The 72,089-nt window shown below is 36.0% G+C and overlaps 4 protein-coding genes across 7 annotated transcripts; 3 read left to right on the top strand and 1 right to left on the bottom strand.

Annotated features, from left to right (window-relative positions):
* The first annotated feature begins 15,610 nt into the window (after positions 1 to 15,610).
* Positions 15,611 to 28,331, top strand: grap2a (GRB2 related adaptor protein 2a). Of its 2 annotated transcripts, none has more exons than XM_042720357.1 (9): positions 15,611 to 15,763; positions 20,788 to 20,854; positions 21,194 to 21,313; positions 22,225 to 22,316; positions 22,732 to 22,851; positions 23,758 to 23,941; positions 24,287 to 24,391; positions 24,925 to 25,023; positions 27,571 to 28,331. In XM_042720357.1, exons 3-9 carry the CDS (start codon positions 21,236 to 21,238, stop codon positions 27,745 to 27,747), a joined length of 855 nt encoding a protein of 284 aa, XP_042576291.1. In that variant the 5' UTR covers positions 15,611 to 15,763; positions 20,788 to 20,854; positions 21,194 to 21,235; the 3' UTR covers positions 27,748 to 28,331. The 2 variants fall into 2 exon arrangements, with proteins under 2 accessions (XP_042576291.1, XP_042576290.1); XM_042720356.1 differs by having other exon boundaries at positions 20,788 to 20,862.
* Positions 28,332 to 28,804: 473 nt separating this feature from the next.
* fam83fa (family with sequence similarity 83 member Fa) lies at positions 28,805 to 39,960 on the top strand. The gene is made up of 5 exons (XM_042720353.1): positions 28,805 to 29,579; positions 33,041 to 33,208; positions 37,033 to 37,154; positions 37,261 to 38,126; positions 38,759 to 39,960. Exons 1-5 carry the CDS (start codon positions 29,118 to 29,120, stop codon positions 38,806 to 38,808), a joined length of 1,668 nt encoding a protein of 555 aa, XP_042576287.1. The 5' UTR covers positions 28,805 to 29,117; the 3' UTR covers positions 38,809 to 39,960.
* Positions 39,961 to 41,366: 1,406 nt separating this feature from the next.
* cyth4a (cytohesin 4a) lies at positions 41,367 to 49,143 on the bottom strand. 2 transcript variants are annotated; one of them, XM_042720354.1, is made up of 14 exons: positions 48,978 to 49,143; positions 48,475 to 48,535; positions 47,803 to 47,876; positions 47,553 to 47,617; positions 46,727 to 46,793; positions 46,133 to 46,251; positions 45,962 to 46,042; positions 45,732 to 45,844; positions 45,312 to 45,460; positions 44,587 to 44,698; positions 43,815 to 43,891; positions 43,605 to 43,676; positions 43,134 to 43,288; positions 41,367 to 42,067 (listed from the first exon to the last, which is right to left on the bottom strand). In XM_042720354.1, exons 1-14 carry the CDS (start codon positions 48,981 to 48,983, stop codon positions 41,983 to 41,985), a joined length of 1,236 nt encoding a protein of 411 aa, XP_042576288.1. In that variant the 5' UTR covers positions 48,984 to 49,143; the 3' UTR covers positions 41,367 to 41,982. The 2 variants fall into 2 exon arrangements, with proteins under 2 accessions (XP_042576288.1, XP_042576289.1); XM_042720355.1 differs by lacking the exon at positions 47,803 to 47,876 and having other exon boundaries at positions 48,978 to 49,052.
* A 690-nt stretch (positions 49,144 to 49,833) lies between these two features.
* On the top strand, positions 49,834 to 63,648 carry rac2 (Rac family small GTPase 2). 2 transcript variants are annotated; one of them, XM_019074825.2, is made up of 7 exons: positions 49,834 to 49,990; positions 57,025 to 57,096; positions 57,194 to 57,311; positions 57,612 to 57,674; positions 61,409 to 61,568; positions 62,820 to 62,959; positions 63,231 to 63,648. In XM_019074825.2, the coding sequence occupies exons 1-6, from the start codon at positions 49,956 to 49,958 to the stop codon at positions 62,948 to 62,950; spliced, it is 579 nt and encodes a 192-aa protein (XP_018930370.1). In that variant the 5' UTR covers positions 49,834 to 49,955; the 3' UTR covers positions 62,951 to 62,959; positions 63,231 to 63,648. The 2 variants fall into 2 exon arrangements, with proteins under 2 accessions (XP_018930370.1, XP_018930377.1); XM_019074832.2 differs by having other exon boundaries at positions 62,820 to 62,970.
* The last annotated feature ends 8,441 nt before the right edge of the window (positions 63,649 to 72,089 follow it).

Below are 72,089 nucleotides of genomic sequence, written 5' to 3'. Positions count from 1 at the left end.
ACCACTTACTATTAACTGCACATGCAATATGAAGCAGAAATATGTTGCTGGGCACATAAATAGTGCTGCTGTGACTTGCGAAGTGCAACCTCTAATGTATGACGTGAAAGATCACAAGCCATAGGCTATGCTGAAATGGAGTTTGGAGTATTGCTTATTATATTCATGTTTAATAACATTAATTATAATTTTGAAATAGGTTTATTTGCTCTAAAAGTCTGTCCTCTATGTGTCCCCTTAGGTTAGTGTTCTCCATAACATCATGCAAATGTATTTTTGTTCCACTGTTTTTTTTTATAGTTAGCAAAAACTGCAATAAAACTTTATTTTATTTATTTATTTATTTTTTAATCATCACATTATAATTTTGATTACATATTTAGGTACTGATCACAGAATAGATTTGGAGGTTTGAGTAGCTTTGGTAACTTTGGGGTCTTAGCCGGTATCAGTTTGACAATTATTAGAACCTCCTTTTATAAGAAACATGGGGGAAAGAATCAGATAGTGAACAATCCAGCTGTCAGACATTTTAAGTTTGTTAAACTAAGAAAAAAAAGGGGTGAAAGGCCTTCTTTTCCTTTCTTGCTCTTCCTTTCCAAAAAGGAAATTAAATGGTTAAAATGTACATGGACCCCAGAAGCTCTGTGAATCCATTAGGATCAATATTATGTGCAGAGGAAGTAACTATCTGTCTCACCTGACCTGGCAACAATATGTTTGTTTATTGCTTCAGCTGTCAACATAAATAGTGTAAATGAGATGTGCAAACACTAAGTGTTATATAGTAACATTCAACAAGTAAACATATTCAGTTATGTTTATATTTTATATGTAAATTTAATTGTGAAGCACATTCAGCTATATGTACAGTATATTGTCAATGCTACAGTAAAATTAGACTTCTACCAGACAGGAATATCTTTTGGTTTAAGTATCAGTTAAGGGCCCTTGAGCCAGCAGGGGGCCCCACAACAATGTTTTTAACAATAAGTGTGAATCACATTATTTTTGGGAAAAGAAGCTACTTTATGACTCCAAAAAGGTTAATAAAATATCTATCTATCTATCTATCTATCTATCAATCGATCTATCTATCTATCTATCGATCTAAAGTTCATAAATATATAGTAAATAATACAAATTTGTTGTCATTGAAGGACAGATATTTTTCCATAGCTTAAAAATAAAAGTTTTGTATTGGCATCGATGGGTCCATGAAAAACCTTCAACATTCAAGGAACCTTTTCATTCCACCAAAGGTTTTTATAGTGAAACAAGATTCTTTAGATTATTAAAATGTTCTTCACACTAATAAAAAAATGGTTCTAACAATAACTTAAAACAAAAATGTCATATGAAATCCAAAAAATGAACACAAAAAAAAATCAACACTTTTAAAACAGATGTGGCATATGAAATGTTAGCAATGTATAGAAAAGTCATTCTACACCATGATCAAACATGGTGTCTCATCACAATACATCATGGCCTGTTTTCTAAAGAGCACTAACAGATAAAGAGACTGAAATGATTTCGAGCCATTTATTTTGTTTGTGAGCGAGTGCAATGGTGCTTTGACGTTTTGTTTTTTTTTTTTTGGGGGGGGTGGGTTTACAATGCAGATTATAGGAGGTCAGGTTTGAAGCGTTGCCATGGAGAGGGGAGTGAGTAATTTCACGTCTCCTCTGGTTTAGCTCACCTGCTTGCCTCCGCTCTGCTGAATTCAAATAGATTGTGAATCACATTACCAGTGATTTAACCAGAAATGCAGAGCGGTGAGCACTCACTGTCTGGACTACATCCATATCTCCATCCACTTCCAGAGAGAGAGAGAGAGAGAGAGAGAAAGAGAAAGCCAAGAACCAAGAATGCAAGCACAGCACAAAGCAGTGTAATGCTTAAAGGAATTAAAATGGAAGCAGATACTGCAGCGAGTAACAACAAATATGAATAAACAGAACAAGATGAGAAGAGTGACTATGGTAGGAGTCAGAGAGGGGACACAGAGATGTCAGCATGAGGGCCGCACCCCTACGAATGGGCCATCTGCTCAACGAGAGAGAGAAATAGAGATGGACTGAGCTTTGGTTGCAGTTAAATGTGGTCATTTTAAAATAAAAATAAAATAATGTCTTTGAGCATTTAACAGGGTCACTTCCCTTAAATCTCAAGTTACGTCTCTCAATATCCTTGTGAGTTTGTCTGTATTAAAAATCATAGTAATAATAATTGTAATAGCCATTTGCTGTTCTATTCTTTCGATTAAGATTTTGTTCACACGTGCACACACAGAAACAAAGAGTCAAAGAAGCCTTTTGGACTTTTAGTTTTTGTAATTTTGATAAAAGCTAAATAGTGCCCCCTGTTGACGATTAGGAGGTTGTTGTTGTTGTTGTTGTTTTTACATGCTGTCAGCAGGCATGCAATACAAATACAATTTTACCTTTCAAAAAAAGATATGACTTGCAGCATATTCAAGTTATCAGTTTTATCAGTATGCACATTTCATGGGAATCAAACCTATAACCTTGTTCCTAGTATTGTGCTCCAGCAGTTAAGCTAATCAGAGAAGGAGATTGAAATAGTGTGAATTGGAGCTAGCATGCTTCCATGCAGTGAGGCAGAAATGGTGAGTAGTAGCTGCTTTTTAGTGCTAATCATTTAACACATCAAGCCCAAAAAGGAAAAGTTAGTTAGTCTTTAAGTAGCTATTTATAAATGTCTCTCAAGTACTGCAAAGCTTGGTGTCATGTGAGGTTCCACTGAGTCCAAACTAGCAACATAAAGACAGTTTCTATTTTTGCAGGGTGTCGATCTATTAATCAATTCTTTCAGAGAAAGAGAGAACATTCCAGCAGGAGCCCTCACCTCTCCATGGAGACAGACGTGTGCTCATGGGGTCAGAGAGGAGGATGGAGATGAGCCGAGTGGAGTGAAGTCTTCTCGGCATCACATGACAGTTGTGGTCCGTCTGAACTGCCCCCACCTTCACCTTGCATTAAAGCATAGAATTTAGTACAGAATTATATTTGGCATAATACAAAAGAGGAGCTTCATCTACACATGACAGCCTCTTATTTAGGTAATGTACATTCACATACATGTATGCATTTTGCAGGCATTTTTATTCAAAGCGACAGTGGTTTCAAGGGAGACTGTAGAAAGTTGTCACACCTTTACTCCACTGAATATTTATATAGTAGCTATTATTGGGGCATGTTTTCACAATGTAACCTGCCATTAATCATGCAGCCTAATAGGCTTCTGAACAGCAGTTACACAGTTATGAAACAAAATGAAAAAAAGGCATGTACAGAAAATATAAAGAATATCAAACCAATTTCTCCTAAAATCTACCTTCATTATATATATTGTACATTCATTACATGGTTCATTTATGGTTTATTAATTTATTTTGGTTTATTAATTTATTTGCAAATTTAGTTGTTTATTTCACCTATTTATTATTTTTTTTATATATATATACCGTCTAAAAGTTTGGGGTCAGAAAGATGTTTTGTTCTTTAAAGAAATTAATACTTTTATTCTGCTTGTTAATATTGAATTAAACTGATCAATGACAGTAAAGCACATTAATATTCTTAAAAAAGATTTCTGTTTCAAATAAATTCTGATCTTTTGAACTGTCTGTTCATCAAAGAATAAAAAAAAAAAAAAAAAAAAAAAAAAACATTTTCCGGTATCAGTTTTTATAAAAATATTGGGCAACAAAACTGTTTTCATTTCATAATAAGAACTGCATATTAAGCAGCAAATCAGAATATTAGTATGATTTCTGAAGGATCATGTGACACTGAAGAGTAATGTCTGCTGAAAATGTTGCCATCACAGTAATAAATTACATTGTAAAATATATTAAAATGGAAAAAAGTTATTTTTGTTTTATTAATAATATTTCCCAATATTACTGTTTCACTGTATTTTTAATCCAATAAATTGTGAGCATTACAGACTTATTTTAAAAATTATAAACAACCCCAACCTTTTCAATATATATTCTTGTCTGAATATAGCCATGTGATTTCACAAGTTTATATGTACATATAATCAGGTGGAACGCTGAAATAAATTTCATTTTATTGTGATCACTTGTTTACAAAAGAGCTTGTAGCAAAAATATGATGATATTGGAATCAATTTTAGTTTGGAGAACAGAAGAATAGAACATGTAGAATAATGAAGCAATTGCATTGAATTCCATTACATGTTCCCTGCATTCCATCTCACATTCCCTTTTAAGTGATGATAAGGGGCAGAAAGGCCTGGGCCTGTTATTTATCTATTCTCCTCTTTTCGTTGAGCAGGTGACTGTGTGTGTGGTCTAGCTGGACCAGAGCCAGCCATATAAAGCAGGAAAGCCCCAGGGAGCTTCCTTAAACACAGTCTGTACATTGACCTGGTGGCTAGTGGCTATTAATTACACCTCGAGTGATGAGTTCTGACTGAGCATGCTCTGTACCAGCCCGAATGTGGGCTTGTGAGGTCGCCACAAAGACACAGAACTGATTACAAACTATATAAGGTGGCTTTCAGCCAGTGTAGCTATAACCATTAAGTTTTCTCTCCATCTTGCTCTTCTCTCCGTTGCACCCTCTCTTTCTAAAGACACAGATGGGGTAATATGTGATAGTCCCATGTAACTTACACTGCATTTCTTTCCAGCAACGATGTAACCATATATTCAGTATTTTTCTGCTTAGAAATATAATTTCAAGTTCATAATGCTTTAACCATCCACAATGAATAATGTTACATTTTCTGTCTCAGACAACCCAAATGTATTATGTATCCTTCTACAATCATTAACCTTAAGTTGTAAAATTAATACTACTAAAACCTATCATTTTTTGCTTCTTCATTGATGAATCTTAAGGTGACCTTTTAGATGTTCTACCACTTAACACCATGAACCGCTGACATGTTGTCTATGAAAGCAAGTAGCATCAGTGTTGCCAAACCCCTCCCTCAGAAAATCTCTAGAACCACCCTCAAAAGTCTCCATTTTTCACAAAAAGTCACTAAATATGAAAACAAAGTAAATACAGGTAAATTTGGTAAGGAAAGTATATATACTGTACAAATGATGACAGTATAAAAATATAACAAGATTTAGTATAACAAAAAATTCTGAAGTGAAATTAGGAAATCTGCAAGCAAATGAAACATGATGGAATTTGTTGGGAATTTGTTTTATGTGTCACCAAAGTGCATCCTTGTCCTACTTAAATACAACAGATAAGAGATATAATGATTCTCCAAAAACAAAAACTTTATTCATACAAACTTATTTCAGTCAACACACTCTATTACTACAAAGTAAGTGCAAAATACTGCATTCCAGCACATGACACGGTGATACATTGTCTTTTAGTATCTGGTTGACATGACTGTGCATGATTGTGGTCCGTGGTTAAAACAAGATGTTCATGCATTGAGTAGTTGGTGCCAATGTAATCAATGAAACTGTAGTGTGTGTCATGGCGTGTGTTCACTGTGCAGACTCATTAGTATGACTGAGAGCAAACGTGAAAGGTCACGGGCCTACAGCAGGGTGTAGCCAAAAACAAATAAAAAATCTCCAAAAAATCTCTAGTTTTATTTAAATATAGCTAAAATAGCTCCTTGTCACAAAAAAAAAATGTAAAAAGTCACAGCTACAATGAGAAAGTAGCTAAATTTGGTGAAAAAATCCCCAAATTGGCAACACTGAGTAGCATATCTGTGCTGTGTAGACGCATGTGGGCGTTCCTACTGCTGTCGTGCTGTTATTGATAGACACATCTGGATATATATAGACATATAAAATGCAATCACAAACTATATACTGCCCATAAAACTAAGATATCATACTATTATGACTAGGAATTAGATTTAAAAGTGTGTTGGAGAGTGTTGTTATATAGACTACAGCAGTGCTCGTGCATTAAATCATTAACTGGTGCTAAACTGTTCACTGGATCATATAATTAACAGCTCGAACCATAGATGTATGAATCAAACTCACTTAGACAGCCAACAGTTTATTTTCTACACATCATGCTTTTATATCCATGTACAGTACTTGGTTACAGTAAAAACATATAAAACAGTGAAATTGCTCAGGAAATCTGTTCTGTCTTGCCTGCACTCGAGGCGGTGACGTGTGAGGGCCACTGACAGATTCTTCACTCCTATTGGTTCTCATTTGCATAAAGTTAAACAATTCTTAACTTTTGTTGCTTGACAACTATTTATATGTCTATGGGAATACCCACTAGTGACCTCAATTGCCAGCGACAAGCAATGAAAAAGTCGCTGGCAGTGAGAACGGGGCTTCTGTCGCCAACAGTCACTGTCGCTCATGTCGGCGGATGTCGCCAGCTCTCCATTAAAAATGAATGGGATCGTGTGGCTTTGTCGCTGTGTATCACTGGCAGTGTGAACGGGCTTTACGGTGCATTTCCAATGGCATGTAGTGAGCACAGCGGAGCTAGTGTTTCAATTCATTCCTATGGAAGTTGATCTTAAATGCTTGCGCAGTGTATTATGGGATTGAAAGCGGCACAGAGAAAGTGTTGGCAGCGACTGAGAGTGTCAAAAAGATTGGGCATTTCTCGACTTTATGCAAATGTCGAGCAAAAAACACTGGGCGACAACCAATCGCTGAGAAAGGAAGAAGATAAAACGTTAACAGGGTGTTTTTCAGAGGCGTGCTCTGCCCTAAATTTGACACGCCCCAAAGCAGTGGCATTGTAGTGTTGTCAGCGGCACTGAGCGCAGATTTTGACGCTGTGGTGGAAACCCACCGTTAGGGACGATTCACACAGAACATGTTTTGAGTTTAAAAATGCGAAGCGTAGGGGAATGGGGGGAAAAAAACAGGATGTTGTAAATCAACATCCTTCACCACAGTCTGATAACCAGCCAACTCTTTCACAGAACAGCTTTCAACATTAACACCATTAGAACAATTATTGACAATTTCAATTCGAAGAAGAGATTGTCTAATTTGGGGCAAGTAATCGAAGAGATGGACAGTCTGACCCTCACATGTAAAGCCATGAGAGTAAACAAGATCTTTGGATTGACTTCCCCCCACCTAGCAAAACCAGACTGAAATTCCTAAGGAGACCTGTAACCCCTCTGGTCTTCACAGGAGATATCCTTACTCCCCAGAATGGCACAGAGAATGCCTTCCAATGCATATATGCACCAAAATGAACTCAAAAAAGACTTCTAAATGGATATCAGTCCATTGCTTAACTCCATTTTATACCTGTAACCCACATATTTGACTTTAATGTTTCTAATCACTTATTGTGTATGTCTTTTTAAATAACTCTTGAATAGCTTAAGGTATCATATTCATGTTTAGTATGTGCGTGTTCGAATCTTCTTGCTTGAAACGTTTTCTGACCATCAGTTATTTGTCAAATGTATCATATTCTTGTTATAGGAATCATGTCCAAATTATACCCTGCAAGAGCGGGAAAAATTCGGACCATGTGCTTGATAAGATAACATATGATTTATGAATGGGTGGGACAAACAATGCAACACCACGAGAAAAGTCCATATCTGATTGGTCAAGACAACATTTGAGGTGTGTCCAAAATGCCAGTTTAAATACTCAGTACACCATCAAATTTTGCTTTTAGCTTTGAGCTTTTGTTTAGCTTTTGCTATCAGTCATGCCGGCTTTTAGCCTACTTTTAGTCATGCTTTGTCATCACTTTTAGCGTTCTTCGAGCGCCGTTCCAGCGTGCTTCGGCCTGCACGCCTGCTGCTACTTAGCCACGATGAGAAGAAACACCACCTAGTCTCGTCAAACTTTACTTCTTTTCTTTTCCGTTTGAGAGTTTCGTGTTCTGAGTTAAGTTTTGTAACGCCATGTCTCCGAGTCTGACCTCGCGTGCCCGTCTGAAACTACAACCAGCCCACAACTCCGCATCGTCAGCCAACGCCCAACCACGGGCTTCCCAAGACGTCACTTCAACGACTACTGAACTTCCAGCCAATCAGCAACTTCGGGAAACCCCCTTTTCAGCGACAACAAAAGGGAACCCCGTTAAACAGGCAACGCAAGTAACCTCCAGACTCACATCTGTACTGGTGTTATCTAATATAATTTTAACCTCATTGAGGAACTCAGTGCGAGGGTTAATTAAGTGATTAATGGTTGTTCATGTCTATGCAATTTAACGTATTGCTGTAAACTTGGGATTTCACATTTTTAATTCTCTTAAACTCATTCTTCCCTAACTTTCTATCTTCCTGCAACTTGTGTGAATGTGTGAGTGCGTGTGCTTATGTGTTAGATTAGTTTTATATGTCTTAGATTTATCTAATAAAGCCTTATTCATATTGAAAAGAAAAGTATCTTGTGTTTTGTGCTTACAAGTTAATGTCTTAAACTGCCGATCTTGTTACTGTGCTAATTAATAGTGTTTTCACTATACTTTGGATATTAATATCCAGCGCAGATTTGATGTTAAAAAAACGGCTCGTTCAGGGAATCGCTGGCCGTTTCAGTGATCAGCCGTGAAACAGTGATTCTGTTCAAATTCCCTTTAAAATCTTAAATGATTCCCTTTGAGCTAAATTGACCTGTTTCCCTTACAAGGCTAATTTAGAACCAAGGTTAGCACTGCATTTGAAACCCTGCTCCTAAATCCTTAGCAACAGACAACAAGCCGGGTGCCTGACACCCTCGCATTGTATAAACAGCTCAGCATTTAAGGGGTCAAATGTGAAGTGGTGACGGAAAACACATGAATGAACCCTCTGGTCTAAATTCAAGAACTGTACTTAATCCAGAGTGAGCAAAAGGGCTGGCAAAATCACTCTGGACCCCTTACATCCAGCACACTCCCTCTTTGAACTGTTGCCATCTGGTCAACGCTACAGAGCACTGAGCACCAGAACGACCAGACACAGGAACAGTTTCTTCCCTCAGGCAACCCATCTAATGAAACACTTGATAATAACTGTGGAACACACTACACTATTTATATTTACATACACATACACTTATCTAACACACATACTTAGTGTACACTTAAATTTTTTGCACATAATTTACCTGTACATACATAACTGTTCATTGTAATATACCTGCCATACAATTGTCAATTTGTATATTGTCATTCCTTACCTAGTTATTTGTATTTTTTATTCTTTTATTATGTGTTTTTTGTTCTGTCGCTGTCATTCTGTTGCACTGCGGAGTAAATGAATGTTGATTACATTAAGAAATTAGTACATAAAAGAGATAAAGATTACTGTGAAGAAAAAGCTCTCTAACTCATCCAGAAGTTGTGCCAAAGTGTTTAAATCCTGAAAAATGCAAGGAAAACAATTAGTGTGTATTAAGTAAACACTGCATCCTGTTGCACAAATGGCAAGTATAAACACACCTTTATTCATAGACTGAGTTTAGGTCTATTCTTCTTTATATATAAGCTATAATGATGAGGGCAGGGTCAATGCTAAGTGGGAGCTAGACTGGACATTGGCCACCCAGCATTGCTAAACAAAAACAGGGCAATGAGCAGAATTCTTTCTTCATTTTGGCCAGTGTATGGGACATTGTGGCTAACACAAGACAGCTGCATTTTTGGCAACACTAGGCGCGTTTCCATTACCCTTCAAATTGCGCAAATTGAAATTGCGAATTGAAAATATGCCTAATGGAATGGGCCAATTTCGCAAAAACACCCATATATGTAAAAAAAAAAATGTACACTTGCATGAGGTGTTTTTTTTTTTTTTTCAGGCAACCTGGAAGAAAAAAAATTAATTCGCAAAATTGCAATGGAAACTTTTTTTTTTTTTTTTTGAATTTACAGGTCACATGGCATATGTAAAAAGTCATATGATCATTCTTCTATGTACTATAACCTCCTAGAAACACTTCATACGTGGCCACTCTCCAGTATAAGGGGCTTTCCCTAACATTAATGCTTAGACCAGTGCTTCCCAAACCTGTCCTGGGGACCCCCTGCCCTGCACATTTTGTATGTCTCCCTAATCAGACTCACCCAATTTAGTTCTTGCAGTCTCTACTAACAAGCTAATGAGTGGAATCAGGTGTGTTAGATAAGGGAGACATACAAAAAGTACAGGGCTGGGGGGCCTCCAGGACAGGTTTGGGAAGCACTGGCTTAGACAATTTACACTGCACATGTCTGCGGTGCAGTGTGACTCTGATATGGCCATTGAAGCTGATTGCGGCAATGCTTGTGTTTATTCTAGCCGTGCCACGCACGTTTCTGAAGAGGCTCTCTGTGCTGCTTCTGTAAAGACACACGCATACACCCCCTATGAATAAATATAGCCTAAATCCATTGCCATGACTTATCTTGAAAGGGCAAAATGTTATGTTTTAGTCGCATAACATTGGTTAATGGAAACGCCATCATTTTGCAATACTTTTTTATTGACATTTTGAAATATCGCCAAAGTTTTGCGCAAATCTGCAATGCAAACACACCTACTATCTGTATTCTTAAAACAATACACCTTTACAAGGCTAGTTAACTGAAATGAAACGATCAACTGCACAAACCTCTGGCGTGGTCTCACACTGATGACGTAACATCCAGGTAGGCATGCCCACAGCGGGTTATAATTGGTCGATTGACAGGCTTAACGTAAAGAATCCAGGTAGGCATGGAGCCACAGCCAGGAAAAGGCTTGTTTGATAATTGGTCCATAGACAGTTGAAAGGCTTAAAATCTGAGACAAGTAAAGCCCGTTTCTGACGAGACTCAAACTAAGTCCCGATGACGTCAGCAGATGTCTGACAGATGTAAACCTTCTAGTCAAACTGCCATCGTTAATCTTGCAGAGACGGCGAGTTTGAGGGGAGTCTTTGGCGTGAGTGAGCAGGAGTAAGGCTTGTTTGATTAATTATTTTGATATATTTAAATGTAACGCCAGTACGCCATATCTCTTGACGTCTCCCTCGATTGCTGCGCCTGAAACGGTAATTTCTCTGTAGGCGAGTACACATAGAGGTAATGGAGCCCTTTATACATTGTCTTTAGAAATAAATAAAGGACACTTTAAACGCCTCAGATGTAAAGTTATTCGCTGTCAAAGTGAGGGAATGGGAGTCAATGGGATGCTAACGCAAGTGAAGTTCTGACAAGATGGCGGCACGCGGCCGACTTCAACTTCCGGTCGACTTCCTTGCCCCAGGCAGACGCCTCGCCTCGCCTCGCCTGAAATGTAGGCGAGAGTAGACGGCTACAGTGAGGGGAGGACTGAAATAAGCACAGGCAAGACAGTCGGCTCTAACCTCACGAAGTGGAACAGATACCACCGAGATCAAAGGCAGATACGCGTTATTAACACTCACGTGCTGTGATGCTAATAAACATGATATAATTTCAGTTCTGTTGCTTCTTTATGAAAATAAATATGATGAGCAAGACACTCAAAGGGCTTGCTATTTAATTCCATACGAAATGTGTATTTATCGTCCATTTTTCCTTTAATACAAACATGTATTTTAGATTTTTATAGAAATATGACAACAATCTCATCTCATACAGAGATTGCACTCATAGTGCTTGGGAACATTCATACATAATTTAAATACATAATCACATGGAATGAGATTAAAAAAAAAAAAAATAGTCACACTTAGAAAACAACAAATCATCAAAATTACCTAAACCAAATATCACTAAGCTGTCGTCAGTCAGTCGTTTCCCATGATGACATGGACTTTATTCAAACAACTTAAATGGTTGTAAAAAAATAAAATAAAAATAGTCACACTTATGTTGTTTGCTGTCAGAAATGTCTGCCCTAGGAAATGAATGGTAAATAGGCAAAAAAAATGCTACTGTTTTTATGTGTACAATCTACAAATCAGCCACCATGCAGAAAAAAGTACACAACAATGAAGGGGTGACAAAATTTTCCTAGGGAGGATAGCCTATATTAATAGATATCTGCTTCAGTGGTCTAAGATGTTTGGCCCTGTCTGTCAGGTACACACCTACAGATCTTTTAGTTTTAGTAACACTTTCGTTTTGAGGATGACTACACTTGTCCCTCATTCATTCATGGCATCAGCACATAATTTTGATCCATTGATAATTGCTGTCTCTCTCTCTCATTCTCTCTCTCTCTGGCCAGTATTCTGACCTCTTTAGCAGTTTCCTCTTCCTGACCATCTGCTGCATGCGGGGTACTCACCTCATCTCCTCAGTGGCAAAGGGAACCGGTCCGAGCAGTTGCCATGGAAACAAAACACTATCGTCAGCAATAAAGTTATTCCAGAACAACTCACACACATACGGATAATGTGAGTGATCGTATCACAGTAGGGGAGAAGCTTCAGCTGGATTTAACACAGTTTCATGGAGTGTGACTCCAGAGAATATGCTCTTCCTTGCTGAGAGGGACAAGAGAAAATGTCATTAGAAAGAGACTCAAGAACAAAAAATGCCAACGGGAGAAAGGAGACATGATTTGAAACAGAGTTCTCATTTTGCTACAAAATGTTGCACACCAAGAAATTTATAGCATATATAACTAGGAAATTACCTAAAACATTCTGTCTAAGAACATTATAGACACAATACCAAGAAGATATTGTGTCAGTAAGATTTAAAAAAACATTTTTTTTTAAGAACTCGTGGTTAGTGCGTCGACATATAGCCCACCTGCACTCACAGCGACTAGAGTTCGATTGAGGTCCTTTGCTGATCCCACTCCCTCTCTCTCTCTCTCTCTCTCTCTCTCTCTCTCTATATATATATATATATATATATAAATTGTAGAATTGTAAAATATTATTGAAATGTAAAATACTTATTTGTATGATGGCAAAGCTGAATTAACAGCAGTCATTGCTCCAGTCTTAAGTGTCCCATAATCCTTTAGAAATCATTCTAATATGCTGATTTGGTTCTCAACTAACATTTCTTATTTTATCAGTGTTGACAGCAGCTGTACCGCTTGATAAAACCATAATTTTTTCAGGATTATTTGAAATAAAAAAGAACACTTTTTTAAAAAAGTGCTATGTAAAAGTACAATGTATTTTCTTATAGTATTCATTTCTTTAAAAAAAATAAAAAACATAATGATCCCAAACATTTAAATGGATGTGTATATGTGTGCAGAGTGTTCATACAGTGGACAATAAATTAATCTTGTTTTATTAAATCAGTCGATTTTATATCTTACCAAGTCAGTTGCTTGGAAACCATTTAGATTCACATTTACAGTAGATCAGATAACTTGCCTCTGTGTGTCTTAGAGGATGACAGTTTGTAAACAGCGTTGCAAATGCACTAAATATACACTGATTAGGTTACATTATATAATTAATTAGGATTAATTTAGGATAAAATAATGATTTAAATTATATTACGTAGTTATAAATATAAGTTTTTTATATTACTGTACAGTAAAAAGACATCGAGTCTACAATCTAGTCCATTCAATCGTCTACGTCTTGTGAAAGGTAAAGTTGTGAAGTTTTAATCTGGATGATCTGGCTGTGCTTCTGAAATGACATCAAATAACCAACAAGAAACACAGTTTGAGCAAAACTGATATTATTCTTGTGTATAAGCAGCACACTGGAGTGTGGAGACATCTGTGTGATGTGGCCAAAGGCATAAAATCATGCAATCAGTATATATCCGTCCCTTGCACAAAATATTACCCCTAAACTAATATTACTGATACAGATGTCTGTTCTCTTTCAGGTGCGAGCTTGTACTTCCCACACTGAAGAAAAGGAAGCAGGATGCCGTTGTAGATGCCATCTGCCAGATATTAGTCAGAGGTGTTAATGAGATAACATCTCAACCAGGTATCTAAGCTATTACTCAGACTTTTCTCATACACCGCTGATTGTAAAGTAAAACATTCATTTCAGGATAAATAATCACCTTTCTGACAAAACATGGTCTGTTGTGAGAACGGTTTAACAGTTCCCAACCATCTTGACTCCACCTTATAATGTGCAGGAAAAAAAAAAAAAACAGGTTCTGACTAGTTTATCAGAGCAGTCTTAGAGTAAAGAAGCACATTTTGTGCTGATAAAAGTGATAAACTTCATACTCAAACCCTCAGAACTCATTTTTTAGTGTACTATAATATGCATCTTTAGTATTTCATTCTCCAGCACATGCACACTGAAAAAAGCAAGAATATTTTAGGAGATATTTCTATCTGATCTGGCCCTCAAAAAAGATTTTTCTATGGTGTATAGCTAAACTGATGCTTTTAGGACCTTTACAGTACATCAAGCCAAGCATGACCAGTTGAGTGACCAACACATAATGGCATGTGTTTATAGACAGTACTAGAGAATAATTATATAACAGGCGGTCAGGATACAGCAGCGGAATTTCATTTACTTCTGCTTTCTGACCTATCTGAGGTCATGTTCTGTCAGGAAACATAACTTAATTATTGACAGACAAGGAAGGATATTTGTCAGAAAGGGAGTAAGAAAAGGAGCTAACCCAGAGTTACCGCAGCTCAGATCCACCTGGATATTATCCAACAGAAATTTCAGAGGGTTTTTGGAAATGAGGGGTCACAAATTTTCTTTCTACAAAATACTTCCTTCCTTCTCCTCCTCCCCTCAATAATACCACCATTTTAAAAAAAAAACAAACTTAAATAAAAACAAAAAAAAAAAACAAAACAAAAACACATGGTATATTTTTTTTGTCATGCCAATGCTTATGTGGCTTGAGGTGTTGACCTGATTTGATTCCTGAGGTGCATAAAAGGTTAGTGCAGGGGGAACCCCACCAAATTACAACAAGCATATATGCTCTGAATACATTACATTCTGACCTGGACCATATTATCAAGGCTTGAACATCCATGAATTTGAGCAGGAACCATCTTTATCAAATTGCATGTGCTCGAAACATAGAATATTCAAAACTTTTGTTTGGGTGTTGCAAAATGCTTGAATAGAGACTAGCATACTTATATGGTGTTTTAGAGAGAGAAAGAGAGCGAGAGAAACCACAAACTTCCAGCAAGTCTATCTCAGGGTTTCCTGTCGCATGCTTTGCCACTCTGCTAGCAGAAATGCAGAACTTGTGTGTTTCTTCTAAGTGCAGACATTACTCAAACAAACACATGCATATAGACTGGATTATTTAACACTTTGCCAGAAAAAAAAAAAAAAAAAAAAAAAACAATGATGAAGGGACTTGCATATAAGATTACCTATAGATGTTTTCAAATGTTCTCAAAATAGCTTTGGGTGTATTCCATTTACATTCAGTTATATGTTTTCAAAGCGTTTTGGAAACCATAAAATTAAAATTACAAGATAATCATATATCTAGACATCAAAAATATATTACAAAACGTAATGCTTTGTTTAAAACGCCTTGTAGTCATTTAGCTAAGGTGGTAGGCTACCAAAATAAAATTAAATAAGTGAAAAAATAACTCAAACAATTTAAATAATTTACAATAAATATCAACAAATTTTATTTATTTTTTTTAAATATCAACACCACTGAAAGTGACTGAATATTTCGCATTGTGATAGCCGCTAGATACAGTGCTATCACACTGCCTTTTTCAAGGGGCGGAGACAGAGGTTCCGCTCGTTCTTGTGAATGCATAGTGTGCCAAGAAGGACATGCAGGTAGTGGACTAGCAGTTGAGCAGCCTACTTGGTGATTTGAGACGGTGACTTCTTCTGCAGGTGCTTTGTCTTTTCCTCGTTGCCGGTCAGTGAAACAGCGAGACAACGGTAAAGTAATTTGCATTGCCTGTAGTTTTATTTAAAAGTTGCACCGATCAAAATAGATGTGTGAAGTTACAGTTGCAACCCACTGCGAGAGCGCTTCCAGCCTGATGCTCGCTTGAACTTTTCGCTTCTGGTCTTGAAGCTTAGTGCATATGTTTCTCATGATACTAAACTGTTGATTTTAAGACATGTGAAAGACTGTTGATTTAGAGACGGGTATAAATGCGTTAAATTAGTTTCGCAGACAAGTGTGCGCACGTATTGTATGAAATTAACAATAAAAAAAAATCCAACACATTAAAAAAAAAAATAATTATAATAATAAATAGCTCAAATATAGCTAAGAAATAAATAGCTCAAATATAGCTAAGATGTAAAATACAGTATTATTCTAGCAGAAATGCCTATTAGCTACTGTTATGTGGAAAAGAGTAATATTAAAGAAGTGGGTCTATACAGCCTACATATAGGCTACATATATATAAACATACAGTTAAACCAAAATATATTCAGACACCTACAACATTTCTCACATTATATCACAGTTTATTCAATATAGTTTACTGTGTCAGAACAAATTCATCTTGATAATGTCAGATAACTTTGATAGAAATGTATGTAATGGATTACAATCAAGCTAAAATTATTTAGCTGTTAAATTTAAATACGCAATTAGATAATACCAATTTAGGTCAACCAATTATCAAGCAATGCTTAATTTGAATCAGTCTGTGGTGTAAAAAGGTTGCATTAGCGATTAAAGTAAAAACACTTAAGCAAAACATGGGCAGGTAAAGGAGTGATTATTTTTTGAGCCCAAATTTAACTGGTTTTCCACTGTATGAAGAATTTTTGGGTATAATATGTCACAGTTCACTTTATTTTGCTATCCTCACTTACATAAATGAACTAGTGTCCTGCACCAAATAATAAAAAGACAAAAAAAAAATCCCTTTTCTTTTGGTTTGACTGTATACATACAGTACATACTCAAACACACACACACACACACGCACAGGAAAGGAAGAACTCATAGAATATATAGCCTACAACAGAAGCCCTTTTCCACTGCAGTTTCTATTTCCCATATTTCTACCAATATACATTTATTGTAATATCAACTCATAAATTACATTAAAAAGTGTGCAAATTATTTCATTTTGTTTAACTTGTATATACTCTGTGTCCAGCAGTAAATCAGCGCAGTCCTCCCCAAAGCATATATTACTAAGGTATGAAAACACTGGGCCTCGGCATAAAAGGACATAACACAAAGAGACCATGTATCAAGGGAGTGAGACTAAAGCTCAGTGTTTATTCATAAAACAACTTCCCCTGTCACAGCAGTCAAAGCAGCTTTCAGTCTTTAAATGGCTTTTTTGTTTTTCTGTCTTTCTTGCTTCTAATGCCTGTATTGATCTAGTCATGTTTGCAAGAACCCTGAGGCCTGTGTTTCAAGTTTAAGGGAAAACAGGAGATCAGTTTTCATCAGGTAATGGCAAAATGTAGTTTTTATTTGCCTTTAGGTGTGTTCATTTCTTCACGTGGTTTTAGTTTTGTTATCTTGATAATTACAGATTATTACACATACTGTTTGCAGAATATGATATGGAGTGCAGATCTGAGAAGGGCGGATGAACTGTGACAGGTTCAACAGTACTGAGAGTGTTAAGGATTATTTAATCATTTTTAATTACGAATGAAGATATCAGTGCAAAAAAAAAAAAAAAAAAAAAACTGTGCAAATTTGAATTTCTCTATTAATTTAAATTAATTTCAGAATTTCTTAGTATCTGTTTCATACCTCTTTTGCTTTAATGATAGCAGCATGAATTAAACCCGATGATCATGATTTGAGAACAATCCAAAGAGAATATTGAGCTTTGATAGAAGGGAAAAGAGTCACATGATCAATCTCACAAATCTCCTTTTTTGATTAATGACCTCGAAATAGTGTAGAGTCTTGAATATGTCATACTCGTTTTACATCATAATGTTTTTGTTTTTGTGAGTTTAAATTAGATTTTGAATATCTTATTTCAACGTGGACTTTTGGACACTGTATAAAAAAAGTTTTTGTTGGACTTTTTGATAAACTTTGAAATATTAACTAACTTTAGTTAATTGAAGTATCTATATGCAAAGAAACGATCTAATTTGGTCTAATGTATTCTGTGTCTCTTTTTCTCATTCATTATATTCTATCTCTTTCTCTTTCATAGTCAAAATAAGTCGGTTTAATTCACAACACCAAAACAGAACAGCTCTCCTCTTCACAAACTTCACTAATTGTGCATCATTGAAAAGAGAGCAGACTGTGTTTCTGTAACACTTACAGTCAGGGAATAAATTATGTTTAAATTTTTCAGTTATCATATTTGGCTCAATTTGCACTTCATTTCATGTGAAGCTGTTGCTTTCTGAACATGCATCATCGGGTCTCCTCTGTCCCCGTCTGCGGTACGGCAGGAGCTCAGTTTAGGCAAAGATAACTGAGCACTGTGGAACTGACAGAGTACATTAACATGACTGACAGATCAGCTCTCACATCTAATCGCCGCTCATCTGAGAAATGGTTTTTCACAAGGCCGGAGGGGAGAGGGAGGGATCAGATGACTTCAAATCCATGTCTCCGAGTGTGGCTCAGTGTAATCTAGAGGTGACAAATTGAAATAGATGACGTTGTAAGCTATATCAGAGTAGGACATTGCAAACCAGTACATGGATGGGCTAACAGCATGCAATGTAAGGTTAAAAACATTACATTAGATTTAACTGATTTTTCATAAAGGTTTTGTTTCGCTTTTATTTTTAATGTTTCTTTATGGAATTTGAAATTGCTGGATAAAAAAATAAAAAAATATAAAAAATAATAAAAATTACTCATGCATAAAAATAACTTGGTACTTGCATAATACTTGAGCTTACAACAGTTGAACATAAACAGTTACCAAAAAAAAAAAAGATTTGTCCAAAACTTCAGAAGTTTTGGAATGTTCCAGACGGCACTAGAATATTACATGATGTTACAAAAACCTCTAGAATTTTTCCATCCTTGCAAAAGCAAAATACCTTAAAAATCATGTAAAAATAGTACAAATTAGTAGTTTTTTCCCCAAGAGGCAAGATTAGATGCATGTGCATTTCTTTGAAAGAATGGACAGTATTTTAAGCAGAAAGCGTACATCAGCTCGTTTACTGTCGGTACAGTCGCGGAGCTAAAACACCTTTGTGAACTATGAGACAATATCACAAGCACTGATGCAAATGTGAAATCATTAAAAGCTATAATATGCTTGAGAGAATAAAGTTCTTAATGCCTGTATTTACAGGTAAGAAAGAGGAAGATGCCGCACAATGCTAGCTGCAGATCATTATCATTACCAGTTCTATAAGAAAATAACCTACATATTAGGAGGAATCTAATTGTCCATGGTCTTTTGTGATAAAAGAGCCTGATCCTGATGTATTGAATGAAAACATTTAGAAAAAAAAAAAATTCTCTTTATGAAAGAGATAAACGTATCAGCACAACAAACGCCTGGGTTGTTGAGCTCATGTATGAAATGGGTGTTTTTTTTAAAGCGCAGAAGTGAAAATAGACTGTTTAATTTGAAGTTTCGAAGAGGGGAGTGGAAAAACATATCGAAAAATAAAGTGCAATGAACTACTACACTCTTAGAGAAAAAGGTACAAAACTGTCACCAGGTACTAATTAAGTACTAAAATGTACCATTTAGGGCTAAATAAGATACAAAAATGTAATATTTTATTTTTGCTTACAAGACTTCAGAAGGCAAAAAATGTGTGATATGTCCCCTTGAAATTTTGAATGAAATGTCCCCTGCTGTTCACAGAGGTCCATGTAGGAATAATGTGTATTGTAGTGATGTGTTTTAAGTCAGATCTTAGGATTTTATAAAGATGTTAAGATCTTCATAATGTGATCCATAAGAAGTTTTAACGTGTATATAGTTGTCTACAGTATGTCCTACAGTCTTGCTTATGGTTGGGTTCTTTGTAAGACTCCATGTAATTTGTCCTTTTGATATTTTGGTACCTTTTTGTGTTGCTCTGGTCTTAACAAGTGAACACCTTTGTTAAATAAGAAGCAATTTTTAATATATTTTATATTTAAACATGAGGGGATAGTTCACCAAAAGTCAGCCTATTCACACTATGTTCTTCATACAATGAAAATGAATGATGACTGGGGCTGTCGAGTTTCAAAAATGACAACAACAACAAAAAAAAGTTACCAGAACAATAATCCATATTACTTGTGAGAGAGCTACTACAGCAGATTAGATGGTTATTAGTGAATAATGGTTTTAAATTTGGCCTCACAAAGTAAGTGTATGACTTAGATAGGAGACTTGATGAACATGTGTTCAACTAAGGGTTAAAAGTTGATAAAGGGGTAAAGGTTTGTGTTTATTTCTGCAAAATTCCTCTTCTAGGGAGCCAAAGCCACATTTCTTGTTTACCCACGTGTTTTCTCTTGTACAGTCACCATCTCAAATGGAGGATGGGCAAGGACATGCATCATACTGTTGTAATTAAATATAATTTAATCTGCATTTCCTCCTCTGCTGTTTGTGCAGCTCTCCTTCCTCCTTATCCTGCTGGAAATTATTCTGATTACCAGCATCCCTTCCTTTCCTCTGCGCTCTGAAAAGCCCAATTCAGAGGAGAACAGAGAGGACCTTTAAACTTCTCAACCAATCCGGTTAAAATGATCATAAACCAGCTTGCTTAAAAACATTGTCTTAAACCATAACTCCCTTGCACCCATTGCAAAGATAACGGGGGAGTTTTGTGTTAATAATGAAAAGAATTAAAGGGTTAGTTCTCTGCAAGAAAAACTTTAAAAGCCTAAAAAAATCTGTAAAGAATGACTTAAATGTGTGTCTGTTTGCCACTCAGAAGGTATGGTTTGACAATAGGGCACATTCATGTAGGCTTCATCTGTGGTCTTTCATTCATTTTAGTTTGTTAATTTTCCCCTGTCTCTGTTTTTTCTTTAGATGGAGCTGTGATGGCCTCTTGAAACCAGTTAAACAAGTGTCTCAACATCCTCAGATCACAGACATTGTATTACAGTAAGTAGTGACCTCTTCGTTCACAATTATAGGTTAATACAATCATTTATTTCTTTATTTTTTCCCCCACTGAAACCTTTCTCTGTGAGTGGTCAAAACTTGAAACATGAAAAGTACTTTAATGAAGTCACACTTTTGCATTGCAAAAAAACTGCAACTAGCCAGCTAACCACAGCCGCACGCTTCTGCTTAGCTAGAACATCAGCAGGAGTTTGACCTCTCTGGTCTTTCACAAGCCTGATGTTAACACATTTGCTCTACATTTTCTTCATTTTATTACCCTGGTTTCTCCAACCTGTAATCTTTCTGTGTCTCCTCCCATTTGTGAAAGCGTGTAGACCCTCTCCTTCGTTCAGCCTCTCAGTATTTCACCATGGAGGCCAGAGGAAAGTATGACTTCAATGGCAAAGAAGAAGATGAGCTCAGCTTCCGGAAAGGAGACATTCTAAAAGTGAGCGATAGAGTACTCTAATGCACAAACACTTACATAGATTGCAGAGTTGTGAAGCCCTCAAACTAAAGGCTTTCAAAGACCCCTCATAGCACAATTTGCATTGACCTCTACATGAAAAGGGTTACAGATGCTAGTAAAAAATGGAACAGTGTACAGAGGAAACAGTAAAACAAGTATTTATAAGACATGTCCAGTTATATTTCTTGGAAACATCACAGAAATAAAAAAAATACTTGCTGAACATGTGTTTATACAGTTCTAGCAATGCTCCATGACTGAAAAGAAAATGAGGCATTCAAATTGTCTTCATAAAGTTTGAGAGGTTTTTAAACACAAATGTAGGTGCAAATTTGGACCAATCAAACCAGTGGGGTGAAATTTGCGCTATATATACTATGGATAGTAATTTAAAAAATAAACAAATAAAACTGTTGAATCCTTTTCAAAAATTCAAATAAAAATAGATTTAATAATACTTAATAATAATAATTGTATGAAATTCATGCTTGCATACCATAAAATATTGAAATTGTAAGATAAGAAGTCCTAATTATTAGTTAGTCAAAATTTCAACATAAAAGTCCAAATTATGACAAAAGTCATTTTAATGTGATAATTATGACTATGATAACTTATGAGCTTATCTCATAATTTCAGCTTTTTAAGTCATAACTGACTTTTTATCTAATTATTTTGACACATCATAATTAAAACTTTTAATGTCATAATTATGTTTTTTTTTTTTGTCATAATTTAGACCTTTTTTTCAAAATTGTTTTTAAGTCATAATTAGATTTTTTTATGTTACAATTAGCCTATGACTTTTTAATCACATAATTATGATTTACCATTTATGAGGGCTTAAGAAATGGGCTTATATTCATTTGAACAAATATCGCTCTAAACAGATCCTGGGAACTCAAGACGACTGGTTCAAGGCAGAGCTACATGGTCATGAGGGCTTCATACCTAAAAACTATGTTGACATGCAAACGCCGAGGTGAGCTTATGCTTGGGTTATTAATGTTTGCTTTTAACCACATGCAAAAAAACATATGAGCATGTACACTCTTAAAAATAAAGGTTCTTTATTGGCATCAATGGTTCTATTAAGAACCTTGAACATCCATGGAACCTTTGAAGTGCAGAAAGGTTCTTTATAGTCGAAAAAGGTTCTTTAGAATTTTAAAATGTTTTTCAATATGGTTCTTTTAGGAACTGTTTACTGAAAGTTTCTTTTGGGAACCAAAAATTCTTCTATGGCATCACTGTAAAAACACCCTTTTGGAACGCCTATTTTTAAGAGTGTAGTAGTTAATATCGTGACTTATTGTGAAATAGATAAAGAGAGAGTGAGAGAGAGTAAAAGACCTAAATTAACACAAAAGAATATTTGGATTCCAAATTTTCAACAGCTGGTTCAAAGAGAATGCCGGCCGTGGCTCGGCTGAGGAGATGCTCATGTCCCGAGAGGTGGGTGCTTTCCTGATCCGTGGCAGCCAGAGTTCCCCTGGAGACTTCTCCATCTCAGTCAGGTAACAAAAAAAATGAGGAGAGAATAGTATTAGTCGATTTATGTTAGGATTGCAGATTTTGATTTTCTCTGTGTGTTTGCTTAAAGGCATAGTTTGCCCAAATTTAAAACTCTATCATTATTTACCCACCATCATGTCCTTCCGAACCTGTATGACTTTCTTAGTTTTGTGCAACATTTTTCGTCAATATAATGGAAGTCAGTGGTCATATTCTTCAATATTCTTCAAAATATTTTCTTTTGTGTTCTGCAGAAGAAAAAAAAAATCTAAAAACAAAAAATTGAGATAAGGTCACAGTCCTGTTAGCTTAGTGTTAGAATTTCATCTAGTGCATGAAGGTCACCCTTAAAATGCTGTGCATCTGTAATCCCACAAATTGTCCTGTCAGTCTTTTTTAAGCCATGAGGATGAAAGATCCTCATAGACTAGAGCCTCACACCTGAGCCTTCTCGACCACACACACTGAATCTGGCCTATGGAAGCACTCCATCAATAATGCATCAATAACATCCATCTTATTACAGCGGTCAGACAGTCCATTTGTTTCAGTCATCCTCTCATAAATCACCTGTACAGTAGGTCCAAACTGAGAGAGAGAGAGAGAGAGAGAGAGAGAGAGAGAGAGAGAGAGAGAGAGAGAGAGAGAGAGAGAGAGAGAGAGAGAGAGAGAGGGTTCCCTCTAGTGCAGAAAGTGGATTGTGCAGCTTTTGTTAATGGCAGTTTATTAAAAATTGCCAGACCTTAATACATTCTGAGGGCTGGTAATCAAACTCAAATAAGTGAGAAGCTTCTGCTAAATGACTGCATAGCTTTTTATAAATGAGAAGTCTGTCATATAAATAAGTGTGAACAGTTAGGTTTCATTATTCTCACTTTCATTTATTTCTGTCTCATATGTCTGCTCAGACACGAGTACGATGTACAGCATTTTAAAGTTATGAAGGATAAATCGTTCCAGTACTACCTGTGGACGGAGAAGTTTACCTCTCTAAACAAGCTTGTGGAGTTCTACAAGACCACCTCCATATCCAAGCAGAGGGAGATCTTCCTTAGGGACGGAAGTGGGAATGAGCCACGAGCACCTCCACCTGTAAATAATCTCTAGATTTAAATCAATAAATACAGTTTGCTGTTAATCTTCTAGGTTACTGTTTATACTTAACCTCCATGAAGGCACACTTAATCATTAATCTTTCTTTTTAATGTTTTTGAACTCCTTTACCTGCTGATTTCTCTTGTTTTTCGAGGGACAGTTGATGTAAGAAAATCAAAAAGTAAGACATGTGATGGAGATTTGAATTTCAAATTTAAGATTTTAGCAATACACTATGAGCCGATTCTGTCAAACATGGCTTTTGAATGTGAATGAATCTGAGAGTATGTGTACAAGAGATAAATAATATTAATAAGGTCATTAAATCATCTTCATTTTCAGTTAAGGAGTCAACCAGAAGTTCGGCCTTCCCCAGGTGGTGGTTATGGCGGTCCCCCAACCTCATCGCAACACCGCAACGCGACAGATCAAACTCACAACCAGAAGGTACGAGCATGCCAGCAGTCAAACTGAAACCCTTCTGTGCACACATTAAAAACTGAAAAACCTTGTTGAATTATTGAAAAGTTTTCATTCATATTGAAGTACATTAACTGCTGTTCCAATCAACCAACCAACTGTTCCTACAGTCTTGGAAAAACTGATTATTAAAACACATGAAAACGAATTATTTTAAATATAAAGTATGTACTGCAATTTTGGGCAAATTATAAATATAAAATAATATAAAATACATATGCAAAAGCCTCTAAGTGCCATCTGAAATTTTCATCTAAAATGAGCGTTTTTATCAGGCTCCTATATTTATGTTAATTTATTTCACTTGGCATAGAACAGGACCTATACATTACCATTAAAGTAAAATTAGTGAACCTAAACATAGGAACCTGATAAAAATGCTAATTTTAGAAGAAAATTTCAGATGGCACTTAGAGGTTTTTGCATCTGAACTCTTCATATGTAATTGTTTAACAAGAAGAAGGAACTTATTGATAAATAAACCTGTGCTCTTTTATCAGGGTAAGAGAGGAAGTCTTGAGGAGAAAGCTAACACTCTGGGACACCAAGGGAGGAACAGCCCAGTCCCTCGGCGAACCTCTGAAACTTTGCCTGCTCCGGTACGACACAGACATTCTCATGGGCTGTAAAGAGTTTCACACTAGACTTTATTTGTGACCCTGGAGCACAAAACCAGTCTTAAGTCTCTGGGGTATATTTGTAGCAATAAACAAAAATACAAATTATCCTACAAAATTTATAAAAATTCTAATTTTAAAAATAATTATTACATTAAGTAAAGATCATGTTCCATGAAGATATTTTGTAATTTTCCTACCATAAATATATCAAAACTTAATTTTTGATTACTAATATGTAGGGCTGTCAACTTTAGTCGTTTAATTGACTAATCGGTCGATGCCATCTTGGTCGACTGACATTCTCATTGGTCGACCAGTTGCATAAATATATTTTTTTTTCACCAATAAAGAAATTTTCATTGATTTACTCCTTGATATTTATTACTTTATTAGCAGTTATATATTACTGTATTCTAAATATAATTAGCCTATTTTTTATCCCAAACTTTAAATGCTTTAATTTAGGCTATTTTTAACAGCGCCACAGTTTAGCGCACCCCGTGAACACTCGGGAAGCGCACCTGTGGCTGGCTGCACTGCTGCTTCGCGCTCAGTAAGGAATATAGGTAGTTTTGCTGTATTCATTCAGTTAGAACACTACTTGTTTTGGCTTTAGTCGACAAAATGTCCAAGAAATCTAAACCTTTTGTCTGGCTGCATTTTTCAAAAAAAGACGACAAGACTGTGGAGTGCAAGCTATGCGGCCTAAAGCTAACTTACCATAGCTCAACGACCAATATGACCTATCACCTAAAAGCGGTAAGCCAGATATAAATGTGTCAGACAGCTTGCTATGTCTAATGTCGAAAAGTTTATATACTTTTTGTAGCGTGTGGTGTGGTCAGGTGCACGATTGTGACTGTCACTATAGACCTAGGACAGAGCTCCTCACTTTGCAGTTAAAAAAATCACTTAATTTTCAAAGAAGTTATGATGTATTAGAGTTTTATGTATTATGATGTTTTTTCGTTGTTGTTGTTTTTATAAATGCTCTATGACAATTGTTTAATAAATGTTAAATCAAAAATGCAAAACATCGCGTCTTTTTTTTTTTTAGTCGACTGATCGTTGCGCAAGACAGGACTTTGGTCGACTAAGAATTTATTTGGTTGACTACAGCCCTACTAATATGCATTGCTAAGAACTTAATTTGGACAACTTTAAAGGCGATTTTCTCAATATTTAGATTTTTTTTTTTGCACCCTCAGATTCCAGATTCCAGATAGTTACCATTGACACTGATGTATAAATCTCAATTTCAAAAAATTTACACTAAAGGTGATGTGTGTACTGTGTAATATTTTGCAATTTTAAGGTTTTGTGGTCCAGGGTCACATTTAAGTCTGAACTTTTTTTTAAAGGTGATGTGTGTACTGTGTAATATTTTGCAATTTTAAAATACTTTACTATCCTATCTTATTGTGTGTTCAAGTCACGTTGGAAAAGTTGATCGCACACGAGCACCATCACAAAGTCATAATTATGAATGAGAAACTCTTGAGTTGAGGACGTGTCAGTGAGAAAAATCTAAGTTGCATCTACAAAATACGATTGTATATAAATAAAATTGTATATAAATACAAATACAATAGAATATATAACAATTCAGTTTTCAGCAACTTCATAAATTGAATAAAAACAGAAAAAAGCAAAAACATACTGATGCACAATCTTTATTCATAATGCACAATCTTTATTCTTTATTCACAATCTTTATAGTTGTAGAGTTTTATAAAAAAAAAATCTTGCTCCAACCAAAGTGACTTGAATGCACCTGACATCATAATTATGACTTGCCAACTCATATATGTGACCCTGTAGCACAAAACCAGTCTTAAGTCACACGGGTACATTGTCTTAAGTTTTTTTTTAATGCCAAAAATCATTACGGGTAAAGATCATGTTCCATGAAGATTTGTGTAGCACTAGCCAAAAATACACTGTTATGGGCATCAAAAAACTTTATTTTTTTTTTTTTTTTTTTTTTACCCTCAGATTCCAGATTTTCATATAGTTGTATCTCAACCAAATATTGTCCTATCATAACAAAGTTTATTTATTCAGCTTTCAGATGATGTGTAAATCTTAATTTAAAAAATTTGTCCCTTATGACTGGTTTTGTGGTCCAGGGTCACAAATATGAGCATCAAACGAGGACTTGAATGAACCAACCAATGGCATGAGTTTGGGGGCAGGACTATCTGTTTGTCAGGCCAATAGAATGTATGAGGTGTTTGACAAACATGTTTGCAATACTCTTCCATAACTCACATAAAAATTACAAACCACACAAATAAAACACCTAAACTTTAAATAACAAAAATTAAAAATTTATTTAACAATATTTATTAGTAGTTTATCCATATACATAAGTAAAATTAGTAAAATGCAGATTTTACTTTCATATCCTCAGTATTACAAAATGATTTAGAAACCAGCCATTTAGGAACATAAAGGAACAAAGTTCAGAAGGATATTAGTAACTTTTATTATACTGACACTCCATTGGGTGTGTGTGTGTTTTAGAGGTCAACCATACAGGTGAGAGCAATATATGACTTCACAGCAGAGGAAGATGACGAGTTGGGCTTCAGTTCCGGTGAAATCATTGAAGTACTGGACCGTTCTGATGCGTCGTGGTGGAAAGGTCGTTTGCGCGGCAGGACTGGTCTGTTCCCTGCCAATTACACAGAACCGATCTGAAGTCTTCTGATTGCTCAGAGGTGTGGAATCACTATGCTAAGAGTCAAATCCATCATTCGCTTACCAAATGCCTGTCAATAATGTACGGACTGGTCGATTATTTTCAAATTATTTTTATAAAACTGGTTGCAGAACTGTTGCGGAGAAGTGAGAAAAAGACTCATGAAGCTCTTTGTTGCTTCTCTTTTACATATACATAATCTTTTTTTATACAGTGCATATTTTTTTATGGTACGAAGAAAGAACTATACAATTTCTCTTATGTGTCAAATTCTCTTAATGGCTAGACATTTCCCTTATAGGAATCACTGAATTATACAGTACATAGCCCTTACAGTGACCCCTCAGTTCATGTTTATATTTTAAGATCTTCAGTAGGACACACTAACACATGATACAGTGTTACAGTAAGCAAAGTGTTTATGTTACTGTACCAATTTTTGTAAAAGGAAGAGACTTTTTAACATATGTGATTTGTCAAAATAGGCACAGACAGAAGAGGTATGATTATTGTTTTGTTATACAAGATGGAAAATACAGATGGCAAATAACAGCGGACTTGAATAAATCTTTCTGCTTTCAAATATAAGTCAAGTGATATTTTCAAAGAGATAGTTCGGCCTAATTCTGTCATCATTTATTCACTGTCATGTTGTTTCAAACCTGTAGGACTTTATTTCTATTTGCCGTGTTCCACGGAGGTAATAAAGTTACAGGTAAATGATAACAGAATATCAATGAAAATTAACCATTGATTTATTGTAGTAAAAGTGTAGAAACCATGGTTTTCTTGTGCATTGATTAACATTTGTATAACCACAGTTTTACTACAAATGCCATGGTTAAACTATAGTGTAGCAAAGCGTACTCGGTTACTAATGTAACCTCGGTTCCCTGAGATACAGGAACGAGTGAAGTATCGATAGGTAATCATGGAACTATAATAATCATGATTTTTTTGGGTAGTGAAAGCATGGTTAATTTTCGTAATGGCAAATAGCTAACTTTTTATTTATTTTATTAGCCTATTATTAGGCATATTATTATTATTTTTTTAAGCTTTTCTTGGTGGTAGCTGTATTGTTGTATTTACTTTTTTGGTAAATAAACAAAAAGTTGGCGTCAGTCAAGGAAACCACCGTGACGGTTTCATCCGTGTTTAAGTTAAACAAGTGTCGTCATGTCAAGTCACAAGAACCTTCATACAGAGCGCTGAAGCCCCGCCTACCACGCTACCGAAGCTCCGCCCATCCATTATCTTTATTCTAGCTCAGAAACACCTCAGCCAACCACTTAAACAGGTAAAGGTGTGTTAAGAGTTCCGCCTGGAGCCACACAGGTGAACAGTTGTTTGCAGGAGCACAGCTGCCATGGCTGAGTCTCAGCTAGTATGCATGGACGATGAACATGTTAACGTGAAAATACCGGAGTCCAAACCGGAGTTTTATTACAGCGAGGAGCAGCGGGCCGCGCTCGAGCAGCTCTTGAAGAACGGGGATGGCGCGTTCAAGATGCGTCTCAAAGAGGATAATGTCAAAGACTTTCTCTCCGCAAGGGAAATCAAATGGATGCGGGACACCTTCCAGGAATATGACAACGACTTGGACACCTGCTGCTCCCGGTCGCCCCATGATACGAGTGAAGACTCAGGTGTGCACTCAACCTACTGGCCGACCATGTCTGATACGGAGATCCCTCCGCTGGACATCGGTTGGCCCAGCAACGGCCATTACAAAGGGGTAACTCGGGTGTCGGTTTACTCCCACCCACCCAAATCCAACAGTCCGCATATAAAAGAGGTGGTTCGCAGACTCATTCAAGACTCCACAAAGGTAAGCGACCTTAGCCGTCTACCATTTATATATATATATATATATATATATATATAATCTATATGACTAATGAAAATTACTAGAGAAAACACAAGTATTCCAATAATAATGACTAACGAATAATAACTAGTGACTAATGAAAATTACTAACTATTCATTAGTCATTAGTAGGCTACTTAGTGACCTATCTGTTCAATTAGTCATCAGTCTACCTATGCGTTATATAGGCCTATACTAATAATAACATCAATAGTATCCCAAATAGTAGCTACTGTAACTATCCCATTGTAACTGGTTAGCCTGCTATTGGCAATGTAGGCTATTTCTAACTTGGGTGTATTATCATTTGTTGCTGGTAGCTATGCGAGTTTTGCTAGTAACTGTTCTTGAGGTATTAGTACGTAGTTACTATAGTACATTTCCAGGAGATTTTCAATATCTAGTTTTCCTAGTAACAGCTGGATACTAAAAGTGAACAGTTCCTAGAAGAACCATTATGAAGAACACTTTAAAAATCTGTAGCAATGCCATGAACCATTCCTAGAAGAACCATTATCTCCAATAAAAATATAAAATCTAAATTCCCTTTTTTGACTATAAAGAACTTTTTCTGCATTTGAACCATTGATGCCAATAAAGAACCTTAATTTTCAAAAGTGTTGTGGCAACTGAAATATGAAATGTTACTGCTGGTATAATACTATGAGTCTGTGTTTCATAAGGTACTTGTGTCTAGGAAATCTGTTTGTGTATTGAAATAAATACTGGTGTCTTTTGGAATAGTTACTAGAAACTTCAAAAACCTTAATTGTAAAATTGGAATAGGAACAATTTTGGTATGTGGGTTAGATGGAAGTGAATAGTTGATATTTGAACCATAGATCCCTAACTTGAAATCAAATAGTTAATAGTGAAATGTAAAAATACTTGTCACTATTGGAGTATTAACAAATAAATATATAGTTCATTTTAAGGAAATAAGTAATGTTTCCTGACTCATGCCAAGTTATGTTTCAGATGTTTTATAGATTTATTGGTTTCATTTGTATGATTCACAATTTCACATGATGATGAAGCATGTGGCCTAAACAAGTTTTATGTCAGTCATGTGGTTGTGTACTTTCCACTGAGCATCTTTTAAAATAATTAGCTTAACATTTAACTCTGACCTAATTGTTTTAAAAGCTACCATAATGTTGTGGGAATAATTAATAATTAATGATTTAATAAAGTTGAGTACAAACATTAAGAATTATGTTTAGCGGATTTTGTTTGCTGAAGAAGACATTTCTTCAGAGACTGCCGAGGACTAGTCCCTGTGGTTATATGGGTATTTTGGTGGAGTGCTGTTTATTTGTGAAATAGCTCTGAACTCTTATTTGGAAATCACCCTGACTAAACATTGATCTTTAGTCATACCAAAATGAAAAGAAACAGAAACATTCATTTGAACTTTAAATGAAAAGACTAAATAAATTAATACATAGATACTGCCAAATGATAATTAACAATCTAATCTAATGGTGGGATTTTTATTAGCGTAATATATTACGAACTATTAAAAAGAAATGATATTCTCATAAAGACCAATTTCCCCTAAACACACAAAACAGAGGTATCTAGCCATTGGTTAAATCTTGTAGTGTGTATAGAAATATTTCAAACTTTTGTACAATATGATGTGTGTTATTACTGAAAGAGTTTCAGTAAAAAGAGTGAAGTAATAATCAGTCAGGAAGTCACCCTCATGTAGCCTTGGGTTTTGTCTGCAAGTGCCTTGTCAGTCACACTGCCGGAGCCCTGAAGTCATACCGCACAGTGTGACTTCCTTAAAGGTGGTAAGTTATAATGACACACTTTAGGTACAAAGCATTTCAGCTGCCTTCACTCAATGTACTTATTCTATAACCCTCAATAAATCCAAAAGCTGTTAAAACGTTCAGGAAAAGTGTTAACCCAAGACCTACTACATTTCACTGTAACTTATAATTTAGTCATGTTTCCTCTCACAAATGCCTTGTTAATATGTCATCACGAACACAATAAGATAATAATACTCTACTCAACAGATCATTACAATCTGTGGACTTGGTTGTAATGGGCCATCTCCGTTTGTAACAGCAAAATGAATACAGTATAATATATAGCTGGTTAATTTTATTGTAAATACGCAAACATTTGACTTCTGTGTTCTGGTTGTCACACTGTCGTCACGTCTCTTTGCACCATAAGTACACCCGTCAGACTTATTTGTTGGTGGGTTGTGGTGAAACTTATTCAAATGCACTTAACAAACTGAGTTAATTATGTTCTGGCAGGTGCTGCCCTTGTTTTTAGTTACACTGATGTCGATTTACTTTTATACAGCAACTCAGACTGCTGGTTTTTTTTTTTCTTAATAAACTGTGCTAATTTGTGATTTTACTATTCATTTTCAGGCACACCTTTTGTAATATTCTTGCTATAAAGTATTAGAAGACCAGAGATTATATGCACATTTATGGGAATGTTATTTTATACTCTTCACATTCTGAGTACACTTATTGAGTTACTGTCCCCTAGTCTTTAGTTGGGTGATATTTAGATGTTCCTTAAAAAGTTCAAAGCCGATTGCTGACTAGAGTTTCATTTTAGTTTCAGGAAATCAGGTGTCAATGTTAGCATTAGACTATGTCCACAGGACGTTGTGTTTAGATATTATCCAGGTCGATCCTGACGCTCGTGTTTTTGATGTCATGTGTTCATCTGAAGCAGATGGTGCTTCCTCTTGAGGAACTGATAGAAACATGGATGTCTGAAAATGTTAAAATAGCATTTCCTTTTACTTTAACTTGTAAACAAAGCTTAAAAATGTTACTAGCTCCTTGTCGGAAGAATAGTGTACAATCAATAAAACGTCATTTTCAAATATTTTCAGCTTTAGCAAAAGAACAGAATCTGTGTTATCTAAAGTGATTCACTCCTGTTCAGCTGTTATCTGTTTTCTTTTTAATGCAAATTGTTTCCTTCTTATTTCCATAGCTTTGACATGCGAGTCAGTGAGGATGAAGAAGGGATTAAGGCCTAACCTTGACCTTAAACAAGCTTTGAATTGACCCAATCAATGTAAACTTGTTTTTCCACGTCATTATGAGTTTTATGCTAACCTAGTTTGCATTTTATTTGGTACAATGTTGTGGTGTGGTTTATATATAACACATATGTGTCCTTTAACCCAGAATGACTGCTTTTTTTTCATAAATAGCTTGTGAATCATGTCGAGTTTGGTCTTTTTCATTGCTAACGTGTCTGCTGGAGTGTATCTGCTCTGTGTTCTGTACGTGATTTCACGTGTTACACTGTCATAGTTCAAGAAAAGAGAAATGCCCAATGTGGCTCACACTCACCTCAAACAGATGTAATGATAAGCTAAGTGAATTTGCTAAGCTTTAACCACAGTTGGGTTTCAATTGGTTTTTCAGTTGGTCGCGGTGGTCATGGACCTGTTAACGGACCTGCTGATCCTACAGGATCTGTTAGACGCTGCGAGTAAGAGGGGGGTGGCTGTGTACTTGCTGCTGGAGGAGCACGGCTTGCCGCACTTCCTGGACATGAGCAGCAGGCTGCAGATTTCTGTGCAGCACCTGAGGGTGAGTGATAACAATTGGTTGATACAAAAGAAAATGTGTTTTGCATAAAACAAATATAAAGCCAATTTTAGGGCAATTATTTTGTGGCATTATTTTTGATAAAAATTTGATTTCCCTCAAATTATTATTAAAATAATGCAAAAAAAAAAAAGATTTAATGTCATTACAGTCATAAAAAAAATCTCATTACCATAATAAAATAAATAAAATTTTACAAATATTTATGCATCATAGTAGTATTTGTGGAACAGGTTATAATTTATGAATTTAATACAAAAAAAAAAAAACTTAAATGTCTGGTTCTTAGCAAAAAAATTGATGATCAATGAAAATAATGTGAATAGTAAAGGATGCATTGTGACAATGCAAATTGGAGATCAATTTCTGCCTTTAAATAATGTCATATTGCAAAATATTTTGGTAACAGATTTCATTTTTAATGTGATTAATTGAAATCTAAATTAATGATAATATATGTCAGGGTCCTATTTTACACCAAATTACAAAACAATCAAGTAAATTGTATATATAGAATGTATAAATATATTACATCTTATTTTTATTTTTTTAACACATTTTATATGTACAATTAATTTTATTATTTCTTATAAAATTACAAGGAAACTGTTGAGTACATGGAGATTTAAGATAAATAATTGTAATCTTAACAACACTGTAAACTTTTAACTTCTTCCAGGTTGGAGAAGCGAAAATCAGTGTCAGTTCTTCAACCCAATTCAATTATTATTGCTTAACACTAGCCATTAGTGAACCAAAATGTTAGGGATGCACGATAAATATCGGCACAATATTTAATGCGCATCTCATCAGTAAAGCCAGTTCATCAGCGGTAAATCTCTACACATGCGTGCTTTCACGTGAAGCAAAATTTACTACATAGAGCCATTGTTCACTGACAAGCTGCACAAAACCACAATCATATTTTGCGCATATTTTGCACAGCTTGTCAATGAACAATGGCTATGTGTAGTAAATGTTGCTCCGCGTGAAAGCACGCACGTGTAGAGATTTACCGCTGATTACAGAACCGGCTTTACTGACAAAATGTGCATTAAATCGTGCTGATATTTATTGTGCACCCCTACAAAATGTTGACCTTTTATTCTTAACTCTCTGTGTGTGATCACACAATGCTAGTTAAAGTGAAGACACGTGTTAACAAAACATCATAATGTGTGTATGTTAGCAAGAGTCAGAAGTGCCTTTTCAGGCTTTTCTAGAAAAGAAGTCAAACAGAACACGTGACTTACCATATCACTCACAAATGCACATGTTAACAGACTGTCAGCTGACCTTTAAGGGATCTGTGTGAACTTGAAACTCTGGCTGATTCTGGAGCTGTTGCCACAGGGTTCAACTGACTTCCTGGTCTGCTGTGCACACACATAACCACGCTGTAGAAAGAAACCCAGTGCTTTCCGCAAGACTGCCCCAAATACTGCCGATCTCCCGAAGATACACTGCCAATGAGCCTTATCTATGTGGACTGTTTTATATAGGACACTAGGGCTTTTCATCTGACGCTTTACACTGAGCAATAGAGTTGGATAATTCAGCATTGTTATTTCCTGAAAGAGGATCTGCAGATTTCAACAGGACTAAGAAAAAAGACAACTTGATCTTGTTTAGGAGAGTTGTGGAGTGGTCTCATGTCTCACGCTTCTGCTGTTTTTCCTCATCCATGCCAGCCTTGCACTCAAAGATCTTTTGTCGCTACAGTATTCCTTCCTTTCATTTGAGTCCTTAGTGTGCAAATGAAATCGCCACACCCCTGTGTGCAAGGATTTTCTCATTAACCTCTCACTACGACTTCGCCTTGGATATTTGCCCATGTCAGGTGTGTTGCTCTGACACCTCGTGCCTTTTGTAAAATCCAGATTGGCCACTTTATACTGTTCATGACAAGAACAATAACTATAACGATAACAGTAGCTAATATATCATCCACACTAACAGACGATAGCAATACATTTATTATAAGCATGGCATTTTGATGTCTGCTGCTTTCAACGTGCAAGCTCTTTAAAGTCAATGAATTTTGACTGTCTGTCAATGTTTAATTGTTCATAAACTGGGGGGGAAAAAGCATTCTGAAAGTTATACCAATTAAATCGTTCTGCTGTGTTATTAACGTTACACCTGTCTTATGGACACAATTTTCATAGAACTACAACAATTATTAAAACCTTTAGTTAAAGATAGTTCTCCTCAGTGTAAATGGGCCTTAACTGCCCTTTAACTTTTTCTCCACCATTGACGAGTTATGAATAAGTACAACTTCCCCGCCAAAGATGAGTTTTTATGGCTTTTTGTGTTTTCACTGATACACTCTGGGCCGCTATTACACAACAAAAAAACACAAGAACAAGAAGGACAAAACCTCCCAAACAAAAACACACGGGAATAGGATGGAGAAATGAGCGATCTCTTATGTAAACAGATGCATATTAAAAATAATGCGATCATCAGCAATAGACCGCATATAAATGAAAATTTGCATAATGTTACAGAGTAAAATATTGATCCAGGAAGTGGTGTCTGTCTGTGCAAGCTTTCGAGGTGTTAATGGAAGCGATTTACTGGATTTATGCTTTGATAATCGTACTGAATATTATCCAGATTACATTTTTATGAAACCTACCTATATTCAAGTGTTGATAAAAAAAAGAATGCTTTAAGAATAAAACTGATTTTTATTTCTATTTATTTTTTTAAAGTAGAGTCTCTGATCTTTATTTTGGTGTATTGCATATTCAAATATTCATACAGCAAAATATACTGGAGGCCATCAATTTTTAGTGAAAATCATCTCTATATACCACTGGTGGTGGCTGGCAATTTTTTTCAAAAATGCTGGCGGGGAAAGAGTTAATAACCTTTTTGTGGTACAAGCCAGATTAAATAGATCTTGGTTAAAAGTTATAGCAGACTGTGCATCTTTGACTATGTCAGACAGTATGATAGCTAAGACTTTGGTCACAAATGACTGGGTTGTTTTGACATTCTCATTTACACGCATAATCGAAATGATACCGCGGCAGCGGGAACCAAGCCCTTGAGCTAATGTTGGCAGTTTTTTTCCATTAAAAAATCTTGTCTGGAGTCAGTTGTGTCTGGAAAAAAGAGATCTTTCTTTATTCTTCAGAGCAAACCTGTGGTAATTTTGGTCATAATTTAAATGCAGTGCTAAATAATACGTTTTTGTCTCTCACATGCCCCATTGGCATCAGTTGCTGACCTCTTGTTTTCTCATTCTGTAATTATTTTACTAGATGGACCCAAACATTTCAGTTCCTGTGAAAAACTCACAAAGCAGCATTGATTAAAAAGTTACTGCAGCTAGGGAAGCCTGTAACGTTTTTTCCTACATAATAAATTGCAGACGAAATGTTATCTTGCATTCGGATGCCTGATGTTATTGAACGGAACTGTGTGAAACCGTTCATTTGTAGTTTTACAAAATCATGTTTTTAATATATATATATATATATATATATATATTTATATATATATATATATATATATATATATATATATATATATATATATATAGAAAATATAATAGATAGTATAGGACAGTGTAGAGGTGACGGGAAGTGAAGTGGGAGAGAGAGAAAGGGGGTGGGATCGGGAAAGGTCCTCAAGCCAGGATTCAAACTCAGGACGCTAAACAATATCATTTTGATGAGGCATTTCCCAATGACTAAAACAATATTGTACATGTTGTGCAATAGATTTACACTCCCAAAATGATGCCGTGTACACAGCTTTAAACAATGTTTTCTCTCTTTCTGCTCTTTCAGAACCTGCGTGTGAGAACTGTGCGGGGCTCCGGCATGCCACTGTCCTTTGGTCGTCTGCCAGGATCGCTGTGCTCCAAGTACATGTTGGTAGATGGAGAGAAAGTGATGTTTGGATCATACAGGTTCATATACAGACCAAACAGTACATCTTGTAGTTTTGTCCACCACTGTGATACGTTTGTTCAATCTTTAATCAATACATTTACCGTACACTTCCCATCTTTATAGTTTTACGTGGAGTGCCTCTAGGATGAACCGCAACACAATCACTGTGATGTCAGGACAAGTTGTTGACTTCTTCGACAATGACTTCAGAGAGCTGTATGCTGTGTCTGATAAGGTGGACCTGTATCGCGAGTTTCACATCAGTAAGCCGGCCCTGCCAGTTCCTGTGCTGAAAACGCCAGCGGAACCCAACAAACTCACAGTTCCTGTCTCCACGTCACGCTTCCAGATCTCTGTAGGGGACTCCAAACAGGCCGACCTAAAGGTGCCTGCACATAAATACCATAATCCGAAGTACTCTTTAGTCGTTGGCAACAGTCTAGGTGTGACTGGCTCCCTGCAGGATCTTTCTAAGCTAAGAGACTATGTCGACCATGCTCCTGTAAATAACATGGAAAAATTAATCTACACCAATGGGGACAGTGTACGTCCACAGTCCCCTACGTCCCCAGATGGGACAGAGGATGGTAAGGGCGATGGGAAGAAGCCTTCGCTGTTTGGTTCTAAAAAGCAACGTTCTTCTTTCCGGAATTTCTTGAAAGGCAGAGCAATCAACCAGAGTCCAGACACTCTCTCTAAAACAACCCATCAAAGCACAGATGTGAAACAGATCAGTCAGAAAGACACTAAGATTACCAGCAACTCCAAGGAAGCTTCTTGGTTGGCCAATCATATTAATGAGCAAGACGACGCATCCAAACACGTTACTCCCGCTCCTCGCAAGATCTCTGAGACTGACAGCACTGGTGAAGTTGAAGACACATTTGAGATGATAGAGAATCCACCACAGGTGAAGTTTAAACTCAAGAAGAACAAAATGGGCCCAAGGAGTGTTTCTCTTCAGACTATTGCCACAGATGGTGAGGATGGTACGTATGCTGATTATTATTATTTTTATTTTTATTTTTTTTGAGTAGTGGAGTGTTTTCATGCACAGTTTGGGGGAAAATTTTAATTTTAATTTTCAGATAAAAATTGTGATGCAATTTAAAATGTGATATAAAAAATTCTAGGTTTGCTTGTTTGTAGGGCTACACAATTTGGCTCAGATTTTGTTATTATATATCAGCATTGCTATTTTATTTTACATTACTATAAAGAACTATATAATTATAAACTATAAAATTACAATAATAATATTTATAGCTGTCTTATTTTCTTTATTTTCCAATGTTAGAACCTTTACTTTGATGGAAAACAACAGGGAGCCCTTAAAGCTTCCTTTTTAAGCGCTTCTCATTACAGCAAGCATGAGAAGATGGTTGCCACATGTTGTGTTCCCAAAACGCATATTAAAGTGCTCGAGTGGAGTTGCATTGAGACGTATAAGAAAACAGTGCTGTGCTTCACTCTGTTACATTGCATCTATTTATCTATTTCAGTTGCAGCCCTTGCAATTTGATAATAGCACAAAGCCATGTCAGAGTTTTATTTAGATTAATCATGCAGCCCTATTTTGATATTTTTAAAGACTTGTTTGACATCTTTTGTTTCTTTTCAGGCCCGAGAGGGCGGAGGCGTAACCAGAAGAAGGCCTGTATTCAGTCCTGAGCTATCTCTGCAAAAATAATCAAGAAGAATTTGTGCTTATAGATCAGGATTTTGGATACAAAGACACGTTTCTAAGAGAATATTAACAATATATGCTGTAAAAAAAATAAGATAATAAAAAATCTTTATTATGTTCAGCTTGGACAAGATGTGGATAGTGACCCTCCTTACAATAATATTGATTCATCTGCCAGCTGAAAACCTAAGTATTGGTTCTGTGTTTTTAAAGGGAAGTGAGGTTGTTTGAACAACCTCCATAATGCTGCTGGCACTGCAAGGAGCAGGTGTCAGAAAAAAACAAAAATGACTGAACTGTAGTGCACTTTCTGTGATCATGTGACCTCCTGCCGGTTTCAGAGGTGGACTGCAGAGAGCTTTGAATGTAAGCGTGAAGATGTAGCATGTTACACATATTTCCTGTTCAGCAGATCTTTACCCTGCACATTTACCCAGGCCTAATCAGTTGCACTTTCCCAGTCCTCAAGCCTGTGGCTCCCTCAGAGTCATAAAGGAAGGAGGGAAAAGCTGACAGATGGCAGATGAAAACATGCCTGATCAGTTACCACTGAAGGTGCGGTCACATTTACCATTGCTCAGCAAAATTTCCCAGGCAAAATCCAATCATTTCAATATGAATCTGTAATATTGAGAGTTTTGCTTGAGGGTGAAAAGGGTCCTGATACAGATTTAATTTGGTCCCATGAAATCGCTGCATTGGTGTTCAAACTGCTTGGTTTGAAAGTGACTTTTAAATAATTTTGTTGAAAAAAAAAAAAAAAAAAAAAAAAAACGTCCAGCAATGTAAAATTACTGGCTTTAAGTGCACATGGAATGATTTGTACACTTTTATTACTTTATAAATATAATTGTCTGTACTGTGTCTTTAAGAATTCACACAGAACGCATTCTTGATTTAAAGATGCATAAAAAAACAGCGGAATGTATAAGAACATCTTGAGGGGGTTTTATAATAAAAAGCAGACATCTGTTTTGCATGTTTACATAAAAAAAAAACAAAAAAAAAAAACAATTACAATGCAGCACAGTGGAAGGCAAAAACGTGGTCTGTGTGAACTAATGGCCCTCGGAAATAAAAAGACTGATTTTTAAATCAAGAGTGCCAATAAATAAAGGGCTTTGGCCTTAAATATATTGTTGCTTTTTTATTTATTTTCATTTAACTCCAGAAGATGTGATCTTGCACTGTATAAAACTGCCTTGAAGAAAAGACAATAAGCCTAATTTGTCAAATGTTAGTTTAATCAGGTTTAATTGTGAAGTGGCTAACAGTTGCTTTTACACAATTTATCAGTGGTCAGATGTCATTATGGGGTTTGGTACGCTTAGAAAATTACAACTATAGAAAAACTAGTATCATACCGAATTTATTGAATGCAGCAGCTTCTTGGAAAAGAAAATATATAGAAAAACTAAGTGCTTGATAATGTACTGAACATTTGTGGTATATTTCTGATTTTATTTTTCTCCCAAACTCCAAAGTTTTGGGTTTAAGTCCTTTGAAAAATGATGAACTGTTAGTTTGGAGTTTATTAAAAAATGTATGGTAAATTAGGCCGCCTTTTGACAGTCATGTCCCAAGTTCAAAAGACCACTGAAAACATGACCTGCATTATCTGAACACCTCTCAGGTGATTCATAAACAGGCTGAATGGTCAGTGAGTTGATGGATAATGCAATATTGTGTTGAATTGTAGCTATATACGACAACATAAAACTAAGCTGTGCTTAAGATGACATTCACAGTACCTGACCATGCTGATACGTCAGCAGATCTGTTAGGCTAACATGGGTGTGACATTGCCTTAATTCCCTTGTTTGCTAAGAGTAATATGATGGGTGTTGCTAAAGCATGTACGTTAAACCAGTGGCCTATATGACCTTGAGCCAGACTCTTCACTCTACACTGACCACCAAATAGTGCACAAGTTCTGAGTAAAGTGATGTAGCCTACTTAAAACCAGTATGTATTTATAGTCTTGCTAGGGAAATTACAGAAATGGTTGAAGATATGGCAGAGATAAAGGAAATGATGCACAGGAAGAGGGGAGTGTGCTTTTGTAGACCACAAGTGCAGAATAGGTGTAGCAAATGTGGAAGCAAATGTACAACTTTTTCAAAAGACTAGACTAGAGCGCCATTTCAAATGTTTCTCATGTTCCAAGCTCAAAAAGCTCATTTAAATATAGCTTAATTAATTCAGGTATACTTTCTGCCATTGAAATTATTGGGGGAAAACTCCCAAATATCCAAATTTTATTTTATGTAATTGGTATTATAGTCCATCTTCATAATCCCTCCACTGTATGTACGCTTAAAAATATATAGGCTATATACACTGCAGGGAGTATGAGGCTTGGCCAACGGCGCCCTCTGCTGGACAAATGTGTGCATTACTTCGTGAAAACGAGGCTTGTTTTGTAAAGACCTTAAATTTGAGAATCCCAGTGCACAGTCATTAAATATTTATAACATGGTTTTATGTATTCAAAATATTTTGGAATTATCTGAAATGACAAACACTTATAATCAAATAATAGTACATTCATTAAATAAGTCATTTATTATGTACAGAATATGGACAATTTCAACCTGATAAATGTTAATGCTAACTGGCATCACAGTATTTACAAGACAGACATATTAATTTGATTATATGATTTCAAATGATAAATGTGTCTTAGTCAAATGGAATGATTCAAATAAAAAAAATACAAATACCTTATTAAATGCTTTGAAATGTAGCTTCATTTAAATGTTTTTCATTGAAAATAAAATGAAACTCTCACTTAAACAGGAGCAGAAAAATATCCTACAGTTACCAGGAACACTATACAAACTGTTTCATGTTTAGACAAGGATATTTCACAAATAAAATCTAATTTCTCGTAAGCGTTAAATAAATAGGAAAATGTTTTTTCACAGAAAGCCTGACCACAACACCACTGTGTAAGCCAACCCTGAGGCTACACACACAGCAGCGGTGACCTCTGAGTGCTGGCAGAGAGAGAGAGAGAGAGAGAGAATTAGCACCCTGAGAACCTCATTCATCTTTTCCAGCTCATTCATCTTTTTCATTCCACTGTAACCGTCATCGTCCCTTTGGCTACTTCAGTCTGTGTGCAACTGTTTAAACGATCAGCTGATCAGTCCGCTTCAGTCGTGTTGTTCAGTGTGGCCGATGATCTTCTTCTTGCGTGCAGATACCAGGTCATAGAAAGGGTCTTTTGTGATGCAAGCTCTAAGAACAAGAGAGGAAAGAGTTACACTCAGATGCAGTTTTTTTAATTCTCAGTTCCTCTGTCAATGTTAACATATATAGTTTAATTAGATTGTTAATGTATGACTAAGTGTGTGCACATTTCTAAACATACTTGACTTCCTCTTTCCCATGACCTACAAAAACACATTGCTGAGCTCATGAAAAGTTATTGTTATCTTGCTATCAATATCTTAGTGTCAGTATCATATCTGTCTCTCATATTTTCTTGATTTTTTAAATTTCTTTATATTTCCTTTTTTTTTAATCGTCATGTTGTGTTCTGGTCATTTTGACCCAGAGAAGATTCCTTTCTCTAAAAAATACAAGATATATTTGACTAAATTAGACTGACTTTGTTTACACAGGATATAACAACTTTAACACTTTTTTTAGAGGATTTTTTTTAGATCAATGAGGCATACAGTCTACTGTATCACTTCCTAAAAGACATAAATAACCTGTGCTAACTGAAAGAACACATGTTTTCAAAAAGATTGGATTCAGGTGATAATATAGCATATTAAGAGATTTACAAGCAATTTTTAAAAGTCCGGTCATTTTTCACACCAAAATGATGTAAAAGCACAGAGGAATCATTAAGTGTGTAATGCACTTTAAGTTACCACTATGTATGAAATGTTCTATAAACTTTTAATAATACGATTGCTCTTGAAATAATGTAAGCATTAGCAAGTTTTTCCTCTCCTCTTTTTAGTGAGGTCTAAAACAGTCGACTTGTTCACTTATTCACTATTCACTACATACAGTAGTGAATTTCATAGTATGTTATATGAGAAAAAAAGAGACACCATTTTTAAGAAAGTGCTCTTTGTATGAAATGAGTGAAGTCCCGAAAGACAAAATCATGGATTCCAAAAATATCTGGATTTCAAACCTCATTTTCATTTATAAACACTGGATGTCACGTTTTGTTTTCTGGCGTTCGAACTAGGGTTGTGTGCCTTTCAGAAAAGATATTAAAATCAAGCCTGTTTATTTTCAATTGCTCAACTGAATGAATCCTGTATACTGTGCTGTCTGGTACCTGATGGCCTGGATCCAGTCAGCACACTCCTCTTCAGAAGCAGCACTGAGTCTGTAGGAGTGATGTTTGCCCATCACAACTCTGCCATCTGTCTCTGTTTTACATGCCTTTATCGTCTCTCCTTTACGATGAGGGCTGAACAACTCCAAACAGAACTGAACGTGCATGTTTTAAAAGAGAAAATGCATATGCTGTCATTTTCAAAAGGTTATTATACCATGTTATATCACAAACTTTTAAATGTCACTCTGCATTACGAGATGCTGACTCAGAAAGAAAAAAACAGAAATCAGGATCTGAGCAGAGTTTCATCATATCAAATCTAGACTGTGCTGAAAGAGGTACAGTTATCGCTCAGCGCTGACTAAAACAACCATAAAGAAGCAGGTGTATCAGAGTCTAGAGAAACACACTATCTGTTTGGATCAGTGATAAATGAGGTGGAATGGGAAAAGTACATGGGAAAAGTACCTGTTTGTTTGCATCCTCCACTTCTCTAACACTTAAGTTCTCTAGCGGGATGATTCCTTTTGGTTCTTTGTCCTAAAGAGCGGAAAGATTGCCTTTGAATGATCTCACTTGTTATATTACTATTTAAATAGGAAAAATTATCATTTTAAACTGATTTTAATGTGTTTTGTTTCAGCGAACTTGATATTTTTGTAAAGGTAGAGTACTAACGGTGGTATACTGGAAATAGTAGAGACAGCCATCAGTCAAAATAAACCACCTCCGCTTCCAGGTCTTTATTCTGCCACCTATGGATTAACCAGAATTGTTAGTAACATTTAGATAAATAAAGATAACAGAAAAGAACAGATACATAGCAGTTAGTTCCAGTCCTCTAATCTGATTGGCTGAGCTGCACTGGGCTATTTCACTGTTTGGACCAATCAAATTTTTTATAACCACTAACCAGGAACATTCTCAGAACTTTTGGTTAACTTTCTCACAAGTTTAGTCCAAGTTATGAACTAACGTTTTTCTAGTATTGTTAATTGAACGTTCATTTAAAGTTGTCTGGTCTTTAATAATGTTCTTAAAAAGTTAGCACAAAGACATCATTTGTGCATCTGACATAGAACTTTTTTTTTCTGAAACATGTTTTTTAAATGATAAGCTACTACTTGTTTCAGAATGTTCCGAAAAAAAATTCAAAAGTATAATGTTTGCAAAATTAAAAAAAAATTGAAAGTTTCCTTAGCGATAGCATAATCAAGTAAAACCATGTTTTTAAACATTTTGAATATTCAGAGAACATTTTCAAAACTTAATAGAAACACTAGAAAAATTGTTGTAGGAATATATGTGTAAGCTGGGTACTGGTTCCTATGTTATCATTATATGTACAGAAAAATTGTTGTAGGAATATATGTGTAAGCTGGGTACTGGTTCCTATGTTATTATATGTACAACACTTAGTGAATATTAACAGTACACAAGAGTAACAAACCTTCTTTTAGAAGCCAGCCCTCTCGGTCAGGATTAAAGAAGGTGTGAGTGAGGTCATTGCCGTCATCTTCTGGGATCTTAAAGGGTTCATTCTTAATGCTCTCGTAAAGTTTCTACAGGATGTGTCAAAAAAGAGAAGTGATTAACACTTGATCATTGAATAAGACAAAATCATGACTCCAGCAATCGATTATCACACATTCAGATATACAAACATGTTCAATGAATGAAAAAAAAACAAATGTAAAAAAAAAATGGCTGTAAAATAATAACTAAAAATAATAATACAATTATGTCTTCCTTGAAAATGTTCAACTGATCAACATGTAATTCATTCATGTGATGGCAAAGCCGACTTTTAAGCAGTCATTACTCCAGTCTTCAGTGTCACATGATCCTTTAGAAATCATTCTAATATGATGATTTGTTGTCCAAGAATCATTTCTTATTATTATCAATGTCAAAAACAGTTGTGCTGCTTAATATTTTTGTGTAAACTGTGATTGTAGAACATTCAAAAGAACAGGATTTTATTTCATTTCTTTTGTCACATTGTAAATGACTCTTTTTTTCTTTTTTTGTCAAATTTGATGCATTTTTTGCATCCTTGCTGAATAAAAGCATGCAAACTCATTCTAACCCAAACTTTTGAACAATATGTATATTTACTCTAGATGTGAGTATTTGTTTTGGAAAATTGGAAAATGACCCTAAGACCTCTCTCACCTCGAGTAGTTCATCAGGAAGATCTTCTCCATGGTTGATTCCTCTGTTCATGCTGATGAAACGTTCTAGTGTGGTCTTGTCTTTCACATTGGGGTTGTGCAAACTTGTGTTGAGCATGATGATAGCGAAGGAAAGGATGTAACAGGTGTCTGCAACACACACGAATACACATGTTTTCAATTGTCTACATGTAAGTAGTCTATAGCAATGGTTCTCAACTACTTTTATTCAGGACCTAGATATTACTGCCTTGAAAGTCAAACACTGAGATATATAGGCCAAACAACATTTTAGGCCCAAATAATTATTAACAAGACACAAGCTGGATAAGGAAAAACAACCATTCAATTCTGCTGAATTTTGATGTTTTCTTTCTTTTGGCAGTCAAACACAAAACCTCCAAATGTAAAGGTAATCTACCTGTGGACTGAAAAACCCCAGTGTTACAGGTGCAATACCGCAGAGCAAAGGCCTCCATCATGCGGTCGATCTTCTGAGCCTCACCAGGTAGACGGAAACTCCACAAGAACTGCCTATGACCACAATCAAACAATCACAGATCCACCCAAAATTGAAAAAAATATATATATTGTCTGAATATGTTCGAATGACATACAGTATGAAACAGGAAGATGAGGATCTCCACTCACCTCAAAGCCTGAACCAGATTAAGATTTGAGAACTCATGAAGGTCAACAAAGGCCTGCAGGATCTGAAGGTGGAGCTCCTCCCTGTGGATACAAAAAGGAATCAACTCTTTTTCTATATCAAAACCACAAAGAGTATGGGCCACAAATACATCCTCCTCCTCATCTTCATACCTTTCTCCTAAAAAGTTGCCAATAGCCGTTTTATTGAGGCCTTCTTCTTTATAGAGGAACTCTGCCACAGCTTCTGGTTTCCACTCCAAAAGGTCATTGTCCACTAGGTACTGGATACCCTGGAAATAAACACACACAATTAACCTCAATGAAATTACTGGTACTACTGTTATCAAACATGAATTAACAAACAGGATATAAGATACAGATCATGACGTATGTTTTGCTGTTGGTCTAATAGCTACATCAGAAATGGACATGCCTTCTCTTTTATAAACTGGTTTCATATTATCTGGGGTGGGGGGCGGGGGTGTTGCTTTTGTGAAAAATTATCCAATATGGACAGGTAAAGCACTTGTTGTTTTTACTGACCATGTACACCAAGCTACTCAGAAAATGCAGCGCTGCTTCAGCTCACTTTCTACAGAAACACAGGATGTGGTTCTATCGCTCATTCTCTGTCTCTTTCCACCCCCTCTTCCTTTAACCTAGTTTAGCTAAATCTCCTCATAGTTGTAAAGCTATTGCATTACATTGTTTTGTGCTTTATGCAACTGGTGATTGCAGCTCCATTCAATGCTTCATTGTTCATACCTTTTCTGGGTCCATGTTAAACTTCTTTTTTCCACACTGGATTCTCTTGTTCTTCATAACATTTTTACTAAAGGAGAATTAAAAAAATGACATTATTGTGACAAAAATGAAACACTTCCAGCATGTTATGACAATATAGCGTTGATTCAGGTAAATCATAAAGGGAATGGGTAGTGGCTGTTGCAAATAAACTAATCTCATCATTTTCTAGCATGTCCACGCATACAATTAGCAACGTCACATCTAGAGCTAAAGCTCTTCTCGTAAAATTGATACCAAGAAACAGGAAACAGACACATGCCCACGCTCAACGATGGTGCTTCGTGATGTGCAAAAAACCTGAACCTTCAAATGTTAACTGTGCATTCATGGCCGAATTCAATTGAAGGGAGATACCGCAGCTTCTAATGCACATGCAAGCATGTAGACATAGGCATGTATTGTTACATAAAATAATAAAATACTCAAAGCAACTTTTCCAGACCAGCAACTATGGAATGCACATTAAGTTTGAGATCCTAATCTACTGTTACATGCTTGCCTCTAGGAATTCACATTTTGTGTGTTCTGTTTTGGGAGACATGGATATTGATTGCTATAAGTAAGGAGGCTATCTTAATCTAAACAACAAATGCTATAAACCCAGGTGACATATGTTAACATTGAGAAAGTGGATATGAAAATGACCGCAATGATTAAACCCTGTCATAAAGAGCAGTGCAACACAGAAAGAAACTACACACAGTGAAAATAGTATGTAGGAAATGTCCAAATACTGGGCTTATCGATTCTTTTTCTAGTTGCTATGGTAACTCTGAATACTCACTTCTCATCATCGGCCTCCATCGTTTGAATTTCTGTCATCATGTTTTCGATCTCCAGCCTGAGTTTCTGCAAGAGTGGAAAAATTGATCCACCAAAGTTTTGTCTACATTTGATGACATATAGTTTACATAATTTGCTTCACAAAGTTCTGCAAGGCATTTTTCTGGCAGAAAATGGTATTTATTTGCTTAAAAGCCTTTATCGTTATGTACAATACTATATGCAGAATGACACTGAATAAAGCTATATACCTGAATATCATCTAGAATCACATGCTTATGGACATCACTCTGCCTTTTGTCATTTGAATTGAAACCTAAAGGTGCTGAAGATGACATATATATCAACAGTTAGCAACAGTCTCACATCAGATGCCTGATCTCACACTCATGCAGAAAATGAATTGGAAAAAAAAAGAGAAGGAGAAAAACCTAAAGTGCAAACACAGCCCAAAGTTCTCAGCTGAATATATCTCGGCTACCTCAGTTTTGGAGAACTGCCCCACATAGGATGTATTTTGGCATATTAGTGGTTGCATTTACAAAACACTGAAATTTCTGTGGATGCAGTCACTTAAAATATTTATAATAAATATTTACCACCGTGACTATGCTATGGAACAGCATATGATTCTAACGAAAAGTGTCCTTAAGTCAGCTTGCATTTACAGTTTAAAAGCTTTTTAACAAATTTTAAATAATATCTTTATTTATTTATTTATTTTTTCTTTCTTTAATATCACACCTACACTGTAGGCCTTTACAAAAAGCCCAGTGTGGAACTTTGGATGAAGGTGATATCACAGGTGTCCAAGATGCAATGGAATATGTTGCCTTTAAAGTCCATTTATTCACAGTTCAGCTCAGAGACAGAACTTACACAGCAGTCTCAAACCTTGAGAAAATGATTAAGGAGGAACATACCTTTCCCCCAGAGGAAGCTGTCCTTTCTTTGGGTTCCCATGCTGGCCGTGCTGCAGGGAGACTGCAGTAAAACAGGAAGATCAGACTCAGTGGCACACACACATCAGTGCACACTGCAGAGAAAAGTTCAGTCTGGAAGTACTAGGCTATATTAGATAATATATTGTATTTAAATGACTAAAACATTATGATAATGTCTCAATGATTCCAGTTTTCAGCAAACAGATAGCTATATGGGCTAATATTCTTAAAACAATATGATAATATTTAATATGATTAAAAATAATAATAATAACCCCAGAAATAACGTAACAGACGCAAAACAAGACATAAGTAACAAAACAAACCTCTTAAAAGCGAATACTACGACTGGTGAGAGGTTATGGATGTACAAGGACGTAAAATTCTTTCTAACACTTAAGAAATAAATTATAAAGTGACGATACGAAGGCAATGCAAAGTTTTTTTTTTCAAAAGCCAAGGAAAGTGTTGAAAACGCATACCTTCATAAGTGTAACTCGGTGAGCAGGTACTCGGCGTCGTTCAGTACGAATGTAAACGTGAACTGCGCTTTAATTGATGAAGAAGCACCGAGTTCTTGCGCGAGGAGGGTGACGTCACGGCCATGAATGACAGCTTAGCTCTGAGAACTTAATTCCTCAGCGTTTCAGTTTTTTCTTTCTTTCACAAATGTCAATTAGATTTTATCACATTTCAATTCAGAGAATCCACTGACAAATAAATGAGAATCCTCCTCCGCGCTGTTAAAAAAAGGTCACTGTAATAAAATAGTCCTAACTAATAAATATGCAATTTTAACAAATTCTAAATTGTCAATTAACTACTCTAACGTTCCAGTCTTTCTTTCTTTCTTTCTTTCTTTCTTTCTTTCTTTCTTTCTTTCTTTCTTTCTTTCTTTCTTTCTTTCTTTCTTTCCATCGTTTAGTAGTCATCCTGTACTTACCAGTGAACGCATAATCTCACAAAAGCAAAGGTTTCAGTTAGCAATGCCACTGCAGAAGTGAAAAACGATATGAATTCTGAAGCTGGAAACTGGAATATATGACTGGAAACTTTATTAAATGTTATTAGCTACCCATTATTTTGACAGTATGATTCAAGAATTAATAAGATATTTAGGGCTTTTTTGAGGTAAACATTACTAAGTGCACTTTAAATACGCACTTTCAATAATGATGCGACATTGCCCCCTTGTGGACAATAATGCATATAACGCACTGAAATAAAGCGCGTTCATGTCTTCCACTTAAAAGTTAAATACTTCCTCATAGAGTTCGACGTCCAAAACTGTCACAAGCATATGAGAGAGAGAGAGAGAGAGAGAGAGAGAGAGAGAAAGAGAGAGAGAGAGAGAGAGACTGACACACTGAAGTAGCAAATCTGTTTCCTGTATTACAACTAGTTCCTTAACCGTTGTTTTACAGCGGCAGACGGCAAAAGTTTGTCAAAAGTATCGGAAAATGCAAGCAATAAAGTGTGTGGTGGTCGGAGATGGGTGAGTGAAAAGTTTCATTTGTAAACGGATTTATTTATTAATATCTGTTTTTCATCGTTTATATTTAAAAGATGTTTGTAAATATTAAAATGTTTATATTTTCTTGTATTTGTAAGTTTTTTTTTTAATTATTTGAGTTGGTATCAAGTAGCCTATACCGTTTTCATGGGAGCTGCAAATGTCTTAAAAGTGCCTATTTTATCTACTTCGTCTGTTCTCTAGTTTTAATTTCCTCATTTGTCACGTGAGATACTTTGTACGTTAGTTTATATACCCTCAGGGTAAGGTTGGTTGCTAAATCTATACGGTCACGCCTGAATACACTTAATATTTCCGAGATCTCTATCTTTCTCTTTTGAGGGTTGTAAGGGCATTAAACCTAACCCAGGCTATCTACGGGCTCCGGGATTTAACTTCTGCTACAGCTGTGTTTGGCTAAAAGAGATATGCAGTAGCCTGGGCTGACAGATTGGGGGTCACAGACATTCATGGGCAAGTTAATATACAGAAGGAAGAGCACCTTCTAGCTTTTGCCGTACCTCTGAGAGTGTGCAGGAAGTTATGCCACATATAATACATAACAACTTATTCTATGATTTATTCCATGACTGACAAGCTCATGATGAGAATGTTATGAAATCATACGGTCTATACCAGTTTTTAAGACACAATTAAAACGGTTTTAACCGGTTTGTTTTTTAAGAAAATAAAACAAAAAAGATGTGTAATGTGTGGAGGGATTTTTTAAACCGCTTTGTTTTAAAGAAATAAAACAAAAAAGTGTGTAATGTGTGGAGGTTTATAAACTTGTGTGGGTGACACTTATTGCAGGATAAAAAAAAAAAAATCCTAAGTATTTATTTTTTTAAAGTGACATTAATAATAAAAAAAAAAAAAAAAAAATATATATATATATATATATATATATATATATATATATATATATATATATATATATATAATTTAGTATAGGAGTTGTATTGATCCATTTCTCGGTCTGATATTGATGATGCCGTATTTAAACCTTACTGATGGGCCTGTTGTCGTATGAAGTCAAAAATATGTTTGGAAACACTGGCTTAGACTATTGGGCACTTCATCAGGGTGTAAACATTTGGGCTGTTACTAGTGAACCAAGCATGTTTTCCATGAATGATGCATCATAGCAGTGCAAGGAATACAAGTGTCTTTCATTGTGAGAGTGCAGCCATACCTTCATAAAGTCTAGTTATATAGTCAAAATGTCTCGTTTTAAGATGACTGACGATGACAGAGAAGCAAATTCTCCTTTATTCCTTAAGACCCAAATATGTCAGGCCTGTAGTTTGCTTTCTGTTAAGATTCATAACCATAAACACATACAAACATGTTAGGTGTTTCTAGAGCATATGCTGACCTGCAGACAGTGATGATTCAAGATGGAGGATGAGACGGTTCTGAAACATGTGAGTCTGAAACTGCTTTTCAAAAGGGGGAGGGAGAATTTGCATAGGAACATATATGAGGTGATTTACGACATCACTTTATCTCATCTGCTTTATATAAGGCAGTGAGACAGAACTGGAGAATAATAGTGATGCTGATGAACTACAGGTCTGGAAGCAGAGCGGGATGCTGATGCGGCGGACATAGGCTGACGGTTTAAAGTGTTGACGTGGCAATTCATGATTGACATGAGAAGATTTTGGCCAAGTTAAGTGCAACATCTAACATGGCGAATGGCAGCAGGGGAGAGCTGCTTTTGCTTTGAGGATATCCTGTTTAAACCCTGTGCACAGTTCTCCATTTTGAAGCTGCTAACTTCCTCTTGCATTTAATGTTGTGACCCAGCATCTTAAGTTCCGTATATTGCTCAAAGTTTAACAGGGAGAATATGCCTCCTTTTACACACTGACAGAGAAAAAAATGCCAAAAAAAAAAAAAATGTTATTATTATGCACTCATTACTATATTAAAAAAACTTCATATAGATATTTTTATACAGTGATAGTTCAATGTGACCACAACCTATCCAGCTGCAACACAAACTAAAACAAGCATCATTTAAAACCACAGTAAATGAGTTCACATTCATTTTGCGCTAGGTTTGCTCTCATTATGTTTGGCTATGACACTGGAGAGCTAATGAAATAATGTTATTGATGTCTATATTATATTTTATATTTGATTTGAGATCTGCAGAAGTGATAACTTCAGTCTGGTTTATTTCACACACAAATCTATTGTAGGCCTTCTGAATGCTTTACATCTAGTGTGATATAATGCTATAATAGACCGCTCATGGTCACTGTGAGCTGCCATCGTATGGGAAATATTTATGTGAAGATTCTTAAATTATTTTGTGTCTTCCACTTCTTTACTAGTCATGCTCAACTACTCTTAAATATTAAAACCTCTTGAACTCAAACTTTAGAAATGGTTATGTATATCATGAATGATCGCACTTATACTTTTTATTCCATTGACTTCCATTCATATGCATGCTAATGCGGCAATTGGAAATGCAACTGTTGCGTGCCAAATCGTGGTGAACGCTGATCTATGAATTTGAGTCACGTGAAGATGGATGTGTCACAGTATGACCTCTTAGCTGAATAACCACTAAACATAAAACCAGCATGTTTGCAGTGTTGCAGTAAAGTGGAGTAGATTTTTTTTTTTATTATTTAATTTTTTTACATTTTGTATTTAATATTATGTTGAATGCATGTCTTTAAGAAGGATCCCATGGAGTGTGACATCATATCACAACCTTTGCAGTGTCCAAAGAAATTTTGCATGCACAAAGTCCAGTGTGTCTACAGAATCAGTCCTGTTATAATAAATGCTTCATAAGATTGTGCTTCATGCAGTTGGGTGTGTTTAGTACTTTACAACTAAACATCAATTTCAGATAGCTGAGTGACCAAAGATAATCAAATCACATTACGTCAGAGCAATAATTCAGTGTTTTTATTTTTTCATATTGAAGGTACATCCTCTAACTCATGCATGTGTCAACACAAACCCTGTAGTGCTTTGATTGATTCTCTTTTCCCTCCTTTGTTGTTAACCCTGGTGCTATCACATGGTGAATTGTCATGACTTCCAGGTGGACATTTTCTTTTGTTTCTGTCACATCTGACTGTCTTCTGAGTATCAGTTTCTGCGGAAGCCAGCTCTGCTAAAACACGAGGCACTGCCATTTTATACGATCAGCTCAAGATCTGTAACCCACAAGAACAAGACATTTACACACGCATACTGTAGCTATCACATTGTTTTACATTTGTAGGCGTTACAGAAAAAATGCTCATGTTTAATCAAAGAGAAAAAAGAGCATGAAGAAGTTGAAGCAACTAAGGGCACATTTTCAAAGACACACTTCAAAAAGAGGCTCGCTGTCTCTCTTCCTGGCTGACACCGCCCAACTTCCTGTCATCCTGTCACGACAAAACCAGACCCCATACTGAGCTTTCTCTTGCTCTTTTTCTCTCTGAATCTATCTCTCCCCCTGTATCTATCTATATCTGATTCACAACTTCAAAGAGCTTCAGAAAGCACCTCTTAACAGTTATCTCCCTGTTTTCTAATTATGATTTCAGCACACTGCCTCCAGTGTGTACTGAAATTTTTGTAGATTAAAATGTATTTAAGTATGCTTAGTGGTGAAGGCATGTTTGATCTCCATAGTGGCTGCACTCGCACACAGTTCTGTAAATATTACTTTATTTTGTTGCAACTTGTCAAAATGGATTACAGACATTTTATGTGGACTTTTTCTGTTTTTGCTGTTGAATCATGGCTTATAGTGCACAATGCATCAGAGCCCAGCCCTACAGTCAAGTGCACACAAGTCTGGATAACTCAGACAACATGTGGTTATTACCATGTGTGTGTATGTGCAGTATGTGATGTTTGAATGTGAATGCAAGTGCGAGAGAGAGAAATCAAGCAGTGGGTGTAATAAAGATTTCTGATTTCTGAAATAGTTCTGATGTGACTGAACGTGTGTAGCCTAAGGTCTTTGGTTTTGGCCTTGGCCTTAAGTAGCTCCAGTGTTTCCTGATGTGAGGGAGATGTAGCCACAGGCTCCTGAATCCCAGCATTCCTCTCTCTCGCTGCCTACATGCATCAACATGCGCTCCACTGGAATTTGTACACTCGTACGCACTTCTTTCAGCCCATCTATGTATTTGCTGTTTCAGGTGACCTGTTTTCATACTGAATGTCATCTTCTCTTTTTGAGATTATGTAAGCATGCACAATTGTTTTGAGGTATTTTGTGTTGCTCCCCAGTGTGCTGTCACAGCACTGCATGTGGCGTCACTATCACTGAATCGGAGTGTGACAGCAGTTTTTTTTTTTTTTTTTTTACTTCTAGTTAGATGATAGGATTTCTGAGTATATGCAAATGCATTTTTTTTCCCCCAGAGGGAAATCTTCAGTTGTTGCTGGTAATACATTAAGAACTGTTAAAGGGGATTCACAAAAAAGAAAAAAGGAACATGTTTTTACACAATTACAGGAGCAAAATACATAAGTAAGGGGGTGTTTAAGGATTTTATGACATCTTCTGTAAAAATTTAAACAACCGATATAGCAAAGCAGCAGAAATGAATGCTATTAAAAGATAAAAATGTGTAAATGAAATAATTATCATCCTGGTAACAGCTAATGCCACTATATTCTACATAACTTCTAAAGTCTTCTGATTGCTGTTCTTTTCACAGCAATCGCAACTGTTGTCGCAGATGTCAGTTCCAGTTAAAAACATGTTTCACACTTATATCGCAGCTTTAGATATTTAACCAGTTATGCCACACAGACACTACAACAGGGGTCCACAACCTAGGGGGCAATTGCACGACACCAGTTTCAACTAAAAAAAGAAAACTTTTTATGCATTTTTTGTCTATTCATTTACGTGACAATGACATTTTGAAAACAGGTTTCAAAGCACAATTTTTCAAACTATACTGTTATTATACCTGTGTAAATTATTAAAATGTGAATTTGTGAAAACAACTGGCCTGGCATGCATAATACAGTATTTTAAGTCTTTTTGCGGATCCATGTGAATGGAGATTGTTTAGACAAAATTGTCTTCTGTCTGCAAAAAAATAAAAAAATCTTTTGCGTTTTTAGTATGTTGTTGTCATGTAAACATACAACCAGTTCTTGGAGGGCCACAGTCCTGCAAAGTTTAGCTTCAACCCTAATTCACGAGTTCACCTGCCCATCCAGTCTTAATAGTTAATGACAAATGAACTTGGCTTGCTGTCCTCGACAGAAATTAAGAATAACAGAAAAAGAGAAGTAGATGGGGAGGTGGAGGGATGCCGGAGCAATTGTCACTGGAATGGCACAATGACTGTTACTATTATAGGCTCGTAATGACAGGACTGAGTGATTAGGCTAATCCTGAATCTATGTTTGGAACTTCATTTAAATGAACCTGATCCAGCTCATAAAGTCCATCAGGTTTATTTGAAAACTACTGTACATGGTACGTGTGTTGAACCAGGGTTGGTACTGATCTACCTGGCTGTGGCCCTCTAGGATTTTTGCCCTGATTTTAATAGACATTGCGACAAAATCTCAAAATTGGACTGCCACTGGTGACCATACACATGAGATCACTATGTTTGAATTATCAATGAGGCGATCCAATGCTTGCCCTGCCCTCGCCTTTTTCTGATTGGTCCAGTGTTTTGAAACTGACTGCCAGTGTTGGGCTAGTTACTCAAAAAAAATAATATATATTACTCATTACTAGTTACTCCTTTCAAAAGAAGTATTATTACTTTACTTATTACCTTCTGGCAACGGTAATTGTTTACACTACTAGGTACATTACTTTCCTTTCATTCCCCACATAAGTTGCATATCTTCCCCATAAAATTCTTTTTCTGCTTCATCATTTGACCACAATCCACATTGGATCACAGTCAGAAGTTATTACAAACATTGGTGTGGTGATTAATAGTATAACATTTAAACAAAAGTGTCACTGTATTAATCTCATTTATTGGCATGTGTAGCTTGAAGCTAATTATAGCTATAATTTCTGTTTTACCTATATACAGTTATATTCCATGATGTATTTTATCTAAAGAAATCATATAAATTCATAAGAAACCAAAACAATTGGGTGGGCAAGCCATGTAATGCCAGAGTAAAGTAATGCCACAACTTTACATGGCATGTTCAGATCATCTTTTCTCCTGATAAAATCCATGTAATGGCAATATTTCCATCTGCTGAGTGTAAGCTTTTTCATATTCCATATGTCTGCTGCACTGGTGACTTTATGAAAATTATGAAATGAAATCTAGGAATTATTGGATTGCTGGACTGTAAGTCAGTAGGGGTTGGGGCATTGAAAGTAACTAGCTGTTTGTAAGTAACTAGCTGTTTTATGGATGGTAACTGTAATATTATTACTGAAATTTTATTAGTAATTAGTTACACTACTAGTTACTGCTAAAAGCAATATTATTTCTGTAACTAGTAATTAGTAACTGCTCAACACTGCAGACAGCAGAGCCGGTGTCAAAAGTTGAAATTCTTCAACAATGCTGTGCTTATTAGTGAGACACTGAACAACAAATGCCACGCATATGTAAAGAAATTCTGTCTGGCATATGTTTATGGACAATTAAAAAGCCACACAGTGGCATGCAAAAACTCTTTTTGTGTGAACCGGTCCTGAGGTAGTCTAGCTTTGAGCAATGAAAAGCAATAGTACAGATGAAGTAAATACAGATTCCCTCCTTTCATGTATGGTATTGCAGTATGCGGTTAGGATTTAAACTTGAAATATGACCACATACAATGTGCTTTGTGTTTGAGAACAAATGTGTGAATTCACTATGGGAGTACAGTAGCCTACACCTGTTCTTCTTATTGGAAGAGGGTTACAGATACCTAGCATTCTTTGAAGTAATTTTAGCAGCATGTGTTTTACTGAGAGTACATTATGTTGTTTGTTTTCCATCAGTCTGACGGATAACTAAAAGTCTGTTTTCTTCTTTGTTGTTTGTATTTTTCAGAGCTGTGGGAAAGACCTGTCTTCTCATCAGCTACACTACCAATGCTTTCCCTGGGGAGTACATTCCCACAGTGTGAGTACCACAACAATTTGAAATGTTTAGATTTTTTTACTTGACATTCATGCGCGAAATGTTGAGAGATTGTGTGGGTTTGGGTGTTTTCACTCAGGTTTGATAACTACTCAGCAAATGTTATGGTGGATAGCAAACCAGTCAACCTGGGCCTATGGGATACAGCTGGACAGGAAGACTACGACAGACTGCGGCCACTGTCCTACCCTCAGACGGTACAATCCACCATAAACATTTAGTGGGACACGTCCCCTTAAAGATTTTAAACAGTGATCAATCAATGTTTTTTTTTTTTTTCAGTGACAGTGATTTTAAAATTTGTGGATGTAAATAAATTTAAATATATAAAAAAACTGTAAAATATTAAAAAGGCTGCATTTTTTTCATCAAAAATAAAGTTGAATAGTAATATTGTAAAATATGAATACAATTTAAAATAACTGTTTTCTCTTTTAATGTATTTTAAAATGCAATTTATTCCTGTGATGGCAAAGTCCTCTGATGGTATTTTGCAGGATGTGTTTCTCATCTGTTTCTCTCTGGTGAGCCCAGCATCGTTTGAAAACGTCAGAGCCAAGGTGAGTCCTTATGGTTGGTTTAGTATTGGTCCTAATAGAAAAGAATCCAGTAGCAATCAACAACATTCACATGCACAGATTAACCCGCTGCCATTCTATGCATGCTTACAACATTCCCACATGTACACATACATACATACTGTAGCTTCATGCATGCCCTTAAACACTTGATCTGGACTGGACACTAGATGCCACTGTGCATTAATCCATGATGCATTTGCTGACCTTAATTATAAACATTCATATTCATATAGAGATAAAGTGGGCATGATGTCAACATCAGCCGCTATTAAAAAAAAACAAAAAACAAAACGTTTCGGCTTTGTGAGAATTCAGACATTCACAAATGAAGGCTGAGTTCCTTCAGTGGTATTCAGCTGTTTTGAAAAGGAAAGTGGTTTGTTCTCAGGAAGCATTTATCACACACAGCATCATCTTTACCTGTATGTTTTCCAGCCAGCCAAAAGGTTCATTCAGTAGAGACTCTGTTTAGTAAGTTATTTATCTACCTCACACTCACAAACCCCCCTAAGGGAGTATAATAACAATGCTAGCAGCTTGGCTGACCTTGATGTGTTCTCCATCAATGCAACTGTAGATGCTTGATAGATACACATCACTTAGTGTCCTGTTACAGTTAGCATGTTTAAACTGCCTCTATTTCACCCTGACAGAGAGCATTTTCAAGAGTGATCCCAAAAGGGAAATTGATGGTTCTCTGCTGAGAGTGTAGTGAAAATAATCTAGTGTCCTAGGGGCAAAAAGAGTGCCGTACAGTCCTCAAGGGTTCAGGTGATGTAGATAGGTTCAGGAAGGCTGGTTAGTTTACCTTTGACTCTGGATTGTGATTTTGGGATGATATCTTGTACTTACTCTTTGCTCCCTTAAGCTATCAGGATTCTAACAAAGGATTGTAGTGTGTCCTGCTTAGACCAGCAGTCCTGGTTAAGAAGCCTGGCATGCTATCGATAAGCGTGTCTTTGTAAGAAGTTATAAAAAAATATTTTTTGAAGAGAAAATGTCCCTGACATTATTAAAATTCAAATACTTTGTGAGGGACATGTTCTCTTTAGAAAGCTTTTTTTTTCAGAACATCCTGTTCTCTCTATTCAGATCAATAGATTATTGTTGAGATACACATGGACATCTTTCTCTGTCGGAAAAGATTATTGATTGCAGGATCTGTGTTTACATCAAAGTGCAGTTTGACTGGAGAAAATCAGCAATTATCTTAAACTTAAAGGCATGGCTGAAACTTCTGTCATGATTTTCACACCAGCGTGGCGTTCCAAACGTGTATGACGTTCCACTGTGCAACATAAAATAATATTTTGAAAAGATATCTCTTTATTTTTTCATTAAAATGAAAGTCAGTGGGGTCCTGTGTTGTTTTGGACCCCAGCAGCCTTCAAAATACAGTATGTCATATTGTGTTTTGCAGGGGGAAAAAGTTTTACACACTTATTTAAATGCAAACTTTACAATAAGATTCAATTTGTTAACATTAGTTAATGCATTATGTAAACAATTTTGCTTTATATTAATGTTAATTTATAAATACATTATTGTTCGTTGTTAAATTATGTTTGTTCATAATACACAATAGATTATCTAATATTAATTTGTACAACTTAAATATAAAAAAATGTATTAGTATATACAAACTGACATGTAAGAGCATTGTTTATTGTTATTTATTAACTTGTCTTTACAACAGTTTTAAGAACCATTTTGCGAAGTGTTACCTGTACAGAGTGATAGCAAAACGATGTATTGTAAATATCTGAATTAAGCTTGGTAATATAAAGTTGCATTAGTGAGAGCGAAAAAAAAACAAAAAACTAACTAACTATCCGCGAACATGCAAAGAGAATTGAAAAACAAAACAAAAAGAGATTCATGTTGATAAAAGGAATCACGATGATCCAACACAAACAGAAACATAGCTTTGTAATACTGTACCGTTCAAGATTTCTTTTAATTAATATAGATAAAATGAACGAGCAAAGAGAACGAGAGATTCTTTTCTGCTGAGTTGTTGTTGTTATTATGCCAGACCTTATCTAGGCTTCCGCAGCATGTTTAAGTTGCCTGAGATGGAATGGAAATCAAATTGTTTGTGATATCAATAATACCAGAACCACTTGAGGCTTAATCCGGTCCAATTTACATTGTTTAAAACCAGCGCTTGCATAAACAAGTATGCAAACAGCCCTTTGAATTCTTATTAAGTTCAAACAATGACAATCTCATCTCGCCTGTTCCTTAATGCTTTTTGCTTTCACTCCCAATCAAAGACCGTCAGAAGCTTCTTACACTCTTTGCTTTTTCTACCCTTCCGCTCGTTCCCTTTATTATTTCTACAGTATATTCCTGAGAAGTAACCATGGTAACACTGGCCATATGCAAATTTAGTCTTGATAGATTGTGCGAGGTTGAGGAGACAAATTAAAATCTATTTAAAGTGTGGAGGAAAGCGTATACATGCACTGGGGGTTGTAAGACGTCACATGGCCTGTGCTTACGCATCCATTCAGTAGCAATCACCTGCCATGAAGATGTTAAGTGCAAAGAGATCATTTCTCATTACTGGGCTGATAGTACCTGAAAATGGGGTGCTGCAATAATGCTTTGCTTTGACCAGATTAGAAAGCTGAGTAGCGACCCACCTGCCAATCATAAATGCCACTGCAGATGTGCTGATTTCTAACAAAGGCCACCGTTTTGTGTTTTTAAACCCTTCTGAAGTCTCTTATTAATAAGCTTGAAGAGAAGAAAACAAAGACACCTTTAGGTTGCATGCAAAAGCCTTAATAGATGAGCCTCTGTAGATCCAATGCAGGACTGAAAGTGAATTGATGTAGGCTAGTGCCAGATTTAGACCCTGAGTCATAGAAGTATCAAGGATATATTTGTTTACTGCTTTCTTTAAAGTGATATTTTATTGTGTGCAGTTTTGCTCGCAGTGCAGTTTTTTATCTGCATCTGTAAAGCTGAATTATAAGTGTAGTGCTAAATTTCTCTTCAGAGATCAAAACATCATTGACAGTATTAACATATAAATGGATGTCTGCTTTGTTGTTTTAGACAGTGTTTAAAACTTCATCTGTTGAGATGGCAAGGACACTGTATGCTCTTGTGCCCATTGTCCACCCAAGGTCTGCTCAATGTGACTGCAGGGGTTGCTTTGTGCAAGAAAACAATGGTGTTTGTGATTGTCAGATTAAAGACAACATTCAGAGGCCAGACCTTGAGAAGTGCAGCAGTCCTTGTGCACCATAAGTTTTCATAAAGCTTTTTCATCTGCCCATGCCTCCACAGTGACTAAGTTAGAAACAGTTTTTGCTGCATTTTTCACATAGTCTGCACTCTTTCTGAGATACCACTGACATTGTTTTTGTGCTGAGCTTTAACCAATGATTCAGTCAGTGCTTTTCTGAGGAAAATCTTTTCAATAAAAAGGCCTTGGCACATTTAAAAATGACAGGCGTAAAGTGGAACAAACTGAACATATCCATTAGCGTGTATTGTAGCGTGCATTTGAAATGAATGACAGACTTGCACAGAGATTGGTTGTGGAAAGGAGCAAGCAGTAACAGCTCAACTGCATGAAGAAAACAGCTTTGTAGCCTGTGTATTTGACAAAAAAAAAACAGGCGAAGAAAAATACCACAGAGTCTAAAGATGGACTGATAAACAGATATGAATGAACTGTTTTGATCTGCTCCCTCTAGTGGTACCCAGAGGTGAGGCACCACTGCCCTTCCACTCCAATAATTCTGGTCGGCACCAAGCTCGATTTGAGAGATGAGAAGGAGACCATCGAGAAGCTGAAGGAGAAAAAACTGGCTCCAATCACTTACCCACAGGGTCTTGCATTGGCCAAAGAAGTTGGTAAGGCAGCAGCGGTGCAGCTTTTTACATTACTTGATGACAGTTTGGTGTCAAAATTATTATTTGAATTTTTTTTGTCAGATATTATTACTTTCATTCAGCATGGACACATTAAATTGATCAAAAGTAACAGTAAACACATTTGTAACATTATAATATATTTAAAAAAATGCTTTTGCACTTTCTATTCATCATTTACAAGAAGAAATATTTCTTCATCACAAAATCAGCATATTAAATGATTTGCTAAGGGATGATGTGACATTGAAGACTGGAGTAATGATGCTGAAAATTCTCTTTTTTTTTTCTTTTTTTTTCTGTGTGTGTGTGTAAAAAATATACTACACTTTAGTATAGGGACCAGTTCTCACTATTAACTAGTTGCTTATTATCATGCATATCACTAGCGTATTGTCTGTTTATTAGTACTTAAAAAGCACATGTTCTGCATGACCATATTCTACATCCCTAACCCTACCCAATACCTAAACTTAACAACTACCTTACTAACTATTAATAAGCAGTAATTAGGAGTTTATTGAAGCAAATGTCATAGTTAATGGTTTGTTAATAGTGAGAACTGGACCTTAAAATAAAGTGTGACCAAATATATTAAAACAGATTTCAGATTGCAATTATATTTATCAGTATTACTGTTTAACTGTATTTCTGATTAAATAAACACAGCATTGGTGAGACTTTGAGAAACATTCAACAATTCTTACTAAGCTTTAACATCTGAACAGTTCTCTATCTGAGTTACAGATATGTCTATATTTCTCAAATAAGGCATCAAAAACAAAAAAAACAAAATTGATTTGTTTTCCTCTTTTTGAACTCCAGACTCCAAAAGTTCTGTTGGAAATCTGTCCATAGAAAAGGATACAAGACAAATGCAAACACTCTTTATTGTCTGGTTTCTTTGTAACACATAATTACCACAGTCTCTAAATACACAAAATTACAAAGCGCTACATATCAGGCAACAGATTTAAATGCTAAAAGCAATTTGTTCTCAGTGTGATTTGATCTAGCATTTGGGAGAACACATGGGCTAGTCCTCCTACACGCTCAGATATGACAGATTTGTGCACACCTAATACACCCAGACATCTGGTGCTAAATATCCCACTCAGAGTGGATCAGAGATGCTTCGGTTTGCATACAAACTATGCTTATAATATATAGAGAGAGAGAAAGGATGTGTGGTTAACAAACCTGATCTGTGTGCGTGTGTTTGTGTGTGAACAGATGCAGTAAAATACCTGGAGTGCTCTGCTCTCACTCAGAGAGGTCTGAAGACAGTGTTTGATGAGGCCATTCGTGCTGTGCTCTGCCCACAGCCCACCAAGGTCAAGAAGAAGGGCTGTGTGCTGCTCTAAGGATGCACGGTACATTTTATGTGTGTGGGTTTTTTTTTCTTTTGAGACAGAAGTCAGAGAGGGAGAAGTGCATGCATAAAATTTCAGATGCCGCCTCAATTATAGCAAACAGCTTTCGTTCTATTGCTGCTTTGCAGTAGTCGCCACTTACAGATACACTTCCAGGTGGAAGTTAAAGACAGTAATTCTGATTCATGTCAAAGGGATATTTTTAAAAAGAGGATGTGAGGAGATGCAAAAAGTAGAACATCCACTGACCTTTTGTTCTTTCTGCCTCCAGATTCTTCACTGTACACCAGGTACCAGAGAAATCCACTGGTTTTCTCCCAGAAACCAACAAGGGACGCATTTACATTCAAAAGCCTTTCTTCTCTTTTAAGCAGAATACAACTCTTGAATATGTCACATGATGACAATGAAATAATATTGTTGTTTAGAAAATATTTAATCATATTTTAACTGATGTATTGTGTTATATTGTGACTGGTTGTGTTGGAGTGTTTTTGTTGGGTACGCAATCGTTCTCAAGAGAGAATAATAGAGATGATTCTCATTTCTGGACCAAAAGCAGCACAAGTACTTGTTACAATGAGTTGAACTCATTCATTTTTTTTGACCTATGAATAACAACCACATAATACTTATGTAGTTTTTTTTAGGCAACAATGGCAAAAATAAACTCTACAACTCTGTTTCCAGACAGTTGTGTTTTTTTTTCTGCATCCACCTGATGTCTTTTTTTCCACACTGAAAAATGTTGTACAAACAATATGCACTCAGAAATTGCTAGTAAATCTCACTGTTAAGAACAGTAACACATGGAATTAAATTGAACACTTTAAAAGTAGAAAGACTGACAGTATGTTTTCATAAAACATACTCAGGTAATCTTTTTTTTAAAGATACATTTATGGGCTTTTGTGCCTTTTAATTTGAGAGCACAGTGGAGAGATGACATGAAAGTATTGGGGTGGAGAGAGGGGAGCAGGATCAGCAAAGGTCCTCGAGGCGGGATTCGAACTCTGGTCACTATGAGCACAGTCCCGTTATACAGGGCAATGCACGGGGGGTGGCCTGGTGGCTAGAGCCACTGCCCCTTTGCCCTCATCGGCTGAGGTGCCCCTCTCACCAATCCCCCCATCACCTCAGCTCAAAACTGTCTGTTACAGCTCCGCTAAAGATCAGCTGATTACACTTATCCGCTCCGTGTTTCCCGCCTGCTCCACGGCATCACTCACAATCTGTGTGGAGACCACCCGAAGGTCATTGCCTTAACAGGTAGATGCATTACAATCCACATTAGTCAGTGGTTGATCCGCTGAATTAGTAATTAATTGGTAGTTTGTTTGTTTTTGTTTTTGTTTTTGTCGGAAATGACTCGGCCTTCTAAAAATTTCCATGTTCTTAGAATTAGAATATCAAATTATTGTACCTGATCAGATCTAATAGATAACATCAAATTTGCTGTTGTTGGCACAGTTTGTAGACAAAAATAAAAATTAAAAAAAATATATTACTAGTAATCAGACCGAATCTGATTCAAACCCATGTGAAATAAATAATAATTTAAAAACTAATTTAATAATTTCCTTTTACAGACTGTCATATTAACACCAACTAAATGAACTTTAAATTTCAATATTTAATTGTTTGTTTCTGAAACAATATGTTGAACACCAAAGTTGTAGCTTTCCTAAAATCTGACTAAATAGAGAATTTGTTGGCCATTAGTGACTACAGGTGGAAAGATATTTTTATTTATTTATTTTTATTTGTTTTCATAGCAATATCTGTCAACACTGCCAGAGTTAACAAAAGAGAAAACAGTTTTCACAAGGTCATGCCAACTACATTCATAAGGGCACTAGACAAAGTCATCATCTATATAGCAATGGTTATTATGTTTTATAAAACTATAACAGTAATAGGCCTATGTATTGCTAAATGAATAATAAACAACTGATAAAATTATATAGCCCTAACCTAAAATAATGGTGCAATGTGATATAATTTAACAATGCTCATTCCTCCAAAACAGAGAAAACATATTTTGTTTATCAAAACATCTACAATAAAGTAAATTATTACAGAGTGTGCTATCTTCTCTTTTAACTGTATATTTGTAACAACTGGATAATTTGTATTAACAAGCACACACCCTCCATGTGCCCCTTTTTATTTTTGGTTTGGGCCACTGCCCTCAAAATGTCTGTGCACGGCCCTGCCACTATATGTCATAGCACGCATATTATGAACGCATTGCTTCAACTGATTGTATTTTATAACACTTTGAAAAGCCCTTTGATTAAAGTCCTCTAAGGTGCCAATTATAGTTCCTGATGTGATACAGATCAGCGTGTTTTCGCCATTGAGAGCAGAACTACGACTTGAATAGCTTCTCATTGGTTCCTGAATTGCTGAAATTGTAACTGCAGAAATGTGAGCTGTTATTATGATGACACTCTCTCACCTTACCTGCCCCTCCTCTACTATTAGATGTGTGGACTTTGTGAGGAAACAACATGCCAAACATTGACTTCAATGGGACTGTCGTGAACTCACATCAAAGTGTTGCCATTTACGGCAAGTCTTGAGGTGGCACCTTCTTCATCTCATAGGTTTAGCAGTAAAATGGTGTCAGGCCTGTTTCACACCACAGAGTGTGGTATTTTGCAATAGGCTTTTACGTGACGTGACGTTTTATGAAGCAACATAAAATAATAAAGTGAACGGTAAACCTACTGTTTGAAAAAAAGGAACAACTTTCAAGCTTGATACAAGTTCTTTGGAAGCCTGTTTCTGCTTCAATGTAAAAAGCAGATGAATACCACTTTATATCTCAAATTGTGACTTTATTCACCATATTTCAATGCAGAAGTAAGCTAGTTCCAAGACTTCATTAGTCACTAAAGGTAAATAAATAGAAAAATAACAAAATGCAGTAAATGGCAAACTATTCACACTATAAACCACCAGTGTCTTTATGATTACAAAAAATAAATTAAAATAATATGGTAACAATTACTAGTTTTCAACTTCAATCAAACAATTATAACAGAATCTTTGTACAAGTTAAAAATGCCCATGCCTCCTCTTTACATAAAAATAAGATACATTGTTTCTCATAAGTTTTTCTTTGTTTCGCAACATTTTTTTTCTCGCAATGTGACACATCTTGTGGTGTGACTTTATAATCTACAATTTCCGACTTTTTCTAGCAATAAGAGAATTTCTGCAATTGTGCCTGTTTTGTGCCCATTTTTTTTATCTCACAGTGTAACTTTGATCTCACATTTCTTATTTAATTTATATCACATTGGCCTTTTTTCACTGAAAACTGACTGAATCACCATTACCATTCAGTAAATATGACTGAATCCAGATGATAAGTAATTTAAGTTTTTCTTCCTTTGTTTAAAAAAAAAAATCTAGTCCACATGAAAATGCAAAAACATGCTATGAAGCTCTGTCAACAGCATGCCAAACCAACAGGTGGCGATATAACCCTAGCCGTAAAGTCATGTGGGCCCATCTGAACATAGACAGTAAAAGAAATGGACACAGCGACACAGCTGGATTCAACAGAGACAAGTGAAGTCAATTAGAAGCACACACTTCCTGGGGGTCGAGCGTACTGCGCAGACTCAAACTGAGCTTGATGACGTAAATGTCACGTGAGCAACCTGTCTGACAATTGTAAGTCTTCTAATCGCTGTGGCAAGAGAAATCTGAATCACCCACCAAATCTTGCAGACGTTGTTGAATAATTTTGTCCTGTTGCTTTTATGGACTTTCTATGGGCTTCTCCCTTGACTTCATGCCTCCACATCCCCCCGATAGCCTCATAGACAGTAAAAGATTGCCTGCGAGCTTCTCCTCCTGTCAATATGGTAATTTCTTTACTTTGCGACAGAGAGTCGCAGGTTATGATGCAATCTAAGCCTATTTTTTACCAACACTGCTTCTACGGGACCATAATGTAAGATACAAGGTAATGGAGCCTTTTTTACATTTTCGTGTTTCTTTTGAAATAATTAACGGACAAATGGAGTCTTTAAAGGCCTCAGATGTAAAGTTATTCACTGTCAAAGTGACGCCAAAATGAATGGGAGTCAATGGAATGCTAACAGCAGGTGTGGGTCCACTAGCCAATGGCGGCGCCCAGGGATGCTTCAATAAAATATGAAACCCTGCCCCCCTGCATCTGAACCCTGAAAAAAGCACGCACTACACGACACTGCAACCAGAGGTTCTGAAAATCTTCATCCTGGCAGGAGTTTTCAAAAAGGTTCAGTTTCAGTGACCTGATACTGCGTTTACGTGTGTGCTAACGGCCAAACCGCATAGAAAAATCTGTGGTTGTGTAAATGCTCATATTCGTTTTTCAAGGCCTAGAGCTACATTTTGGGGTTCCATGTAGATGGTTTACAATTTAAATGTAAATGCGGTCCCCTGTTAGATTTCCCAGTTCTTAAGTTTGTAATACTGACAATTTGCCCGCTCCTGGTAGCCATCTATTACCCATTAAAAGAAAAACAAAATAAATACACACAGAAATAACCCATAAATAACCATCATATCCACAACAGAGCCACAGCTCTGAGCAGAAACACCATCAGTGTGAACACAAAACATGCAGTGTGAAACTGGCCTTATGGTGTTTCCAAATTGTGTGAACGACCTGGCCTCCTGATAAACCAGCTGATAGCAGTAACTCAGGATGGCTTACCATGACAGAAGGTGGTGGATCCTTTGTAATTACAGAAATAAACCAGGACACCATAAAGTGGAAATTTTTACTTAAATTTTTTTTTTTCCATGCGTATTTATTTCAGTGACTCGTAAAGAAATTGTTATGACTCCCATCTCACAGTGACTTACAAATAAAGCACTCTAAGAGGCAGCGATGGGGTTAATCCAATGACCAAGGAATGGAATCAGGAAAAAAGAGCTGAGAGAGAGTGAAAGAGAGTAACACAAACACAATCAAGAGGAGTCAAGAGAGTTCAGCTTCTCATCAGCCATCCAAGGGCTTCTAAATTATGTGCCAACGTGTGTGAACGTAAACAGGCTTCAGAGGCCGAGCTGCGCTCCGAGATCTCGTGAGGTATCGTCTGATCTTCAGAAACCTCCCGGTCATTCGCGATGTGATGAGACGAGAGAGCAATACCACGAAGATGCCACCAGAATATCAATCTGTGTGATTGTCTTCCATAGAAAGGAACAAATGAGAAAGCTTCTGGGTGGAAAAGTTAGACGGATACATAGGCTACATAAATCGACAGAGTCTGATGACGTGTGACTCATCTCTCATTTCTTGCTCCCACTCTCATTTGTCCCCGCAGTGAATGAAAGAATCAGTTTTGATACAATGGTAATCCATCAGCATTAAATTGCATGTCAGTGCTTGAATGAAGCGTTGTTAAAAATTTAATTTTTACTATTTAATTTAAAAGTAGACTTCTAAAGAATGTATTCATATAGGTGGTCTTTCAAAGGGTCCAAATGTCTGCTGCTGTGTCCATGGATTTGCTGATCATGAAAATCTTCTAAATTGTGTGTGTGTTGGAAATAGTGTGAAGAACCTGCTGCTGAGTTACCGAGGTCAGATTGGGTTAAATTAGTGACTGTGGCTTATGCTTCTGTTTGCTCACTGCTTTCTCTCTCTCTCTTTATTTTAATCAACATCACACCCACACCAACACATTCTATCCAATACAACGTACAAAAACACCATTTGTGCAATTTATCTAGCATCCAACTGTATCCTCATGTGTGGAGTTTGGATTATCAAACAGTCTATGTTGGAATATCTGTTACTTCTCCAATTGGATTTCCTTCACTCTGGATATAAACAACACTGGTGAGATCAATCCATTTATGAACCCAGATAAAGATTGTGAACATACAGAGACATTGATTGACGGACAATTGTATATATTGTTTGTGTTTAGGAAGTCATATTTTGTCATATACACTTGTGTGCAGGCAAACTGGAACTGTTGCTGTATTTTAATATTACTTTAACACATATACACACACCTTGTACAGACAATGTGAAGTCCTTACTTTCATAGCTAAAGCTTATTTGCTATTTTAGCAGGAAATACATAAAAAGACAGAAAATTGCACTTGTCAAATAATTTCATGCTTTTTTTGTCCGTATTAAAGCTTTAAATTTGCTTACATTTTACAGCATACTGTTAATGAAACAGTGTATTTAATTGACAAATAACTAATTCTAATTAAATAAACAAAAGTTCAACACTACCATCTCCTATAAAATTTTTAATTAATTACATCAATGTGTAACATTACCAGCGTGTATAGCATGTTGCCAAAATGAACAATCACCACAGCAACAGTTCTGTGCTTTCATTTCCTATAAATTTTATATAAAATACATTTCACATAAAATATTAATGATGCACGTTTTTGCAACTCTAGTTGAAACATACTCAATAATTTGGAAGTTCTTTGAACTGCATTTTCTCAGACTCTGTTTCTCAGTGAATTATGTTATATGGGCTGACCAAACCTAAACAAGTGAAGAAAAAAAAAATCCTCCTTGAAATCAGTTTCATGACCACTTCCTTTTCTCTGTGAGTGTGAAAAAAAGAAATTGTCTGCCACCAAAGACATTCATAACATGAAAGTAAATTTATGTTTCATGTGAGATCATGGCTTTATCTTATCACATTTTTGGGCATACTTGTTTCTAAAGCCTTATTCTGAATTCTGAGCAAGAAGTAATAAATCAAAATCAGGGTTAATAAATTATCAATGCTGAAACCACAAGGAATGTCTCAATGGAGGCATGACCCCAACAGTCGTGTGTAGCTAGAATAATTCAATCGCTGCCTTGCAGCCTCTATAACACCATTAAAAAATAGCTGAAAGTGATTATTTCTGTCCAAAAGCAATAAGTACTTTCCAGTTTTGTGCACAGTATACATCAGACTGTTGCTGTGGGCGGTTTAGACTGTGACCATAATGACAATCATTTGTGGGAAATGCTAGTCTGGCCATTAAGTGTGTGAACTGACAAAGACAGGAGGCATTCAACAGACGTATCTGCTGGAATATATCAGAAATCATCACATTGCCTGAAGGCAGGCTGACAGAGCTGATATAACAGAGGCATATGTTACACTAACAAGCAGTTACCTAAAGAGGATTTCTGTTTTTTGATCGGCTTGACCTGTCAATCAATTTAATACCCAACCAGTTACACAAATTAATAGTCAGTCCTGGTTCAGCTGGAAATCAGTCAATCTTCAGTGTTTGCAGGACAGCAGACCCACTTAGTGAAGACAGTAGAAGAGGTTTGACACAAATGATGATGCTCTGAAGCATAGCAGAGCGCTTGGGGGTTATACTTGTTGACATTTACAAGCCTCATGCTGGCTTAATGATGCAGGAACAGAAGCAGCCAGTGCACCCTAGAAATGACCTTTAGCACATTGTGGGAGTGGACCCACAAACCCGGCCGGTCAGATACACAAGACGGTCAGTCTACCTCTGAACTAGCACTTGGACAAGCCACTAATGGAGCTAATTTTTTATGGCAGAGAGGGCATGGTTAAATTGGCATGGTTGGTTTAAGGTCTGAGCGGTTGTTTATGGTGGCCCAGGGTTTGATGGATTTTCAGAGAACACCTCTGGGATTTGCTGTTAAGGCATCAACAGTTTTGAAATGCAATAGATACGGCGAATAAACAAGGCAGGGATCCCTAAGTCAAGTGCAAGTAATGAGCTATTGATTTCCTGCATCCTGTGACATAATCTTGACGGCACAACATCAGATTCGGACAACTTTTAGCTCACTTATGAAGGAAAAGAGTTTCTAAACAACACATCTAAATCTTTAAACCTCATACTGTGTTCTGGCCATTTTGACCTGGAATAGTATGAAAAGGACCAGCATACACATAAATTGCTAATAAATTTCTCAAGCTGTTATTTAAGACTGACTGATCATAGGCTCCATTGATCTTATAAGCTTACTGAGCTTATACTCAGTTTATGAGTGACTACTGCCAAAATGATCCACAAATTATCCACAATTTTTTTTTTCTCTCACTCAAAAACAGAGGTCCACAAGTTCAGATCAATAGAGCTTATAAACAATCAGTTAAAAAATAAAAAAATAAAAAATACAAGACCTGTGCTATAATTAAAACATGTTGACAAAAAGATTGGATCCGAGATTTGGTCATAATATAGCATAATGAGAGATTTACAATTTACTTTTTGACTGGTAACACAAAATAAGGTAAAACATTTTCAGCACAGCACTTAATTGAGCAATATTTTTTTTTTTTTTTTTTTTTTTTTGAGATTTTAAAACATAACCTCACCATTAGTACTTGTAATGAAGACAAATTTCTGAAGGTGAAATTGATATAATTGTTTGAAGAGCTGTTAACTCTGGCAACCTTTCCGTTCTCACCTGGTAACGTGCTTTTAAAGTCTCCAACCATCCATGCACTCAGTGAGAGTGTTTTCTTGTGCATGCATTATATGGTATGACTCTTCAGTGAAAATCCTTTTATCTTTAAGCGGATCATTCATTCTATTTACTGTCTGATGGCTCTCTTATACTCATGCAGCTGACAGCTGATCTACCATGGATTCATATTTTTTGACCTTTTTGATCCCATATAGCTAATTTAGGATCTTTATCAGACATTACCGCTGCAATACACTTGGTGTATTCAAGAAGAAATTCAAAGTTATACGGGATTTTATATGGTTATTTTAAAGTGATCATATTATGCAAGTATAATTTAGTATATTCTTATTTTTTAACTGAAAATACCTTTAAACCTTTTAGACAAGTAGAAAAAAGTGAGAACATTTTGTGCCAATACTTATAGAACAGACATATATCAGAAGTCAGGTCAGATGTGTAACTGTCCAAAATGTGCATCTGAAGCACCTTTTATGATCCGTCAATATTGTAATCCAGTAAAAATAAGTAAATGTATAAATAAGTAAATACTTAAGTAAATGTAATCTAAACTAATATCACTCGAAATTAAGTTTGTTTAGAAATGCACAAGTGAAATTGTTGTTCAAATAAGGCTATATTGCACATATTGTTTTCAATTTCAACAATTTGACACAAATATGGCTT

This window comes from Cyprinus carpio, chromosome B3 (assembly GCF_018340385.1).
Source record: "Cyprinus carpio isolate SPL01 chromosome B3, ASM1834038v1, whole genome shotgun sequence".
Classification (NCBI taxonomy): domain Eukaryota; kingdom Metazoa; phylum Chordata; class Actinopteri; order Cypriniformes; family Cyprinidae; genus Cyprinus; species Cyprinus carpio.
Note: the sequence above shows the minus strand (reverse complement) of the source record. Positions and strands in the feature narration are given on the sequence as shown.

Coding starts and splice junctions, on each gene's coding strand:
- fam83fa (XM_042720353.1), top strand. CDS start 29,118: ATGGCTGAGTCTCAGCTAGTATGCATGGACGATGAACATGTTAACGTG. Junction 33,209..37,032: donor TTTCTGTGCAGCACCTGAGG/GTGAGTGATAAC, acceptor CTGCTCTTTCAG/AACCTGCGTGTGAGAACTGT. Junction 38,127..38,758: donor TGCCACAGATGGTGAGGATG/GTACGTATGCTG, acceptor GTTTCTTTTCAG/GCCCGAGAGGGCGGAGGCGT.
- cyth4a (XM_042720354.1), bottom strand. Junction 47,877..48,474: donor CAGCTTCCTCTGGGGGAAAG/GTATGTTCCTCC, acceptor TGTCATCTTCAG/CACCTTTAGGTTTCAATTCA. Junction 47,618..47,802: donor TGATTCTAGATGATATTCAG/GTATATAGCTTT, acceptor CCACTCTTGCAG/AAACTCAGGCTGGAGATCGA.
- grap2a (XM_042720357.1), top strand. CDS start 21,236: ATGGAGGCCAGAGGAAAGTATGACTTCAATGGCAAAGAAGAAGATGAG. Junction 22,317..22,731: donor GTTGACATGCAAACGCCGAG/GTGAGCTTATGC, acceptor AATTTTCAACAG/CTGGTTCAAAGAGAATGCCG. Junction 22,852..23,757: donor GACTTCTCCATCTCAGTCAG/GTAACAAAAAAA, acceptor ATGTCTGCTCAG/ACACGAGTACGATGTACAGC.
- rac2 (XM_019074825.2), top strand. CDS start 49,956: ATGCAAGCAATAAAGTGTGTGGTGGTCGGAGATGG. Junction 57,097..57,193: donor GGGGAGTACATTCCCACAGT/GTGAGTACCACA, acceptor GTTTTCACTCAG/GTTTGATAACTACTCAGCAA. Junction 61,569..62,819: donor TGCATTGGCCAAAGAAGTTG/GTAAGGCAGCAG, acceptor GTGTGTGAACAG/ATGCAGTAAAATACCTGGAG.